General features: G+C 44.5%; 2 protein-coding genes, 1 non-coding gene and 1 pseudogene across 3 annotated transcripts in view; 2 read left to right on the plus strand and 2 right to left on the minus strand.

The window, feature by feature from the left end:
• The first annotated feature begins 20511 nt into the window (after positions 1-20511).
• Positions 20512-21972, plus strand: Sowahd (sosondowah ankyrin repeat domain family member D). Its single transcript, XM_004672614.2, has one exon. It carries the CDS (start codon positions 20623-20625, stop codon positions 21613-21615), a length of 993 nt encoding a protein of 330 aa, XP_004672671.1. The 5' UTR covers positions 20512-20622; the 3' UTR covers positions 21616-21972.
• Positions 21973-22275: 303 nt separating this feature from the next.
• On the plus strand, positions 22276-39845 carry LOC123456566 (annotated as a pseudogene).
• Positions 39846-69128: 29283 nt separating this feature from the next.
• Positions 69129-72089, minus strand: part of Rpl39 (ribosomal protein L39) — a 3934-nt gene continuing 973 nt past the window's right edge. Inside the window, exons 2-3 of the mRNA XM_045140705.1 lie at positions 71299-71402; positions 69129-69316 (exon numbers count right to left, since the gene is read on the minus strand). Coding sequence (XP_044996640.1) covers positions 69268-69316; positions 71299-71402 — 153 coding nt within the window. The 3' untranslated portion in view covers positions 69129-69267. The remainder of the gene's footprint in view (positions 69317-71298; positions 71403-72089) is intronic.
• Positions 69924-70055, minus strand: LOC123456946. Its single transcript, XR_006634805.1, has one exon. It is a non-coding gene; the product is annotated as a small nucleolar RNA SNORA69 (small nucleolar RNA).

Below are 72089 nucleotides of genomic sequence, written 5' to 3' on the forward strand. Positions count from 1 at the left end.
TCACAGCAATCCTCCTACCTCTGCCTCCCAAATGCTGAGATTAAAGGCACGTGCCACCACGCCTGGCTTAAATAAATTAATTTTTTAAAGTAAAAAGAATAGAAGTTTATTTTTGCTCACCATTTTGGAGGCTGGTAAATCCAGAAATATGGCTGCTGCTGGCTTCTGCTCAGCGCATGGTGAAAACCTCGTGTTGATCAAATTCACAGTGGAAAGTGAAGGGCAAACAGGTCATTCAAAAAGAAAAACAGGGTGGTACAGTGACACACAACTTTAATTCTAGCACTTGGGAGGCAGAGGTAAGAGGATTACCATGAGTTTGAGGCCGCCTTGAGACTACATAGACATAGTGAAATCCTACCTCAAAAAAAAAGAAAGAAAAGAAAAGCAAGAGAGAGAGAGAAAAAAAAGGAATGAACAGCTTCGTTTTACAACAGTCAGCTCTCGAGTTAATTCACCTAGCCTCATGAGAGCAATAATTACTATAACAAGAAATAGTCCAGCACCAGGAGAAAGACACTTAATTCATTTATTAAGGCTCCATCCTTATTTCCAAATACATCCTTCTTGTGCCACACTTCTCAGCATTACTGCATTAACGAAGTAAGGTTCTGGGCTGGAGAGATGGCTTAGTGATTGAGCGCTTGCCTGTGAAGCCTAAGGACCCCGGTTCAAGGCTCGATTACCCAGGACCCACGTTAGCCAGATGCACAAGGGGGCGCATGTATCTGGAGTTTGTTTGCAGTGGCTAGAAGCCCTGGTGCGCCCACTCTCCTCTCTCTCTCTCTCTCTCTCTGCCTCTTTCTCTCTCTGTCTGTCACTCTCAAATAAATAAATAAAAATTAAAAAAAAAGAATTAAGGTTCTAACATATGAACATTTAGAGGGCACAGTCAAATCATAGCAACCGACAATGGATTACTTATACTGCTTTACTACTCTATATAGTGCTGCTATGAACATTTGTGTATCATGAAGCATGTTTACTGTTTAGCACAGAGCCTGACAGTCAACAAAGGTCTAAATAAGCAGTAAATAGCTATTTATGATTATTAGCAAGTGCTATTTTGAACAATTTGGGACACTATATGTCTGAATATCAGAAATGAAAGACTGATGGCACCAAAGGCAAACAATATTCAGTAACTACTTTTGCTAAGAGCTCTTTGGCCCCTGGTCCCCTATGTGTAATGTGGTATGATACCAAGGCATGAGCATACACTCTGCTCTATCACTTAACAGGTCACTTAACTTCCCTCAGTCTTGTCCATGAATTGGATATAAACACTGACTTCTCTACAAACATCATAGGCTTCCTGCCTAGGTAAAAGACATGATTAAAAATATGGGCTGGGAGCCGGGCGTGGTGGCGCACGCCTTTAATCCCAGCACTCGGGAGGCAGAGGTAGGAGGATCACTGAGAGTTCGAGGCCACCCTGAGACTACATAGTGAATTCCAGGTCAGCCTGAGCCAGAGTGAGACCTTACCTCAAAAAAATATATATATATATGGGCTGGCGGGCTGGAGAGATGGCTTAGCAGTTAAGCACTTGCCTGTGAAGCCTAAGGACCCCGGTTCGAGGCTCGGTTCCCCAGATCCCACGTTAGCCAGATGCACAAGGGGGCACACGCGTCTGGAGTTCGTCTGCAGTGGCTGGAGGCCCTGGCGCGCCCATTCTCTCTCTCTCCCTCTATCTGTCTTTCTCTCTGCCTCTATCTGTCTTTCTCTCTGTCTGTCGCTCTCAAATAAGTAAATTAAAAAAATACGTAAAATATGCAAAAATAAAATAGGGCTGCAGAGATGGTGTTACAGTCAGGGTTGCATTGCTGGCAAAAATCACCTAACCAAAAGCAGCTTTGGGAAAAAGAAAGGGTTTATTTTGGCTTACAGACTAAATGGGAAGCTCCATGATGGCAGGGGAAATGATGGCATGAGCAGAGGGTGAACATTACCCCCTGGCCAACATAAGTTGGATAACAGGAACAGGAGAGTGTGCCAAACACTGACAATGAGAAACTGGCTATAATACCCATATAAGCCTGCCCCCAACAATACACTGCCTTCAAGAGGTGTTAATTCCCAATCTCCATCAGCTGGGAACCTAGCATTCCGAACACCTAAGTTTATGAGGGACACCTGAATCAAACTACCACAGATTGCTTAGTGGTTAAGGCGCTTGTCTGCAAAGCCAAAGGACCCAGGTTTTGATTCCCCAGGACCCACGTAAACTAGATGCACAAGGGAGCACATGCATCTGGAGTTCATTTGCAGTGGCTGGAAGCTGTGGCATGCTCATGCTTATTCTCTCTCTCTCTCTCTCTCACCCTGCCTATTTCTACCTCATCAAATCAATAAATTAAATTAAATTAAAATATGGGCTGCTTAGGATAGGAGAGAATGCTAAGCAGCCAATGGGCCTGGCTTGATTCCCCAGGACCCACATAAAGCTAGATGCACAAAGCGGCACATGCATTTGGAGTTCATTTGCAGTGGCAAGAAGTTCTGGCACACCCATTCTCTCTCTCCCCTCCTCTTTTTCCTTGAAAATAAATGAATAAATATTTTTAAATATTTCATTTATTTATTTGAGGGAGAGAGAAGAAGAAGCAGATAGACTGGGCACATTAGGACCTTCAACCACTGCAAACAAACTCCAAATGCATGTGCCACCCTGTGCACCTGGCTTACATGGGTATAAGGAATCAAACCTGAGTCCTTAGGCTTCACAGGCAAGCATATTAACCATGACACCATCTCTCCAACCCAATAAAATTTTTTTTTAATTTTTATTTATCTATTTGAGAGTGACAGACACAGAGAGAAGGACAGTTAGAGGGAGAGAGAGAGAATGGGCGCGCCAGGGCTTCCAGCCTCTGCAAACTAACTCCAGACGCGTGCACCCCCTTGTGCATCTGGCTAACGTGGGACCTGGGGAACCGAGCTTCGAACCGGGGTCCTAAGGCTTCACAGGCAAGCGTTTAACCACTAAGCCATCTCTCCAGCCCAAAAATATTTTTTAATAATATGGGCTAGTGCTAGGGGTATAACGTCTGCTGCAGTCTGGCTAAATGTATATACTCTGCTCACCAAACTGCCCAGTAAGCAGTTCTCTTAATGTTCATATTAACGCTACTCTCACTTTGGGTAGAGAATCTTCTCTTTTCAGATGGCAGTGACCTTGGGATGACTCAGAAGGCACCATGGTGCTGGAAAGAAGTAACAGAGTAGTGCTCAGCACTGCATTATCTCTATCACACTTTCCAAGGCTCAGAGTCCATTGCGGAAGAGGTGGCAGAAAGAATGTAAGAGCCAAAGGAAGGGGAGGACTCCTTACAACGTGCTCCTTCAGACATAAATGGCCTGGATATCCATGTCCTCACAGTGCCTGACACTACCTACACAAGACCCTCATAATAGGAGGAAAAAGATCATGACATCAAAATAAAAGAGAGACTGATTGAGACGGGGAAGAGATATGCTGGAGAGTGGAATTTCAAAGGGGAGAGTGGGGGAAGGAGGGCACGACCATGGGATATTGTTTGCAATCATGGAAGATGTTAACAAAAAAAATTACTTTTTATTTTTTTTAAAGCACCAGCTTTTCACCCAGCCAACTTACTGGGTTTTAAAAAAAATTTTTGTTCATTTTTATTTATTTATTTGATTGTGACAGAGAGAGAGAGAGAGAGAGAGAGAGAGAGAGAGAGAGAGAGAATGGGCACACCAGGGCTTCCAGCCACTGCTAACGAAGTCCAGACACGTGCGCCCCCTTGTGCATCTAACTAACATGGGTCCTAGGGAATTGAGCCTCGAACTGGGGTCCTTAGGCTTCACAGACAAGCACTTAACCACTAAGCCATCTCTCCAGCCCCTAAATTAATTTTTAAAATATGGGTAGTGGTTAAGGCACTTGCCTGCAAAGCCAAATGACCTTGGTTCAATTCCCTAGTACCCACATAAAGCCAGATGCGCAAAGTGGCACATGCATGTAGTTTGTTTGCAGTGGCTGGAGACCCTACCATGCCCATTCCCAACTTCTGTCACTCGTAATCTCTAACTCTCTCTGCTTGTAAGTAAGTAAATAAGTAGTGTTCTTTAGCCAGACATGATAGCACATACCTTTAATCCCAGCACTGGGGAGGCAGAAGTAGGAGGATCACTGTGAGTTTGAGGCCAACCTGAGACTGCATTGTGAATTCAAGGTCAGCTTGGGCCAGAGACAGACACTAACCACCCCCCCCAAAAAAAATTGTAAACTGGGTATGGTGGTGCCCACTTTCAATCCCAGCACTTGGGAAGCACAGGTAGAATGATCATGGTGACTTCTAGGCCAGCCTGGGACTGCAGAGTCAATTCCAGATAAACCTGGCATAGAGTGAGACCCTACCTCAAAAAAAAAAAAAGATAATAGGTTGATATTGTATATATGTAATTGCAATGATTGTAATGGGGAGGTAATATGATGGAGAATGGAATTTCAAATGGGAAAGTGTGGGGGTGGGGAGGGAGGGAATTACCATGGGATATATTTTATAATCATGGAAAATGTTAATAAAAATTAAAAAAATAAATAAAAAAAAAGAAAAAAACAAAACCAAGCCAGGCATGGTGGCGCACGCCTTTAATCCCAGAACTCGGGAGGCAGAGGTAGGAGGATTGCCATGAGTTCGAAGCCACCCTGAGACTCCATAGTGAATTCCAGGTCAGCCTGGGCTAGAGTGAGACCCTACCTCGAAAAAAAAAAAAAAAACATAAATAAATAATATGGGCTGTCCAACCTAGAGAGCTGAGAAAAGCCCATGATGTACCAAGTGTGTTGGGGGGAACGGGCTTCACAACTCAACAAAGGTGAAATAGAAACTCAATTCCAAAGCATGGGCAAATTACACTGGGGCAATATGTACCTTAAGTCTGGGTATATGGGATTGAACTAGAAGTGCTAATCATACCCTCCATGTCTAGCTAGGTTGCCAAAGAAGCATCACAGAGTGGGAAAGAATTCAAAACCCAGAAATACTGACTTGTAGGCTGAAGACATGGCTCAGTAGTTAAGGCACCTGCCTGCAAAGCCTAACGACAGGGGTTTGATTCCCCAGTGTCCACAAAAAGCCAAATGTACTGTGGCGCATGCATCTGGAGTTCATTTGCAGTGGCTGGACGCCCTGGCAACCCATTCTCTTTCTCACTTCTCTCTGCTTGCAATACATACATACATATGTGTGTGTGTGTGTGTGTGTGTGTGTGTGTATAATTGTTTTTTGGTTTTTTGAGGTAGGCTTTCACTCTAACCAAGGCTGACCTGGAATTCACTATGAAGTCTCAGGGTGGCCCCGAACTCACTGCAATCCTACCTGCGCCTCCCAGAGTGCTGGGATTAAAGGCGTGCACCACCATGCCTGGCTAATAAAAATAGTTTTTAAAAAATAAATACTTTATGGGCTGGAGAGATGGCTTAGCAGTTAAGCGCTTGCCTGTGAAGCCTAAGGACCCTGGTTCGAGGCTCGATTCCCCAGGTCCCACGTTAGCCAGATGCACAAGGGGGCACACGCGTCTGGAGTTCGTTTGCAGAGGCTGGAAGCCCTGGCGCGCCCATTCTTTCTCTCTGTCTCTGTCGCTCTCAAATAAATAAATAAAAATTTTTAAAAATATGTTTAAAAAATAAATACTTTATATTTGATGTGTATTTAGTATATTCTGTCTTTTTAAATCATTTGTATGTTAGAGTTAAGTTTTTGTCATTTTTTTATTTTTTTTAATTTTTAGAGGGGGGGCCTCAGCCACTGAAATGGAATTTCAGATGCTTGAGCCACCTAGTGGGCATGTGCAACCTGAAATTACTAGAGGAAAAAGTAAGGGAAACACTTCAATATGTAGGCATATTTAAGGACTTAATGAATAGAACTTCAGCCACTCAAGAAAATAAGGCCAAAAATCAACAAATGGGACCTCATGAAATTAAAAAGCTTTTGTACAGCAAAGGAAGCTGTTAACTGAACAAAGTGGTGGCTTACAAAAATGGGAGAAGGGATGTTGGAGAGATGGCTTAGCAGTTAAGGTGCTTGCCTGTAAAGCCTAAGGACACATGTTTGATTCTCCAGTACCCACATAAGCACAACATGGCATATGCCCATGAAGTTTGTTTGAAGTGGCTAGAGGCCCTGGCACGCCCATTTCTCTCTCTCTCTCTCTGCCTCTCTCTCTCTTTGTGTCAAATAAATAAGTAAATATATTTTTATATAAATTAATTTTTTTAAATTTTTATTTATTTATTTGAGAGTGACAGACACAGAGAGAAGGACAGATAGAGGGAGAGAGAGAGAATGGGCGCGCCAGAGCTTCCAGCCTCTGCAAATGAACTCCAGACGCGTGCGCCCCCTTGTGTATCTGGCTAACGTGGGACCTGGGGAACCGAGCCTCGAACCGGGGTCCTTAGGCTTCACAGGCAAGCGCTTAACCACTAAGCCATCTCTCCAGCCCCAAATAAATATATTTTTTAAAAAATGTGAGAAGGAGCCGGGCGTGGTGGCATACGCCTTTAATCCCAGCACTTGGGAGGCAGAGGTAGGAGGATTGCCGTGAGTTCTAGGCCACCCTGAGACTCCATAGTGAATTCCAGGTCAGTCTGGGCTAGAGTGAGACCCTACCTCAAAAACTAAAAAAAAAAAAAAAAAAATGTGAGAAGGGCTGAATAGGTGGCTTAGCATTTAAGGCGCTTGCCTGGGAAGCCTAAGGGCTCAGGTTCAATTCCCCAGTACCCATGTGTGGTGGTTTGATTCAGGTGTCCCGCATAAACTTAGGTGTTCTGAATGCTAGGTTCCCAGCTGATGGATATTTGGGAATTAACGCCTCCTGGAGGGAGTGTATTGTTGGGGGCAGGCTTATGGGTATTTTCCCAGAAGCTGCTCTTGGTTGAGTGATTTCTGCCAGCAATGCGAACCGGACTGCAACACCATGCAAGCCAGATGCACAAGGTAGTGCATGCATCTGGAGTTTGTTTGTTTGTAGTGGTTGGAGGCCCTAGTGTACCCATTATCCCTCTCTTCCTCCCTCACTCTCTCAAATAAATAAATAAATAAAACCCTGTCTCACAGAAGATGGATGGCGAGGATGCACACCTGAAGTTGTCTTATGACCTCCATACACATATACCATGTTATCCATGCACTTGCACACTCACACAGACACGCACGCACACACAGACACATACATGATTTTTAAAAAATGTTATCAGTGCTGGAGAGATTGCTTAGTGGTTAAGGCACTTGCCTGCAAAGCCTAAGGACCTAGGTTCGAGTACCCAGGACACTCATAAGCCAGATGAACAAGGTAGCACATGCATCTGGAGTTCATTTGCAGTAGCTAGAGGCCTTGGTGCGCCCATTCTCATTCTCTCTCTCAAATAAATAAAATATTTTAAAAATATATATCAAAGACTTGAGTCCAAGAATTCCAGACCAACCTGGAGAACATAGCAAGACTGTCTTAAAAGGGGAGTTGCTCGCCAGTAGATCACTTCCAGAGCATATGTGAGACCCTGCGCGTGACCTGTCAGCACCACGAAAAGGAGGGGAGGGGAGAAAGGAGTGAAAGGGAGGGGAAGAATGGGAAGTGCCTGGATGTGGAGAAAGGGAAGCATGCTGAAAATCTGACAGTGTCACTCTGAGCCTTAAATATTACAAAAGCCAAATCTTTTTTTTTTTTAATAATACAGCTGGATGTGGTACTGCATGCTTTTTAAAAATGTTTTTATTTTTATTTATTGACTTATTTGACAGAGAAAGAGGGAAAGAGAGAGAGAGAGAATGGGCATACCAGGAACTCCAGCCACTGCAAAGGAACTCCAGACGCGTGCGTCCCCTTGTGCAGCTGGCTAACGTGGGTCCTGGGGAATCGAACCTGGGTCCTTTGGCCTTGCAGGCAAACGCCTTAACTGCTAAGCCATCCCTCCAGCCCTTTTTTTTTTTTTTTTTTTTTGAGTGATAGGGATGAAACCCAGGGCTTTGCACGTGATAGACAAGCACTTTACCACTGAGCTAACCCTGAGCCCTTGCCAGCAGCTCTTGAAAAATGTAAGGAACCACTTTTACCACACTACACTTCCCTCTCTCCAGATGCCTCGCCTTCTCTTCAGGATGACATCTATGCCTTCTTACACAACCCCAAGAGCCAGTAACTCCTCCCTTGCAGCTACTTAAAAGTCAGAGGTAGGACTGGAGAGATGGCCTAGCGATTAAGCGCTTGCCTGTGAAGCCTAAGGATCCCAGTTCGAGGCTCGATTCCCCAGGACCCACGTTAGCCAGATGCACAAGGGGGTGCACACTTCTGGAGTTCGTTTGCAGTGGCTGGAAGCCCTGGCATGCCCATTCTCTCTCTTCTTTCTCTATCTGCCTCTTTCTCTGTCACTATCAAGTAAATAAACAAAAAATATTTTTTTTTAAAAAAGCAGAGGTAAGCAGCCCCAAGCAGGGCCTAAGACTGAATTCAAGTCTAAGAAGATCCCTAAATGCCTTTTTCCTCCCAGGCTGGATGGAACCTGTTAGACCTTTCCAGTTTTCTCAATCCAATCATTAACTAAGGCGCCCTCATGTGTCCCCACATGGTAATAACGCTTCCATCTTTTCCTGGGTGGGGGACATTCTTCTCATCACAGTATCAATAAAACAGGTAATGGAATTTTTTTTTTTCCTCTTCGCACTTCGGAACCCAAGCTTGACGGCTGTGCACCAGACAAGTGGTTCCAACCAGTCTTAAGGCAGGTTTTCTGCTTCCACTGAAGCCTGAAGATTTCCTTCTGCTCCCTGCCTGCCCCAAAGTAATTTTCAGCAGCTGTGGTGATAAGGTTGACATATGTTTCAACTTGGTTTTAGCTCCTTCTAGTTCAAGCTGACCCAGCTCTCAAAACTCAGATTGTAACTTGTTTTGTTTGAGGGGGAGGGGTTATCAGAGTTTACTGAAAGAGCAAGGTGGAGGAGGGAGTAATTTCAAAGTAGTAAGGAAAAAGTTTTAAAGTATTTACTAAATATGATTTGTTACATAGTCCAAGGAAAAGGCATTCAGAATGAAACCTCATGGAAAGCCTTGGGAAGGAAAAATGGCAACCACAGACACTAATATCTGAGAGTGTATGCGCACACACACGCACACACACACTCACACACCACTCAAACACCCACTATAGTTTTAGTGGTTAAGGCATTTGCCTGCAAAGCCAAAGGACCCAGGTTCGATTTCCCAGTACCCACATAAAGCTAGATGCACAAAGTGGTGCATGTGTCTGGAGTTCATTTGCAGTGGTTGAAGGTTCTGCCACGCCCATTCTCTCTGACTGTCTTACAAATAAATAAATAAAGTAAAATAAAATAAAATATTATTTTGCCAGGTGTGGTGGCACATGCCTTTAATCCCAATACTCAGGAGGCAGAGATAGAAGGATCACTGGGAGTTCAAGGCCACCCTAAGGCGACATAATGAATTCCAAGTTAGCCTGGGCTACAGCGAGACCCTACCTTGAAAAACAAAAAAAACAAAACAAACAAACAAAAAAAAAATTAGAGACCTCTTTTAGTCAGGTATGGTGGCGCATGCCTTTAATCCCAGCACTCAGGAGGCAGAGGTAGTAGGATCATCATGAGTTCGAGGCCACCCTGAGACTACATAGTGAATTCCAGGTCAGCCTGAGCTAGAGTGAAACCCTACCTCTTAAAAAAAAAAAAAAAAAAAGAAAAGAAAAAAGACCTCTTTTGGACAGGGCATTATGGTGCACACCCATGATCCCAGAACTTATGCAGGATTTTGGGGTTCAAGAGGTCCTCCAGAATTTATGAGCCCCAAGTTTTGGGTCCTGTCCTACCTTTAACAAAGAATTAATAAAGGGCTGGAGAGATGGCTTAGCGGTTAAGCGCTTGCCTGTGAAGCCTAAGGACCCCGGTTCGAGGCTCGATTCCCCAGGGCCCACATTAGCCAGATGCACAAGGGGGCGCATGCATCTGGAGTTCCTTTACAGAGGCTGGAAGCTCTGGAGCGCCCATTTTCTCTCTTTCTCTGCCTCCTTCTCTCTGTCACTCTCACATAAGTAAATAAACAAAAATAATTTTAAAAAAGAATAAAGACAGACTCAAGAACTATAAATTATGAATTATTAAGTTTATTTAGGGGGAAATAAAAAATTGTGGGGTTTATTTAAGGAAGATTGGGATTTAATAGAAACTGGGGCTTTTAAAGAGAGATTAGAGCAGACCTGCAGACACATGGAAAGCTCACTTAAGAGAAACTGAGGCTTTTAAAGAGGGATTAGAGTACAGTGGCAAATGCATGGAGAGTAGAATCTAGGAGCTTGAATAGGGAGACTTAGGAGGAACCTGTATGGCATGTGCCATGTGATTTCCCATGGAGGGAAGTTAAGAGGGCAAAAGGTGAAGCTTAAGGAAAAATGAGAGAGCAGATATCAAAGTAGAAGCCAAGGGCTGGAGAAATGTCTTAGCAGTTAAGGCATTTGCCTGCAAAGCCAAAAAACCTCAGTTCAATTCCCCAGGACCCACATAAGCCAGATGCACATGGGAGCACACGCATCTGGAGTTCATTTGCAGTGGCTGGAGGCCCTGGAACGCCCATTCTCTCTCTCCTTCAAATAAACAAATAAAAATGAAGTTGAAAAAAAAGTAGAGGCAAAGAGATTCAGAGGAGAAATGAGTAATGAAGAGAGTAACTCATGGTTACCCCAAGTTAAAAGAAATTTCATAGGTAGCAAGTCCAGAGTTAGTGTGAGCACCCACGTGGTAGATCTAGAGTGTAAGGGAAGAACACATGGTAGATTCAGAGACCAGAGGAAAATCATACAAGTAATCCAAGGAAAAATTACTCCAAACTATCAAACAGAGACAAGCAGAAAAGTTCAGATCAAGAAACAGTGCTATGCTCTCCCGCCCCCACCCAGGGTAGAGGCCAGACTCACATGTGTGTCCAAACAGCACAGGTAAAAGCTGGGGAGACACACACGCACACCCATGGAGGGTCGCACCAAGAAAGGGTGGGAGAGACAGGAACAATGTAGCCTTTATAGTGTCAGATTCAGGTATGCAAGGGGGAAGACCTGATTGGCTTGTAGATTTGGAGGGTCGACCCAGGGCCAGCCCACCTGGGCCATTTATTTAGGTAGCCTGCTAGACTGTGGGCCACAGGGGGTGATGTAGATTCTTCCTCGTGCCTGGTGGCACATCCTGGTTCTCTTTGGGTCTCCATCTCTAACCGAAACTGCCTAAAAGACGCTAGCTTTCTCCTATCCTCCATTGAGATTAAGGCAGGAGAATCTCATGTTCAAGGATGGCTTAGACTACATAGCTAAACCTTGTCTGCACACACACACAAAAGGCAAGGTAGGCATCGTGACTCATGCTGTAATCCTAGCTCTCAATGGCAAAGGCATGAGGACCTATGCAACTTTGAGGCCTGGTCTACATGGGCTATTCCAGGCCAACAAAAGCTACCTGTGTTTCGAGACCCTGTCTTAAAAAAAGAAAGGAGGAGCCAGGCGTCGTTAATCCCAGCACTTGGGAGGTAGAGGTAGAAGGATCACCATGAGTTCTAGGCCACCCTGAGGCTACATAGTTAATTCCAGGTCAGCCTGGGCCAGAGTGAGACCCTACCTCAAAAAACCAAAAAAAAAAAAAAAAAAAGGAGGGGGCTGGAGAGATGGCTTAGCGGTTAAGCACTTGCCTGTGAAGCCTAAGGGCCCTGGTTCGAGACTTGATTCCCCAGGCTACCTAAATAAATGGCCCAGGTGGGCTGGCCCTCCAAATCTACAAGCCAATCAGGATTCCTTGAGTTAGTCAGATGCACAAGGGGGCGCACACATCTGGAACTCGTCTGCAGTGGCTGGAAGCCCTGGCATGCCCATTCTCTCTTGCCTCTTTCTCTGTCTGTCGCTCTCAAATAAATAAATAAAAACAAATCAAAAATTAAAAGAAAAAAGAAAGGAGGGATGGCTTAGCAGTTAAGGCATTTGCCTGCAAAGCCAAAGGACCCAGGTTCGATTCCCCAGGACCCACATTAGCCAGATACACAAGGGGGCGCACGCATCTGGAGTTTGTTTGCAGTGGCTAGAGACCCTGGCACTCTCTCTTTCTCTCAATCTCAATCTCTCTCTCCCTCTTTCTCTGACAAATAAATAAATAAATAAAATATTTTTTTTAAAAAAAGAAAGGAGCTGGAGAGATGGCTCAGATGGCAGCAATGAGCCTGCCACCCAGGTTCAATTCCCCAGCCTCCCATGTAAAGCATACAGACATACGCTAGACGTGGTGGCGCACGCCTTTAATCCCAGCACTTGGGAGGCAGAGGTAGGAGGATCGCCGTAAGTTCAAGGCCACCCTGAGACTACAGAGTTAATTCCAGGTCAGCCTGGACCAGAGTGAGACCCTACCTCGAAAAACCAAAAAAAAAAAAAAAGAATACAGACATATGTTTGCAGCAGTAAGAGACCCTGGTGTGAACATACATACACACACAAATAAAATATTTTAAAAATAGCATTAGAGAGGCTAACATTTGGACAAAACAGTGAGTATCACAGTAGTAGCAATATAAATATCCACCCTAAATTCAACTTTTAGTGTGACATTTGTGGTAAAGTGAAGGGCATTGCTGTCTTCCAACTTGTGGGCCATTTCCAAAAGTTTGAGCAGATGAGCGCTGGGAACATTAGTATATGCAAGGTCTGGGTTCCATCCTCAGTGTGGCAAATAAGACAGGCGCCAGCAGATGCTGCAGATGAGTGGCATCTTAGTTGTTGTAATTGGCTTGGTACCATCCCTTCTCTTTTCCATTTCCCCTACCTCAATCTTTGGCATCAAGGTCCAGAGACCCTTGCTACTGAAATAGGGATGGGTACTACAGTCATGGGAGTCGGGGTATGCAACTGGTGATCTAGGGAAGAAAGCACTCACTATATAAAGACAAAACAAGTTACTGGGAGGCAACATTGGCCTTGGTCTCTGGCAATAAAATTAACCAAAATGACATATGTGTTACAGGGCCGTGACACTGGCCAGGTGCCTGCATTTGAAGTCTGTGAACTAGAACTAGATATAATTAGTGCTGATAGAAAGTGGATTGTCTGCCAGACATGGTGGCACATGCTTTTAATCCCAGCACACAGTAGACAAGAGGTAGGAGGATTGCTATGAGTTCAAGGCCAGCCTGAGACTATTTAGTAACTTCCAGGCCAGCCTGGACTAGAGTGAGATACTACTTTGAAAAAAAAAAGGGGGGGTGAAATTGCCTGCTTAGTGGTGAGGAAAATTAATAGACCAAACATTCTTCTATCCTGCATTCTCCATATAGGCATTCTGATTCAAAGAAAAGATTTCTGCAGCTGTTTGTATATTCTGGAAGTATGTGTGTATTCATGTTGTTGCAGACAGGTTCACATTGCTGGCAGAAATCACCTGACCAAGAGCAGCTTGTAGGATTAAAAAAAAAAAAAAAGGTTTATTTTGGCTTATGGGCTCGAGGGAAAGTTTCATGATGGCAGGGTGAAAACGATGGCACGAGCAGAGGGAGGATATCACCTCCTGGCCAACATCAGGTGGCCAACAGCAACAGGAGAGTGTGCCAAACACTTGCAAGGGGAAACTGGCTATAATACCCATAAGCCCGCCCCCAACAACACTCCCTCCAGGAGGCGTTAATTTCCAAATCTCCATCAGCTGGGAACCTAGCATTCAGAACACCTAAGTTTATGGGGGACACCTGAATCAAACCACCACATTCAGTTCCTGACCACCATAAACTAATAATCATACATGATGCAAAATACAGTGCATTCAATTGAACTTTAAAAGTCCCCATAGGCTGGGCATGGTGTTGCATACCTTTAATCCCAGCACCCGGGAGGCAGAGATAGGAGGATCACCATGAATTCGAGGCCAACCTGAGAATACATAGTGAATTCCAGGTCAGCCTGAGCTAGAGTAAGACCCTGCCTTGAAAGGCCAAAAATAAATAAATAAATAAAAGTCCCCATAGTTTTTTTTTTTTTTAATCAATCCTAATGATGTTCAAACATTCTATAATCCTAGATCTTTTAACTGAGCCATGATGCAAAAAAAAAAAAAAAAAAGAGAGAGAGAACTCAAAAAACCCATAATGATTGAGGCCACCTGGTGAATACATAGTGAATTCCAGGTCAGCCTGAGCAAGAGTGAGACCCTACCTTGAAAAACCAAAACCAAAAGAAAACAAACAAACAAACAAAAAAACAAAAACATACTGACACAGAAAAAAACATTCACAAAGAAAAAGACATTGGGCATAGCAAAGAAATATTCAACCATTTTCTCTCACTCTCTCCCCCTCTTTCTCTGTCACATAAATAAATAAAATATTTTTAAGGCGCTGGAGGGATGGCTTAGCAGCTAAGGCATTTGCCTGCAAAGCCAAAGGACCCAGGGTCGGTTCGCCAGGACCCACGTTAGCCAGATACACAAGGGGTGCACACATCTGGAGCTCATTTGCAGTGGCTGGAGGCCCTGGCGTGCCCTTTCTCTCTCCCTCTCTCTCTCTCCCTCTTTCTCTGTCAAATAAATTTTAAAAAATGTAATTAAATATTCAACAATACAAGATTTAAACAGGGCAAACATCAAACTCTGTAGCTCCAAATACAACAACTCTAATCAGTGACAAATCTCCAAGTCCGATATTTCTAACTACCAACAAGTCTCTGGAATTCCAATTCTGCCCTTCCAGCTAGACTACTCACAGTCCTAGTAAACTTCATCTGGGGCTGGCAGCTCTCCTTAGCAGCCATCTCCACTGGGTCTCCACTGCAACCCACGGTCCATCCTCATGGTTCCATCAGGTCTCCATGCAGGCAATCTTTAGCAGGCCTGCTTCAATTCACATTGCCCATGGTTGTTTCCAAAACACAAAACCATGTTGCAAATTCAATGACCCTCTCTTTCCTGCATTTCTTATACTCTACCATGTCAGGTAGGGTGCCAGTTTGTTGATTGGGGGGTGGGGATAAAGCAGACTTTGAAGACAGGACACTCCTTCAGCATTCAGGCCCCTTCAAAAGAGTCTACATTCTTCCTGTTGCCCCACTGCAGGTCAGCTGGCTCAATCTCAATGGTTGTAATCTCTCAATTGCAGCTGAACAGGCAGCAGTTTCACCCAAAGATTTAATTTTTTTGTGCCATAAAACTCTCCTCACACCACCAGTCCATTTCTATGCAATGCAACCCTACACAAGTTCTCAGGACATGGGCATGACAGCAAGCCTCTCACACAAACTGCTTCTATCCCAGTCCAGGCAAAGCTCTTTTTTTCTCACCCTCACAAGCCAACCCTCACAGTCCATAGTTCTTATTGGTCTTTCAACTCTGACCAGAATAGTCCATCAAGCTGTACTTACAGCACTGCAAGGCATCTCTTAGGCCAAGATTTCAAATCCTTCCACATTCCTCTTGAAAATCAGCTCCGGGAAGAGAAAGGAAGGGAGGAGGGTACTTAATAGGTTGATATTGTATATATGTAAGTACAATGATTGTGATGGGGAGGTAATACGATGGAGAATGGAATTTCAAAGGGGAAAGTGGGGAGGGAGGGAATTACCATGGGATATTTTACTATAATCATGGAAAATGCTAATAAAAATTAAAAAAAAGAAAAAAGAAAATCAGCTCCAAAAGGCCAAAGCCACACAGTCAGGTGTCTGGCAGCAAATGACATCACTCCTCAGTACCACTTTACTGTTGCAGTCAGGTTTGCATTGCTGATAGAAATCACCCGACCAAGAGCAGTTTGTGGGGGGGGGGAAGGTTTATTTTGGATTACAGACTCAAGGGGAAGCTCCATGATGGCAGGTAAAAACAATGGCACAAGAAAAGGTGGACATCACCTTCTGGCCAACATCAGCTGGCCAACAGCAACAAGAAAGTATGATAAATACTGGCAAGGGGAAGTTGGCTATAATACCCACAAGCCTGGCCCCCAACAATACACTGCCTCCAAGAAGCATTAATTCCCAAATCTCCATCAGCTGGAACCCTAGCATTCAGAACACCTAAGTTTATGGGGGACACCTGAATCAAACTACCACATATGTGGTTTGGTGTTTACAGATTTGGGGTTGCAGGAGGGAGTTTCCAGAGCAACAGAAGTAGCTGCTTGTCCACTGAGGTTCATTTCGAAAATGAAAGCCTAAAAGTTTGGAGTCTACTCTGAGCAGCAGCATGATCTCCAAGGAGTCCACAAAGGCCACAAGGTGTGGCTTTAGTCATTCAGCTCAAGGAAGAAACCATTGAAGCACTTTTTTTTTTTTTTTTTTTACTTTTATGAACTAACCAAATCAATGAGTTGCTAAGCCCTACAAAATGGGTCAGAGGCAGGGATACCAGTTGGCATGGAGACACATTCCTATACATACACACACACACACACACACACACACACACGCACAATCACATTTTCCCAGGTTACCAAACCAGAACAAAATAGCAAATATTTCTTTTGTATATATTAAATGCATAAAGATAGTCATCACAGAGAGTTTCACTGGGGCTGAACAGATGGCTTGGCAGTTAAGGCACTTGCCTACAAAGCCTAATGACCCAGGTTCAATTCCCCAGGACCCACATAAGCCTGATGCACATGGTGGCACATGTATCTGGAGTTTGTTTGCAGTGGTTAGAGGTCCTGACATTCCCATTCTCCCCCTCCCTCCCTCCCCCTCTCTCTCTATATATATATACACACATATGTGTGTGTGTGTGTGTGTGTGTGTGTATACATGCCTCCTTCTCTATGTCTCCTTCTGTCAAATAGATAAATAAATAAAATATTTTCTTAAAAAGTTTCATTAGGGCTGGAGAGATGGCTTAGCAGTTAAGCGCTTGCCTGTGAAGCCTAAGGACCCCGGTTCGAAGCTCGATTCCCCAGGACCCATGTTAGCCAGATGTACAAGGAGGCTCACGCATCTGGAATTCGTCTGCAGTGGCTGGAAGCCCTGACGCCCCCATTCTCTCTCTCTCTCTCTCTCTGCCTCGTTCTCTGTCGCTCTCAAATAAATAAATAAAAATAAACCAAAAAAAAATTTTTTAAATGTTTCATTAGCCTGTCAGAAAAACTAGAAAAAAAATAACACACATTGGCTGGGGAGATGGCTCAGTGGTTAAAATTGCTTGCTTGCAAATGCTGCCAGCTTGGGTTCAATTCCCCAGTACCCACATAAAGCCAGATGTAAAAGTGGCACTTGCAACTAGAATTCATTTGCAGCAGCAGGTGGTCCTGGCATATCCATGTTCTGCTGTCTCTCCTCACAAATAAATCAATAACAATATCTTTAAAACATTTCATTTATTTGAGAGAGAGAGAGAGGCAGGTAGAGAGAGAGAGAGAGAGAGGATAGGCATGCCAGGGACTCCAGCCACTGCAAAGGAACTCCAGATATATGGGTCACCTTGTGCATCTGGCTTTTGTGGGTACTGAGGAATTGAACCTGGGTTCTAGGCTTCATAGGCAAGCACCTTAACCACTAAGCCATCTCTCCAGCCCAGTGAAAATATTTTTGATGGGGCTTTTACCCCTCCTGTCTTCTCATTGGCAGGAGCTCTTCATAATCTCTCTTTCCTTCTTTTGATCTAATAAAGTCAGTCTAATCCTTTTTAAAAAAATAATACACAAAGCTAAAGGACCATTGTTCGATTCCCCAGGACCCATATAAAGCCAGGTGCACAAGGTGGCACATGCATCTGGAGTTCCTTTGCAGTGGCTGTAGGCCCTGGTGTGCCCATTCTCTCTCTCTTTGTCTCACTCTCTCTGCCTCTTTCTCTCTTTCAAATAAATCAAAAAGAAAAATATTTTAAAAAAAATAACACACAAGGCCAAAAGGGTAATAAAAGGTTGGGAAATGAGAGGTTTGCTCAGGGCTAGGGCAAAGAGAGGAGGCTGGACGGAGAAGGTGGACATTGTGGCTAATCTTGAAAGACAGGAAAAAATTCACTGGACAGAAACAGTGTGAAGGAAATGGGACAGTGAGGCAGGAGGATTGCTGAGAGTTTACAGCCAGCCTAAGCTACACAATGAGACCTTATTGGAGGAATAAATAGAGCTTGGCATGGTGATTCATGCTTGCACTTGGGAAGGTGGAGGCAGAAAGATCAGGAATTTGAGACCAGCCTGGTCTTTAAGAGACCCTGTCTCAAAAATAAATAAATAAATAAAAAACCAAAATAAAAACGTAAGATGGAAGGCAATCTGGCACAGAAGGGAAGTGGGAGACAGCCTCAGGTTAGGACACGCTCAGCCATTTGGCTGGAATTTGGAGTGTGTGTGAGTGATTTGCAGTAGATAAACCTGGCTTAAATGCCAGTTCCTCTGTGCCAGAACAAAGGCTACCGTGTCACAGATTTGCTTTGCCACTTCCTGCTGGTTGACCTTGGGCAAGTAGTGTAACTTCTCTGCAAACTGAAGGTAGTAATTCTTTTTTCTTTTTCTTTTTCTTTTTCTTTTTTTGTTCTTTGAGGTAGGGTCTTGCTCTAGCCCAGGCTGACCTGGAATTCACTCTATATTCTCAGAGTGGCCTCAAACTCATGGCAATCCTCCTACCTCTGCCTCCTGAGTGCTGGGATTAAAGGTGTGAGCCACTGATAGGATTAAGCGTATTTAACATATATAAAGCATCCAACTGCAGTGTCTGACACATAATAAATGTTCCAAAATGGATCAAAATGCATACAGTCATGAAAGAGCACTCAAGGGGTTTAGAGCTGAGGACCAAGAAGGAAAGGCCTCTAACATCTTCCATGGCTCAGGCCTCTGTGGGCTTCAGTGGAGTGTACTGGCTTGGCCTCCTATCATCCCCACACCCTCTACTCTAGGCTTCTGAAGCAGCCTCCTTGCTTCCTGCCTCTACCTGTCCCAGAATCATCTTCCAAACACAGCCTTAATCTTGGTGGTTTCTCTCAAGAGTCCTCTATGGCTCCCAGTTGCTTACGGAATGAACTCCTTAACAGAGAGGAAGCAAGAGCTAACGTCTCAGTAGTCTAGGGGTGTATACCTGCCTGTAATCCCAGCGTTTGGGAGTTTGAGAAGTGCAGGTAACAGGATCAAGAGTGCGGGGCCAGCCTGGGTTACAAGAGACCTTGTGTCAAAAAGAAAAAAAATAGCAGGGCGTGGTGGCGCACACCTTTAATCCCAGCACTTGGGAGGCAGAGGTAGGAGGATCACAGTGAGTTCGAGGCCACCCTGAGACTACATAGTGAATTCTAGGTCAGACTGGGCTAGAATGAGACCCTTCCTCGAAAAACCAAAAAAAAAAAAAAAAAAAAAAGGAAGGAAGGAAGGAAGGAAGGAAGGAAGGAAGGAAGGAAGGAAAAACCTTATCATCTCTGGGTGGGAAGGGAAGAACAAAGAGACTCATGTTGGGAATCAAAAGATAAAATATCTTCTTTTGGGCTGGAGAGATGGCTTGATGGTTAAGGCGCTTAATAGCAAAAGCCAAAGGACCCAGGTTCGATTCCCCAGTACCCACGTAAAGCCGGATGCAAAGTTGCGTATGTGTCTGCAGTTTGTTTGCAGCGGCTAGAGGCCCTGACATGCACATTCTCTATATGTCTCTTTATCTCTCTCTCTCTCTCTCTCTCAAATAAATAAATATATATTTTTTTCCCAAAAAAATCTTCTTTTTTAAAAAAGCCCAGAAGCTCGGAATATGCAGATATCAGTCAGCACCCTAAAGGATGAATCTCCTCTAAAAGCACAGTGCGTTCCGGAGGTGCTGGCTCGGCTGCACCTGTAGCTGAATATATAGTTTTTCCAAGCCAATCGCGGGGAGTTAGGAGAGAAAGCAGCGAGCCCCGGCACTGCGCGGCGACCGGGCGCACGGGAATATCCCTTTTACCTCCACCTCGGTCTTGAGTTTCCCCGCAGGAGTCCCCGCGCTGCGTAGAGGGTCAAGGTCACACAAATGGCTGGGCAGAGGAGCCAGAGTCACACTAGGCGGCCAGACTGCGTCCCCGAAAGCTAGAACGAAGGCGACTCAGGGACAAAGTGCAAGAAGATTCCTGAAGAGATAAGCGAGCCAGGCTAAAGAAGGGGGTGGGGAAGAGAATGCCCAGGAACTCAAAGATCCCGCTGGGGCTGGGAGCCGAGCTTAGCGCCCCGGCAGGGGGGCGTCCTGGGGCCTCAGCACCCCCACAGCTACTGGGATGCTCAGAATGGGGCCCACCAGGGCAGCACTCTCCTAGCCCGCGTCCTCCCTCAGCGGCCCGCGAAGTGCGGGAGGCCGGGTTTCCCAGCTCACCTGGCCGCTTGGGGTGGAGCCACTGGAGACCCAAGGTCGCTGCGCACGCGGTGGTACCTGGAGCTCGGAACTGGGCTTGTCTAGGGAGGCTCGACGGAGCCGCCCACCCCTCCACGTGGGGGCCCTCCCCCGGCTTGCTCCCTCCCACCCGCTATCCTCCTCCTCCTCCTCCGCCTTCCCTCCTTCGATCCCTCCCTCAGAGCCCAGTTGCTCAAGCCTCTTCCTTCCCCACGACCAGTGCCAGTTCCTCTCCCAGACGGGCCCTGGAAGAGCCACGAACGCTCGACTTTGGAGCCTCCCGGGCGGCAGCGGTGAGAAGGACCATGGCTCAGCCCCGAAAGACTGCGAACCCAACGCCCAGGGCTTCCCTCCAGCCGGCCGAACTGAACACGCGAGGTGCCTGCCTGCCCCGCCCCTGCAGCACGGACTCCGCCAGCCTGGGCAGCTACCCGGGCCAAGCCGCCGCTACCGCCACCGGCCCCGCCATCTCCCGGGATCCCCACTTCCACAGCTTACAGACGCTCTCAGACGCAGGCTGGGGGCGTGCGGAAGCGCCGCGGGAGCTGCTGGGGACTGCTGCCTCCCGCCGGCGGGTGGAGGAGCGCCCCGACGTGCCGTCCCCTCGCTGGTCGAGTGGTCGGCTGGCGGAGGAGCGCTCCGGGGTGCCGTCCTCCCGCCGGTCCGGCGGCAGCAGACTGTGCCTGGAGCCGAGGGAGCACGCGTGGATTCTGGCCTCAGCCCAAGGCCGTTTTGAGGTGCTAGAGAAGCTGCTGGAGGAAGATCCCGGGTTGCTGATGATGGTTGACCCAATCACGGGCTACAGCTTGCTGCACTGGCTGGCCAAGCACGGGCGCCACGAGGAGCTCATTAAGGTACATGATTTGGCCCAGAAGTACGGATTGGCTTTAGACGTGAACATCTCCGGCAGCGGTGGCTTCACGCCGCTCCACCTGGCGGCTCGGCAGGGACACGAGATGGTCATCAAGGTGCTGGTGGGCGCCCTAGGAGCGGACACTTCACGTCGCGATTACAGTGGCCGCCGGGCTTGTTACTACTTGCAACCCAATACTTCCCACAGCCTGCGAGAGCTGACAGGCGCGGAGGATCCCCAGGTGACAAAAGAAAGCGAGTGCGACAGCAGCAGTGGTATCACTGGGTGGTCGCTGAGACGCACCCCAAGCACTTTACGCGCTAAGTCCATGGGGACACACCCCAAGGAGGCGGCTGTGCAGGCAAAAGGGAACACCTCGAGCAGAAAAGGGGTGCGAGGAAACAGCTTTTTACGCCAACTGTTCCCCTTCTTCCAGAACCGTTAAAGGTGACTGAAGGCTCAAAGGTTCCACGATATTGTGTAGAGAGGTCTCACCCCTGGGTTGTTTCCTGGTTCTTCCCAAGGAGACGCGCCTCTTATGCACCTTGGCTTTGGAAGAGCAGAGCGCATCTGGACTCCACTGTGGTACTTGTCCCTATTGTCCTGTCAGAGGGGTCTACAGAGGCAGAGAGAGAAATCAGGCTGAACTGGCGCCAAGTCCTAAAGCCACAGGACTAAGGCATAAGGAGGAGAGAGAATGGTTCTCCTTGGAAGTTGGAAAGTCAACCTTCCAGGAGTCAATTTCTGGATAGGCTGAAGCACTGGTTTATTAGAGAACATTATTACAAGGATAAGTTTTGACTGTACACTACTGATGCAGAGCAAGCCTCTCCTAACTGCCTCTCTGCCTGTTGTTAACAAATGTCCCTGTGCTGGTAGTTACTGGTAACCTCCTCCTGAGACTAGCCAGGCCCTACCTGTACCTGGTCTAATATGTCGCCAATGAATCTTGAGTGTATTAAAGTGGATTTTTTTTTTCTTTTCACAGAACAACAGTATCTTTTAGTGCCTTTTTTATTAACCTTGGGGTGGGAGGTTGGGGTGGGTTACAAGTGTTTGCAGGGAAGAGACCACCAATTCATCCATGGCTGCAAGCTAGGGATGCATGGCGGACTCTGCTGAAGCTGTGAAGCCAGGGGGCTACTTGTACTTAGCTGTGAGTAGGGATGCAGCTCCTCTGTCTCCTGAGCCCTGGCATCCAGGTCTGGCTTCATTTTCCAGTCTCACTCTAGAGATTTTGTCATGAAGGGAGCAGGGGGTGGGGATGCAAAGAAAAAGTCACCAAATTTACATTTCTGATATTTCATGGTGAATCATGCAATTAATTGACTTGACATATCCTCCAACTGAATATACCAACTGACCCTTTTTACCAAGACAGGATTTTCCTTATTCTTTTTTTTTTTTTTGAGACAAGGTCTCACTTTGTAGCTGGGACTGGAACTTTCGGTGACCTGCCTCTGCCACCAGAGTGCTGGAATTATAAGCATCCTCCACCATACCCAGCTTTATCTACATTTTTTTTTTGTCTTTTTGCTTTTTCAAGTCTCACTTTAGCTCAGGCTAGCCTGGAATTCTCTATGTAGTCTCAGGGTGGCCTCGAACTCATGGTGATCCTCCTACCTCTGCCTCCCGAGTGCTGGGGTTCAAGGCGTGCACTATCATGTCTGCTTCTTCATCTACATTTTTAAAGTTAAGTGTAATATACAAGTTGTAGTTTGGAAAATTGCTCCATTCAGAAATACCTGAATTAAATTAAATTAAATTAAATTAAATTAAAGCTGACAGGAGGGACAAGCAGTTGGTGACTAGAGATCCATGCTGCTTTTAAATATGTTTACATATTTAGAATCCTGGAGGCTTGTGTGGCCCCTAGCAAAGGATTCATATGTTTTCTGGTCCTTGCAGCCCATTTCTGGTGAAAATCTGAGTCATAGAACAGCCCAGAACACCACCCTGAACCCATGCATCCAGGTCTCTGCCTCTGCCTGATGGTCTTATTTGCTCCCTGTGTGCTGAAAACTTTCCTACCTCCCTTCAATAATCCATTACTTTCTTCTCATTCGTGAATGATCCAAACCTTTCCTATTGCTATTTCAGTATGGCATGGTGTCTCTTAAGAACTACACCTTAAACATATTGACACAGTGTAATCTGGCTTTTCCTTTTGCTTCTAAATAATCTTTTCTTTGATGGTTAAAGGGGGGAAATGAGGTGGGTGGGTTCCTAGCACTTGGCACTTAGCTCCTTCACCTCTGTGCTCATTTTGTAAATGCAAACTGGTTAACTGATAAAGAACTATGGTTTCTGCTCCACACCTCTCCTTTGCCAGCTGCTATGGTAGGTTGGGCTTCATGAAGGCCAACTGGCATGGCCTTGCTGCCTCTTTGCTGAGTCTACAGGATCCTGGCTTGGAAGGAAAGACTGGTGTGTGCTGAGCATTCAAAAAACATTTGTACCAGTGGTTCCCCTCCTTATAGGAAAAGTATGAAGCTAAGTATTGAAACTATTAGTAGATTTGAGGACCTGAGGCAGGTATCCATCCTGCTTTATTCCTTTTATTTATTTATTTATTTATTGGTTTTTCGAGGTAGGGTCTCACTCTAGCCCAGGCTGACCTGGAATTCACTATGGAGTCTCAGGGTGGCCTCGAACTCACGGCAATCCTCCTGCCTCTGCCTCCTGAGTGCTGGGATTAAAGGCATGCACCACCTCACCCGGCTTTTTCCCCCCATTTTTTAAAATGGTGTCAGCTGGAGGATTTGAAAGCTGCTTTCTGTAGGTTTTTTTTTTTTTTTTCCCCTATAGTCAGCTATTCTTCCCCACAGACATTTTTGCTCACTATGTGATACAGTGTAGCTTACCTCCTCCATGTAAAATTGAGGTTTGGCTACAGGGGTCAAACTTCGTGCTGAAAATGCTCCATGCCTAACATCAAGCCATTGGCATTTCTGGCATGCTTTCTGAGGCAAAACTGATATGCTCACCTCAAGACAAAGAATGAGTAAATTTCTCAAGAAACTGCTCTCCAAAGGAGCAGAATTAGGCAATGATGCAAAGTTGAGTCTAGTGCTGGACACACGCAGGTAAAGGAGACAGAAGCAGGGTTGGAAGAGATCTGAAAGAGGGTTGGGGGAAGGATGTGGAGGGAACACTGGGGGAGAACCTGACCCAGAAGCCAGAGGCAGGAAAGGTTTTTTTGGGAGGAAAGCCAAGAAGTGGAGGGGGGTGAAAGGAGCTGGCCAGGGGTTGTTGCAAGTGCCAGGAACTGCCAGTCAACCCAAGTAGCAAGAAGGTGGGAGCCAGGGCATAGTTAATAGCAAGGCTGGAATGGCATAGCAGATGTGAGTCCAGATATAAGGGTTTCAAGAGCCATGTTAAGAGAACAGCGATTTTAGTCAAAAGGTACTTGGGTGCTGGAGAGATGGCCTAGCGGTTAAGGCACTTGCCTGCAAAGCCTAACCATCCAGGTTTGATTCCCCAGTACCCACATAAACCCAGGTGCAGAAGGTGGTATATGCATCTGGAGCTTCTTTGCAATAGCTAGAGGCTCCAGTGCACCCATTGTCTCTCTCTCTCTCAATCTCTCTGCAAATAAATAAAAAATAACCTTTCAAATGAGTTCACACTGGGACTGAGGACATAGCTCAGATAGCAGAGTGCATACCTAGCATGCCTGAAGGCCTGGGTTCCATCTCCAGCACCACATACATTTATATAGTGTATTTTTTTTTATTTTTTTAGGGTAGAGTGTCTCTCTAGCCCAGGCTGTGTGTGATGGTATATGTTTCTAATCCCAATATTCAGGATGAAAGCAGGAGGATCAAAAGTTCAAGGTCATCTTCAGTTACATGGACAGTTGAGGCCAGTCTAGGATACATGAGACTTTGTCTCAAACAAACCAACCAGGAGAGGGAGGCAGAGGTAAGGCCACCCTGAGACTACCTAGTGAATTCCAGGTCAGCCTAGACTAGTGTAAAACCCTACCTCAAAGAAAGAAAGAAAAAAAAAAAACACCAAAAAGAAAGAAAAAGAATCCAGGGGGAGGAAGGGGAAGGTCTCACAAAGCCCCGCTGCTCTCTGAAATTTGAGGAGCTACTGGCAGTTAATGGTTGCTGGAGGAGGGGGAGATTATGATCTTCAGTGGTGTGTCCACTGGTAAATTGCTCATGCTCTAGTAAATAACCCTAGGCAGTTGCTGCTGCCCTTCCTCTTTTCTCCTCCTCCAACAGAGTCCCAGGTACCACACAGGCGCCTCCAACTCACTAATCTTCCAATCTCCATATCCTGAGTGTTCACTATTGTCCTGTCTCCCCATCCTAGGGGCTGGGATTTTAACTGTAAGCTTCCACATCAGGTTTACACCGTGGTAGGTCTGGTATAGGGCTTCATACATGCTAGGCCAGTGCTCTACATCTGAGCTACATCCTCAGCCCCCTGACATCTACTTAGAGTCCTAATCACAGTGGATAAGTTATTCATGCAGTTAGTGATTACGATACTCTCTCAAGAGAGGAATCCCTAGATCCTGATACATTGGAAGTGCTCAGTAAATAGGTGCTGATAGGCAATGGAATCTTACATCTGACATGAAAACAAAATATGCAAAAAGGAAAATAGACAAATTCAATTTAATCAAAATTTAAAACTTTGCCAGACATGGTGGCACAGGCCTTTAATTCCAGCACTCGAAAGGCAGAGGTAGCAGGCTTGCCATGAGTTTGAGGCCACCCTGAGACTACATAGTGAATTCAAGGTTAGCCTGGGCTAGACTGAGACCCTACCTCAAAAAAAAAAAAAAAAATGGGCGTGGTGGTGCACACCTTTAATCCCAGCACTTGGGAGGCAGAGGTAGGAGGATCATTGTGAGTTTGAGGCCACCCTGAGGCTACTCAGTGAATTCCAGGTCAGCCTGAGCTAGAGTAAGACTGTACCTCGAAAAACAAAACAACAAAAGCCAGCGTGGTGGTGTACACCTTTTTTTTTTTCAATGCTATAAACATTATTTTTTTTTAAGAAAGTAGCAAGAGGAAAATAATCTAGATCATTTATATATATATGTATATATATATATACTTTAATAAAATCTTTACATAATCTTCATGCATAAAGACCCAAGGGTGGCCATACTGTCTGTGCAGCCCTAACACGAGCTATCTCAGGCCAGCACCTGGGACTCCCCATAGCTGGCAGCAGTGTAGTGAAGGCCCTCCGACCTTACCCTGAAGCTCAGCTCCCGGCCTGCCTTGGTGATGGTTTTACCTTCTTCCAGGAAGGTGGATAAAAATAGTGTACACCTTTAATCCTAGCACTCAAGAGGCTGAGGTAGGAGGCTTCCCATGAGTTCGAGGCCACCCTGAGACTACAGAGTGAATACCAGTTCAGCCTGGCCTAGAGCAAGACCCTACCTCAAAAAAAAAAAAAAAAAAAAAGAAAAGAAAAGGAGGGCTGGAGAGATGGCTTAGCAGTTAAGGTGTTTGTCCACAAAGCCAAAGTATCTCAGTTCGATTCCCCAGGACCCACGTAAACCAGATGCACAATCCCAGCACTTGGGAGGCAAAGGTAGGAGGATTTCCATGAGTTCAAGGCTATCCTGAGATTACATAGTGGCTTCCAGGTCAGCCTGGGCTAGAACAAGACCCTACATTGAAAAACCAACCCTCCCCAAAAAAAGTCTAGTCTGTTGGACCTCAAAAAAAGAGAGAACAACTCTCTCATATGTGGATCCTAGCTACAGATGATTGGGCTTCTGCGTGAGAAGGAAAATACTTAGTAGCAGAGGCCAGAAAGTTAAAAAGGAGACATAAAGGGAAGAGAAAGGAAGGGAGGAGGGTACTTAATAGGTTGATATTGTATATATGTAAGTACAATGATTGAGATGGGGAGGTAATATGATGGAGAATGGAATTTCAAAGGGGAAAGTGTGGGGGGAGGGAGGGAATTACCATGGGATATTTTTTTATAATCATGGAAAATGCTAATAAAAATTTAAAAAAAGAGAGAGAACAAGAAAGAGAATTGGGGTGCCAGGGCTTCTTGATGCTGCAAATGAACTTCAGAAGTATGTGCATGGGTGCTGCAGAATTGAACCTGGGCCAGCAAGCGTATCAAGCAAGCATCTTTAACCACTGAGCAACCTTGAACTTCTAATCTTCATGCCTTCACTTCCCAAGTACTGGGATTACAGGTGTGAGCCCCTAGGCCTGGGAAGATATTATAATCATGTAATCATGATATATTGTCTATATTTATGGAAGTTATCAGTAAAAAGTTAAAAACTGCAATGAGAGGGATTACCACTTAGGACCTCTCCTGTTCTGTAATAGTTTTGCCTTCTTTCCTTCTCCTAAGCTTTCAATATATTTTTGTTCTGCTCAACTTTCACCAAAACAACAACAACAACAAAAACCAACAATGAAAAACCACTATGAAAAACTACTTCACACTAGCGGGGCTATATTCAAAGTCAAGGGTAGTACAGTTTTTCCTAGCATACAAGAAGGTTCCATCCCAAGTATCACATAAACTGCTTGGTAATTCACACCTGTAATTCCAGCCCTGGAGATGTGGAGACAGAAGGATCAGAAGTTCAAGGTCATCCTTTGCTGCAAACTTATTAGTTTGAGACTTTGTCACAAAAAGTCAGATAATTAGCACTTGGGAGGCTGAGGCAGGAAGATCACAAGGAGTTAAAACCAGATTGGGTTATCTATTGAGTTCCAGGCCAGCCCGGTCTACAAAATGAAGTCCTGTCTCAAGAACAACACACACACACACACACACACACACACACACACACACACACACACACAGAAAAATAAGCAAACTAGCATGGTGGTGCATGTCTTTAATCCCATCGCCTGGGACACAGACATAGGAAGATCACTGTGAGTTCAAGGCCAGTCTAATAAATTCCAGGTCAGCCTGGGTTAGAGTCTGACCCTATCTTGAAAAAAAAGAACAAGATAAAAACAAATCAGACAGAGTCAAAGGAAGGGTAGGACTGCTTACAATGCACTCTTCCAGACACAAAATGGGCTGGATATCCATGACCTCACAGTGCCTGGCACTACCTACACAAGACCATCATAACAGGAGGAAAAGATGACGACATCAAAATAAGAGAGAGCCTGGTAGAGAGGGGGAGGGGTATGACGGAGAGTGGAGTTATGAAAGGGAAAGTGGGGTGAGTATCATGGTTTATTATTTATAATTATGGAAGTTGTCAATAATAATAAAAAAATAGTCTGGCATGGTGGCGCACGCCTTTAATCACAGCACTGAGGAGGCAGAGGTAAGAGGATCACCGTGGGCTGGAGAGATGGCTTAGTGGTTAAGTGATTGCCTGTGAAGCCTAAAAACCCTGGTTCGAGGCTCGATTCCCCAGGACCCACGTTAGCCAGATGCACAAGGGGGCACATGCATCTGGAGTTTTTATGCAGCGGCTAGAGGCCACTGGTATGCCCATTCTCTCTCTCTCTGCCTCTTTCTCTCTCTGTTGCTCTCAGATAAATAAATAAAAATGAAAAAATTTAAAAAAAAAGTGTATCACCGTGAATTCGAGGCCACCCTGAGACTCCAAAGTGAATTTCAATTTCAGATCAGTCTGAGCTTCGGCGAGACCCTACCTCGAAAAAAAACAAACAAAAAAAAAATTAAAGTCAGACAATATCAAGTACTGAAAAAGATGTGGATAAATTTGAAAACTATATTATTTCCAGTTGGAATGAAAAAGGACACAACCACTGTAGCAAACATTCTGACATTTTCTTGAAAAAATGATGCAGCTACCATATGCCTCAGCAATTCTATTCCTAGGTATCTCCTCAAAAGAAGTGAACACAAGCCAGGCATGGTGGCGCACGCCTTTAATCCCAGCACTCGGGAGGCAGAGGTAGGAAGATCACCATGAGTTTGAGGCCAGCCTGAGACTACAGAGTGAATTCCAAGTCAACTGGGGCTAGAGTGAGACCCTACCTCAAAAAACAAACAAACAAACAAAAAAATGAACTGAACACATACTGTTACTGATTTTCTGGGCCAGAGTTGGTGGTAAAGATGGATGAACAAGGGTAAAAGAGGGGCAAGCAAGCAGAATTTTACTGACAAAAAGTTGGAAAAGCCCCAAAGTGTCAGGGCAAACATAGTTGTTTAAGCAAGCACCTAAAGAAAAGAAAGGAGGTAGGGGAGGACATCACAAGCAGGCAGACTCACTAGTGATGCTCTGAGAGCAACTGCAATGAGGGAGGGGGTGGTGGTTTGATTCAGGTGTCCCCCATAAACTTCCGTGTGCTGAATGCTAGGTTCCCAGCGGATGGAGATTTGGGAATTAATGCTTCCTGGAGGCAGTGTATTGTCGGGGACGGGTTTATGGGTGTTATAGCCAGCTTGCCCTTACCAGTGTTTAGCACACTCTCCTGTTGCTGTTGTCCACCTTACGTTGGCCAAGAGGTGATTTCCCCCTGCTATCATGGAGCTTCCCCTGGAGTCTATAAGCCAAAATAAACCCTTTTGCCAAAAGTTGCTCTTGGTCAGGTGATTTCTGCCAGCAATATGAGCCTGACTGCAACAAAGGGGTTTTGTGGGCTTAATGCATTATTTCAAGTATTGGGGTTAACTTTGCATTGCTGGAACGAAACACCAACCAAATGCAGCTGATGGGAGGAAAGGCTTCATTTTGGTTTACAGTCTCAAGAGCAGGCTTCACGGGCTGGAGAGATGGCTTAGCGGTTAAGCGCTCGCCTATGAAGCCTATGGACCCCGGTTCGAGGCTCGGTTCCCCAGATCCCACGTTAGCCAGATGCACAAGGGGGCGCACGCGTCTGGAGTTCGTTTGCAGAGGCTGGAAGCCCTGGCGTGCCCATTCTCTCTCTCTTCTTCTCTATCTGTCTTTCTCTCTGTGTCTGTTGCTCTCAAATAAATAAATAAATAAATGAACAAAAAAATTAAAAAAAAAAAAGAGCAGGCTTCATGATGGTAGGGCAAGGCATTAACGAGCAGAGGATGGACATCATGTCTTCCACAGCAGGTGGAAAACAGCAGCAGGAGTGTGAGCTGATCTCTGGCAAGGGAAAGACGGCTATTACACCCCAAAACCTGCCTCCAGAAACACACCTTCTCCAGCAAGGCTCCACCTTCCAAATGACCACCAGCTGGGCATCAAGTATTCAGAACACATGAGTTTAAGGGTACATCTGATTCAAAGCACCACAGTAGGTAAATATCCTTTCCACTTGTTAGCATATCTATAGGTGAGAGGAGGTCTCTTGGCCCTGTGAGAGGTTAAATTGGATTAACTTTTTTTTTTTTTTCTGAGAGCAACAGACAGAAAAAGTCAGATAGAGAGAATGGGTGTGCCAGGCCACCAGCCACTGCAAACGAACTCCAGATGCATGTGCCACCCTGTGCATCTGGCTTACATGGGTCCTGAGGGAATATAAGCCTTGAACCAGGGGCCTTAGGCTTCACAGGCAAGCATGTAACCGCTAAGCTGTCTCTCCAGCCCTCTTTTTTTTTTTTAATTTTTTAAATTTATTTGAGAGAGAAAATGGGCACCCCAGGGCTTCTCACCACTGCAAATGAACTCCACATGCTTGTTTTACTTTATGCATCTGCTTTATGTGGGTACTAGGGAATGAAACCTGGCCTGCCAGACTTTTCAAGCAATGCCTGTAACCACTGAGCAATCTATCCAGCCCTGGATTAACTCTTAAGGGACGGGATCCTAATGTCTTGTTTGGGGTAGCTTGGAATGTCCCATATCCCTACCAGAGCCAGAAGTTAAACTCAGATTACCTCTCCTTCAACAAATGCCCTGATGCTATCATTTTCCTCCCTTTCATATGGTATTTTAAATCCCATGGAGGGGTAATTGTGACGTTTTCCTTTCCAATGTTACCAGAGAAACAGGATATGGGATCTGTCCTTGATTACCTCCAAGCCTGCTTAACTACAAGAGTATATACAAGCTTGGTGGTATACACTTACAATCCCATCACTTGAAGATAGAAGCAGAAAGATAAGGAGTTGAAGTTTATCCTCAGCTACATAGTGAGTCTAAGGTCAGCCTGGACTGCTTAAGATTGTCTCCCTCAACCCAAAAAAAGAAAAAAAAATGTATCTGGAGTCCATTTGCAATAGCTGGAGGCCCTGGCACACTCATTCTCTCTGCCTGTCTTCTCTCTCTCAAAATAAATAAATAAAATGGCCCACACAAAAACTTGTATATCATAAAGTGGCCGAGGCATTCATGATCTCACAGTGGCTGACACTACCTACACAAGACCTGCATAATAGGAGGGAAAAATGATAACATCAAAATGGAAGAGAGACTACTTGGAAGGAAGAAGGGATTCAGGGGAGAGAAAAGGAAGGTTGGTGGGAGAGAATTAGGATCATGGTTTACTGTCTATATGTATGGAGGTTGCCAATAAAAAAGTTAAAAATGGGGCTGGAGGGATGACCTAGTGAAGGTGTGCCTGCAAAACCCAACGACCCTGGTTCAATTCCCAAGTATCCACAGCCAGATGCACAAAGTGGTTCATGTGTCTGGAGTTCATTTGCAACAGCTGGAGGCCCTGGTGTGCCCATTCTGTCTGTCTGTCTCTTTTCTCTATCTCTCTTTGCTTGCAAATTAAATAAAAAAATAAATTTGGAGGGGGGCTGGACAGATGGCTTATGGGTTAAGGCACTCACTTGTGAAGCCTAAGGACTCAGGTTCGATTCTCCAGGACCCACATAAGCCAGATGCACAAGGTTGCACATGTATCTGGCGTTTGTTTGCAGTGGCTAGAGACCCTAGTGTGTCCATTGTCTCTCTCTATCTTTCTCTTACTCTTTTTCTCTCTCTCTCTCTGTCTCTCCCTCTCTCAAATAAATAAATATTTAAAAAATAGTTTTAAAAGCTGGGCATGGTGGCACATACCTTTAATCCCAGCACTTGAGAGGCAGAGGTAGGCAGACCACCATGAATTCAAGGCCAGCCTGAGACTACATAGTGAATTGTAGGCCAGCCTGGGCTAGAGTGAGACCCTACCTCAAAACAAACCCCAAAATATATACATATATTAAACATTTTTTAAGTTAAATAAGAGCTGGAGAGATGGCTTAGCAGTTAAGACACTTGCCTGTGAAGCCCAAGAACCTAGGTTTGACTCCCCAGACCCACATAGGCCAGATGCACATGGTGGCACATGCATCTGGAGTTTTTTTGCAGTGGCTAGAGGCCCTGGTGCACCCATTCTCTCTCTCTCTCTCTCTCTCTCTCTTCCTCTGTCTCTCTGTCTCAAATAAATAAATAAATATTTAAAAAACAAAGGTCAGGCATGGTGGCACACGCCTTTAATTCCAGCACTGAGGAGGCAGAGGCAGGAGGATACAGAGACCTTCACTGGAAGTGCTAATTTCCCTTTCTATGCCAGGAAAGGTTATATATTACATTTGAATGATATATTCATGGTTGATTTTACTATCTTCAAATAAACTGTACTTTGGCATTGACTATTGTTGCCTTTGATGTTTCCTGATTTATAGCGCCTTTGTCTTTTTCTTCTGTCATTATTGGAGGCAGGGTCTGGCTGGCCCCAGGCTTAGACCCCATTACAGATCAAAAATCTCAACCTCCCACTTGGCAGGATTAAGGATGTGGGACAATACACAGCCTTAGGGACTTTGGCCTTATTAGATCATCTGTTTATTTTAATCTCCACACTTGTATAAATACTCTGTGCTGGTTTTGATTGTATGTGTGTATTGCCCAGTTGAATTTTAGAATTTGTCAGTAATTTGCTCCACTCAGTCTACTACATTACTTGAATAGCAGGAACACGTAGGGGCATTCTGCTGTTTCCTCTTGGAGTATAAGAGCTACAGCTGCCACCCAAAACTCCTGCATTGAAGATATATAAAGTTGGATTTACATAGCTAAGAATACTGCAGATAATCAGAAAACCCAAGCATGAAATTAACTCAAGGTAGTTGGCGGGTGGCGGAGTCCATGCCCGTGGCCATGTCGGCGGGGAGCGCGACCCATCCAGCAGCCGGCGGCTTCAGGCTCCTGGTAAAGGCCTTACTAGCAATAAAAGCAAGGACGAACCCAGCTATAGCACTCCTAGGCATATATCCTAAGGACTCATCTCATTTCCTTAGAAGTACATGCTCAACCATGTTTATTGCTGCTCAATTTATAATAGCTGGGAAATGGAACCAGCCTAGATGTCCCTCAACTGATGAGTGGATAATGAAGATGTGGCACATTTATACAATGGAGTTCTACTCAGTGGTAAAGAAAAATGAAGTTATGAAATTTGCAGAAAAATGGATGGACCTGGAAAGGATTATACTGACTTAACCCAGGCCCAGAAAGCCAAGCGCCACATGTTCTCTCTCATATGTGAATCCTAGCTACAGATGACTGGGCTTCTGCGTGAGAAGGAAAATACTTGGTAGCAGAGGCCAGTAAGTTAAAAAGGAGACATAAACGGAAGAGAAAGGAAGGGAGGAGGGTACTTAATAGGTTGATATTGGGGCTGGAGAGATGGCTTAGCGGTTAAGCGCTTGCCTGTGAAACCTAAGGACCCTGGTTCGAGGCTCGGTTCCCCAGGTCCCACGTTAGCCAGATGCACAGGGGGGCGCACGCGTCTGGAGTTCGTTTGCAGAGGCTGGAGGCCCTGGCGCACCCATTCTCTCTCTCTCCCTCTATCTGTCTTTCTCTCTGTGTCTGTCTCTCTCAAATAAATAAATAAATAAAATTTAATAGGTTGATATTGTATATATGTAAGTACAATGATTGAGATGGGGAGGCAATATGATGGAGAATGGAATTTCAAAGGGGAAAGTGTGGGGGTGGGGAGGGAGGGAATTACCATGGGAAATATTTTATAATCATGGAAAATGTTAATAAAAATTAAAAAGAAAAAAAACAACTTAGATGCAAAAAAAAAAAAAAATGCAAGGACGACCTGGTGATGTGGCTAAAGTAGAAATCAACGATGTGCCTCTCACATGTGGGAACTTGCTGACGCGAGGACAGACTCAAGATGATCAGTGGACTTAGTGGGGCTGCTGTGTCTGCACGAGGGAGGTTCATGACAACCAAGGAGAAGGCTAAAGCCGGGCTAGGGGATCGTCCATTGTACCTTCACGTTCAGGGCCAGACACGGGAATTGGTGGACAGAGCTGTAAACCGAATCAAAGAAATCATCACCAATGGGGTTGTGAAGGCCGCCACAGGGACAAGCCCGACTTTTCATGGGGCGACAGTCACTGTCTACCACCAGCCAGCACCGATCACCCAGCTATCTCCTGCTGCTAGCCAGAAACCTCCATTCCAGTCAGGGATGCATTATGTTCAAGATAAATTATTTGTGGGTCTAGAACATGCTGTGCCCACTTTCAATGTTAAGGAGAAGGTGGAAGGTCCTGGCTGCTCCTATTTGCAACACATTCAAATTGAAACAGGTGCCAAAGTTTTCCTGCGGGGCAAAGGTTCCAGCTGCATGGAGCCAGCCTCAGGTCCAGAAGCTTTTGAGCCCATGTATATCTACATCAGCCATCCCAAACCAGAAGGCCTAGCAGCTGCCAAGAAGCTCTGTGAGAATCTCTTGCAAACAGTTGGTTTGTGAATCAGATCAATACTGCAGTGCCTTTGCCAGCAGCCAGTTCAACCTCCCTCTGGATTACCAAGCATAGTGCCACCAGCTGTTTCACTGGCACCTGGAGTCTTGACAGCATTACCTACTGGAGTGCCACCTGTGCCAACACAATACTCAGTAACACAAGTGTAGTCTCTGGCTAGCACTGGACAGAGTCCGATGAGTCCTTTCGTTCCTGCTGCTCCCGTCAGGACCGCCTTGCCCCAGCACCCCCCAACCCCAACCCCCCCCCCAACCCAGCCTCAAGCACAGAAGAGGCGATTCACAGAGGAGCTGCCCAAGGAATAGGAATCTGGACTACTTGGATACCAGCATGGACCCATTCATATGACTAATTTAGATACAGGCTTCTCCAGTCAGAATGAGATAGAAGGCGCGGGATCGAGGCCAGCAAGTTCCTCAAAGAGCGAGAGAGGGACAGGCAGTTGATGCCTCCACCAGCCTTTCCAGTGACCGGATTAAAAACAGAGTGATGAAAGGAATAGGTCTGGGGCCTTAACAGGAAGCCATGATTATCCAGCCAAGAAGATGAAAACTACAGAGAAGGGATTTGGCTTAGTGGCTTATGCTGCAGACTGGTCTGAAGAAGAGGAGGAACATGGAGGTCATAAAAATGCAAGTAAGCCGGCCGTGGTGGCGCACGCCTTTAATCCCAGCACTCGGGAGGCAGAGGTAGGAGGATCGCCGTGAGTTCAAAGCCACCCTGAGACTACAGAGTTAATTCCAGGTCAGCCTGGACCAGAGTGAGACCCTACCTCAAAAAACCCAAAAAAAAAAAAAATGCAAGTAGCTTCCCGCATGGCTGGCCCCATATGAAACAGTGGAACACAGCTCTGACTCTTAGCAATAATGCATGCATTTGATTTAACAAGACTCTGGGGCCTGTTCGGAGAACCATCTTGGACCTTTGCAAAAAGAGATGCAGTCTTAAAGGGATTTTAATCTTTAAAACATTCTTATTTCTGCAGTGGCATAATGTCTGTTCAAATTTACTTAGAATCACAGATTTGTCTCAAGCTTTTTAAAAAATATTTTTGGTTTATTTATTTAATTTTTTTTTGTTCATTATTTATTTATTTATTAGCGTGACAGACACAGGGAGAAAGATAGAGGGAGAGAGAGAGGATGGGCACGCCAAGGTTTCCAGCCACTGCAAACGAACTCCAGACGCGTGCGCCCCCTTGTGCATCTGGCTAACGTGGGACCTGGGGAACCGATCCTCGAACCGGGGTCCTTAGGTTTCTCAGGCAAGCGCTTAACTGCTAAGCCATCTCTCCAGTCCTGTCTCAAGCTTTTTTATGGTGAAATGTGTTTGTCCAGAGACATGTCAGGACAAGGTTATTCTCCTGTTTGCCTGGTCTAGCCTTTTCCCAACAAATACCCTCAACTTTGACATAGAGAATGTTTTGTTTGTATTTTAATACTGTTGGGTCAATTTTGATAATAACTTGTTATATACAAAGCCTTACAGTTTATTAGTGGGGAAATGATTTCAAGGTCATATTTTCCTTTCAGTACTTACAGTTCTAAGAACTCATTCCTGTTTCATTTTGGATTCTTTCTGCTTTGGAAAATGCTGTTTTACTAATTTAAAATTGTATACAACTGGAACATGAAAAGAAAAATGAAGTAATTTTTCCATTATGTCTTTTTATTGGGGTGATTGAACATTGACACCTTAGGCATATTTGTCTCAGATAGCCACTGCTGTTGTCACTGACCTCCTATGCTCCTGGCTTCAGCCACATCAAAGGAAACTGACTGAAAGGTGGTCAGAACTCGTCACAGAAGTGAAGCACAGTGACCTGTCAGAACTTTTCACAGAAGTGACATGTGGTGACTTGTTTCTCAGAGCAGGTTGTAGCTACATAGATGCCATGACACATTAGGATGGTGGACTTAATGACCGTGATGCAACCTGCCCTTTTTGGCATACAGATTTGCCAAAAGAACTTTTTTGTTTTGTTTTGTTTGAGCGACAGACACAGAGAAAGAGACAGAGAGAGAGAGAGAATGGGCGCGCTGGGGCTTTCAGCCACTGCAAACGAACTCCAGACGCATGTGCCCCCTGTGCATCTGGCTAACGTGGGACCTGGGGAACCGAGCCTCGAACCGGGGTCCTTAGGCTTCACAGGCAAGTGCTTAACTGCTAAGCCATCTCTCCAGCCCCAAAAGAACTTTTTTTTTTTTTTTTTTTTTGTATCAGATACCCATGTGTGAAAGTGAAGGAGCTAGGCCACGGCCAGGAGTGGTTTGAGAAACTGAACTGTCGTTTTTGCACATTTGAATACTTTGCAGGCTGACTTTGTACAAACTTACTCCCTGCTTTCCTATATATTGTAAATAATTAGACAATAATTTCATTATAAATCAATGTATAAATATTCAAAAAATTAACTCAAGATGCAAAAATCTCTACATTATAATACAAGAAACATAAAAAATCAAGGCAATACATCTCACCAAAAATTGTAAATCCATCAGAAATGACTTCCATTGAGACTGCTTTAGATGCAATGCCTAACAAAGATTTGTTTTTAAATGATTTTATCTATGTTCAAAGAAATAAAGGAATCAAAGAAGAAAACAAACTCCTGAAGGAATCTCAAGAAAATCAGGAAGCCAGATGTGGTGGCGCACGCCTTTAATCCCAGCACTCGGGAGGCAGGGGTAGGAGGATTGCCGTGAGTTTGAGGCCACCCTGAGATGACAGAGTTAATTCCAGGTTAGCCTGGACCAGAGTGAGACCCTACCTCTAAAAAAAAAAAAAGAAAAAAAAGAAAGAAAATCCAGGAAACCAACTTAATGAAATCAGGAGTCAATACAAGATATGAGTAAGGAACCAGAAATAATGAAAAAATACCAATCAGACATACTAGAAGTGAATTCCAGTTCAGCCTGGCTAGAGCAAGACCTTACCTCAAAAAAAAAAAAAAAAAAACAAGGGCTGGAGAGATGGCTTATCAGTTAAGGAGTTAGCCTGCAAAGCTGAAGGAGCCAGATTCAGTTCCCCAGGACCCACATAAGCCAGATGCACAAGGTGGCACATGCTGCTGGAGTTCATTTGCAGTGGCCCTGGCATGCCCATTCTCTCTCTATCTGCCTCTTTCTCTCTCTCTCTCTCTCTGCTTCTTTCTCTCTCAAATATAAGTAAAAAATAAAATATAAAAAAATTAAAAAGAACAAAGTTAGAAAAATATGTACACTGCTGGTAATGATAGCTTATGCTTGTAATCAGGAGGCTGAGGTAGGAAAATTACCATCAGTTTGAGGCCAGCCTGGGCTATGTATAGCAAGTACTAGGCCATCCAGGACAACACAGCAAGAACATTATCTCCCCCCCAAATTTGTACATGAATGCTCATAATAGCATTGTATATAATGCTCAAGGATGGAAACAATCCCAAAGTCAATGTCCATCATTGGACAATTGTATGTATCCATGTGGTGGAATATTTTTTGGTCATAACGACAAATGAAGGACTAACAAATGCTATATGAGTGAATCTGGAAAGTATCATACTAAGTGACAGAAGTTAGACATAAAACATTTATGTGGAGGGCTAGAGAGATGGCTCAGTGGTTAAGGTGCTTGCCTGCAAAGCCAAAGGACCCAGGTTTGATTCCCCAAAACCCACATAAGCCAGATGCACAAGGGAGCACACACATCTGGAGTTCATTTGCAGTGGCTGGAGGCCCTGCTATGCCCATTCTCTCTCTCTCTCTCTCAAATAGATAAAGAACAATAAAATATTTAATTAATTAAATATTCTTAAAACATGCTTAAAATATTTATGTGTAATATCCAGAATAAATAAATCAGTAGAGACAAAAAAATTAGTTGGGCATGGTGGCACACACCTTTAATCCCAGCACTCAGGAGGCAGAGGTAGGAGGATCACCGTGAGTTCGAGGCCACCCTGAGACTATATAATGAATTCCAGGTCAGCCTGGATTAGAGATAAACCCTATCTCAAAACAAAACAAAACAAAAGCCACCACGCCTGGCTCACTACCCTAGATTAAAAAAAATTATAGCTGGGTGTGGTGGAACACACCTTTAATCCCAGCAAAAATAAAATAAAACAAAAATCTAGGATAGTGAATTTCACCCATAAATCCCTCCTAAATTCCCCTGGCAGATAACATGGTTTTATTGGAAGATGCTTCCAACACCTGGCATTTCCTATTACCTGTGTGTCACCCAGTGTGCTACATGTTACAAGTAGAGGATCTTGAATCAGCCCCAGAGACAGCATTGCTCCCATTTTAATGATGAGGAAGCTGCCACTCAGAGAGGCAGGTACTCTGCCTCTCTGAGGCATTCACTAATCAAGAGTCAGGTTTATGGGGTCCTGATGATAAAACCTAGGCAAGCACTCCATCCACTGAGCTACATTCCTAGCCCATTATTTTGGGTGCATAAAGCCAGGCATGGTGAGGAATGCTTATAATGCCAGCACTTGGAAAGTGGAGGCAGGAAGATCAGAAGTTAGTCATCCTCAGCTGCATAGTAAGTTTGAGTCCAGCCTTGGTACTTGAGACCCTGTCTCAATATAAATTTTTAAAGAAAGAGAAAAGAAGGTTGAAACAAAATATACACAGAACTGATTTAACATATAGAAAACAAATAGCTTTTACTCAAGCATAGCAACATCTACCTTACATGTAAACAAAAGGTAAAGCTTATTAATGAAAAAAAAAAACAGTAACTCACATTTATTGTATTTTGTCCTATTTACTGTACCCCCTAATAAACAGAACAGAACTATGAGCATTCTTTATGCATTCTGGTTTTGGTCAATCCATTCTATATTTAATGCTTCTCTCAGCCTCCAGGATGGGAAGAGACTTGTTTCTTCCCCCAGAATTCTGTGTTCACTTCTCTTGCATCCCTCCTGACCCAGCCAAGTTGAATGTATACAGCATGGAGGAGGATCAGGCTGACAGCAGTGAGACAAGGCAGTCTTCAGAAAGCAAGAGGGAGGAAGTGCATTCACAGATTGCTGATATAGGAACTTGAGTAATAAGATCCCTTGGCATGAAAGCAAGGAGTCTTTCAGTCCTCAGAGTCACTGAAGCCTCCCTCATACTGATCACCTCAGTATGGTAAAGCATGTTCTCAGTGGGGCCTGGGGCATCACAAATGGATTAGTATGTTAGTGTTGCAGGTGACAGAGAAATTTATGATGCATCCTACAGAGCTAATAGCCTAAGGCTGGGGATATGGCTCAGTGGTCCAGTGTTCAACAACCACACACAAAAGGTTTAAAGTGTAGAAACCCTAGCAGGGCATGGTGGTGCACGCCTTTAATCCCAGCACTTGGGAGGCAGAGGTAGGAGGGTCACCGTGAGTTCGAGGCCACCCTGAGACTACATAGTGAATTCCAGGTCAGCCTGAGCAAGAGACCCTACCTCAAAAAATTAAAAAAAAAAAACTGTACAAATTTCATTTTTTATTTTTATTTTATTTTATTTTTGAGGTAGGGTCTCACTCTAGCTGAGGCTGACCTGAAACTCACTATGTAATCTCAGGGCAGCCTCGGACTCATGGCGATCCTCCTACCTCTGCCTCCTGAGTGCTGGAACTAAAGGCGTGTGCCACCACGCCCAGCTCAAATTTTAAATAAGAAAAAATATATATTTAAAAAATAGTGTAAGGCCTATGTGTTATGAACCAGTCCGTAATGATTACCGCCTTGGTTTGATTCTCCAGTACCCACATAAAGCCAGGTATAACACATAAGGTCAGTGCGTGCATCTGGAGTTTGCAGTGGCATGAGGCCCTGGTGCAATCATACTCAGACTCTCAAGCTCTCTCTTTCTCTCAGTAAATAATTAACAATACAAAAATAAGGTAAATGCCGGGCGTGGTGGTGCACGCCGTTAATCCCAGCACTCGGGAGGCAGAGGTAGGAGGATCGCCGTGAGCTCGAGGCCACCCTGAGACTACATAGTGAATTCCAGGTCAGCCTGGGCTAGACTGAGTCCCTACCTTGAACAACAACAAAGAAGAAGAAGGAGGAGGAGGAGGAGGAGGAGGAGAAGAAATTATTGTAGCTGGACATGGCTGATATATAAAGAAATTAGCGTTTTATCACACACCTTTAATCCACATCACTTGGAAAGCAGAGGTAGAAGGAGCGCCATGAGTTCTGGGCCACCCCGAGATTACATAGTGAATTCCAGGTCAGCCTGGGCTAGAGTAAGACCCTGCCTTGTAAATCCCCCTAAAAAAGAAAAGAGAGAGGGGCTGAGGAGGTGGTTTAGAGGTTAAGGCATTTGTCTGCAAAGCCACAGGACCCAGGTTCAATTCCCCAGAACCCACATAAGCCAGGTGCACAAGGTGGCACATGCATCTGGAGCTTGTTTCCAGTGGCTAGAGGCTCTGGTGCGCCCATTCTCTCCCCACCCCTGTCTCTAATAAAAATAAATAAATAAATAAATAAATAAATAAATAAAAGAACACACCTTTAATCCTAGCACTCTGGAGGCAGAGGTAAGAGGATCACTGTGAATTTCAGGCCACCCTGAGACTACATAGTGAATTCCAGGTCAACCTGTGCTAGAGTGAGACCCTACCATGAAAAGCAAAATAAATAAATAAAATGATGAACTTTCTCTGTGGTACCTTCTCAATTTTTTTTTAAAATTTTTTATTTATTTATTTGAGAGCGACAGACACAGAGAGAAAGACAGATAGAGGGAGAGAGAGAGAGAGAATGGGCGCGCCAGGGCTTCCAGCCTCTGCAAACGAACTCCAGACGCGTGCGCCCTCTTGTGCATCTGGCTAACGTGGGTCCTGGGGAACCGAGTCTTGAACCAGGGTCCTTAGGCTTCACAGGCAAGCGCTTAACCGCTAAGCCATCTCTCCAGCCCACCTTCTCAATTTTTACAAATATAAAACTGCTCTAAAAATAACAAAATAACACTGATTTAAAAAAAAAAAACTGTATCAGGGAAAACTTACATAAACAAATTTCAGTGCCAAGCTACAAAATTAGGAGTCATTTTGCTGATTCCAGTTTTACTTTATTGGTTTGTTTTTGTCTTTGTATTTGCTTTTGTTTTTCAAGGTAAGTTCTCATTCTAGCTCAGGCTGACCTGGAATTCACTATGGAGTCTCGGGGTGGCCTCGAACTCACAGCAATCCTCCTATCTCTGCCTCCCTAGTGCTGGGATTGAAGGCGTGCACCACCCTGCCCGGCTACTTTGTTGGTTTTTTGGTTTTTTGGTTTTGGTTTTTCAAGGTAAGGTCTCACTCTAGCTCAGGCTGACCTGGAATTCACTCTGTAGTCTCAGGGTGGCCTCGAACTCAGTGATCCCCCTACCTCTGCCTCCCGAGTGCTGGGATTAAAGGCATGCGCCACCATGCCTGGCTTTTACTTTATTGTTTTTTTTTTAGTTTTTTAGTATTTATTTGAGAGAGAGAATGAGAATGGGCACAAGAGGACCTCTAGCTGCTGCAAATAAATTCTAGATGTATGCACCACCATGTGAATCTGGTTTATGTGGATACTGAGGAATTAAACTGGGTCCTTAAAGCTTCACAGACATGTGCTTTTACCACTAAGCACTCTCTCCAGCCCTACTTCATGTTTTTTTTTTAATTTTTATTAACATTTTCCATGATCATAAAAAAATATCCCATGGTAAGACCCTCCCCCCACACACTTTCCCCTACTTCATGTTTTTTAATTAAACACACACACACACACACACACAGAGAGAGAGAGAGAGAGAGAGAGAGAGAGAGAGGCAAATAGAGAGAATGGGCGTGCCAATGCCTCTAATCACTATAAACAATTTCAGGATGTATGCACCACCTTGTGCATCTGGCTTTATGTGGGCACTGAGGAACTGAATATGCGTTCTTTGGCTTTGCTGGCAAGCACCTTAACCACTGGGCAATGTTTCCAGCCTAACTTTTACTTTGTCTTAGATGTGAATCCTAGGTTACACCTATAGCACCACAAAGAATAAAGTATATAGCTGGACTTAATGGCATATACCTGTAATATCAACACTTGGGAGGTAGAGGCATGAGGATCAGGAGTTCAAGGTCATGCTGAGCTACATAGCAAGCTTGAATCCAGCATGAGCTACTTGATACCCTGCCTCAAAAAAAAAAAAAAAAAGAAAGAAAGAAAAGAAAACAGATGAACAAACAAAAAGGAAAAAAAAAAAGAATGAGCTGGAGGGATGGCTAAGTAGTAAAGGCATTTCCCTGCAAAGCCTAATGACCCAGGTTCGATTCCTCAGGACCCACATGAAGCCAGATGTACAAAGTGGTACATGCATCTGGAGTTCGTTTACAGCCTTCGGAGGCCCTGGTGTGCCCATTCTCTCTCTCTCTTCTTGGAAATAAATAATTAATTAAATAAATACTTTTATAAAAGGAAAAACAAAGGAAGAAATTATTTATAAAACAAGTTAAAAAGAGGGTGTTCAATTTCCTGTTCCTTTTGCCTTCCTAATGTATTAACAACAAATAGCATGTACTGTTTTTTGCTTAGCACATAATATGCTCGTGTGCTATCATGGTTACCATGTATGTAGAAAAATGTGCATGCTATGTGTATTATCATTTTCAATCAGCACAGGAGATTTATGAGGCAGATACTCATAATTTCACCAGTCTACAGTCTAGGGTATTGAGACTTAGAAATAGTGAATGAATATGCTCCAAGGCCTCATAATTATTTAGTAGCTAAAGCAGGTTTTAACCTAGGTTCTTCTCCTGAGAAAGTCAAATCCTCTGGCCAGTGTCTGACTCATGCCTTCCTTGAATCCACTGACCTCTTTGTCTTCCGTCATCTTCTCAAACCATTATGCAAACAAGTTTCCAAGTCAAAATAAACCCCTTCCCTCAGTTCATAGCCACCTCAGTTCTCTCTCAGTTTGTATAAGCACATACCCAATTATCCCTTGGCTATCTCCTCTTGGATGTCTTACAAACATCTCTGATTTCGTGTACCCAAAACTGAATGGATCCCTCACACTGCCATCCATCCAAATGGCCTAATAGGTTTTGCCTCTTAGGAAAGGATATAAGCATTCACCCTGTTGTGCAAGCCATATACCTAAGCACGGTCCTTGCCATCTTCTTTTTCCTCCTCTCCTGCAGTCAATCACAAGTCCCATCGATCCTACTAATTTTCTGTCTGTCCATCTCATCCATTTCTACCACCTCTGCCCTAATTCTGGCACCAGAATGCTTCCATATCTGAACCACCAACCACTGCCTCTTGTAAGTCTCTCCTCCACGCCTACTTGACCACAGCCTTGATTAACACTATTCTCAGAAATCACACACTAACTTCACGGGTTCCTTTTTTTCCCCTCTCTGTCTAAGTTATTGTTTATTGCTTCAAAATTTTATTTTTAGCTGGTTGTGGTGTCTCAGACCATTAATCCCAGCACTAAGAAGGCAGAGGATGGAGGACTGTGGTGAGTTCCAGGCCAGTCTAGGCTACATAGTGAAATTTTTTTTTTAAATTTATTTTTGTTTATTTTTATTTATTTATTTATTTGAGAGCAGCAGATAGAGAGAAAGAAAGAGGCAGAGATAGAGAGAGAGTGGGTGTGCCAGGGCCTCATGGGTCCTGGGAAATTGAGCCTTGAACTGGGGTCCTTAGGCTTCACAGGCAAGCACTTAACTGCTAAGCCATCTCTCCAGCCCAGAGTGAAACCTTTTTAAATATTTCATTTATTTATTTACAGAGAGAGAGAGAGAGGGGTAGAGAAGGAAAGAGGAAGAGAGAGAGAATGAATGGGTATGCCAAGGCCCTAGCCACTGCAAATGAATTCCAGATGCATGCAACACTTCATGCGCCTGGTTTTACATGGGTACTGGGGAATCAAACCTGGGTTTTTTGGCTTTGCAGGCAATTATCTTAACTGCGGAGCCATCTCTCTAGCCCATGGCAAATTTTTTTTTAGAATATTTACTTTTATTTATTTGAGAGAGAGAGAGAGAAAAAAATAGGCAGGTAGGGAGCGAGAGAAAAAGAGAAAGCAAATGGGCACACCAGAACCTCTAGCCACTGTGAATGAACTCCAATGCATGAGCCCTTTGTGGATCTGGCTTACATGGGTCCTGGGGAGTTGAACCTGGGTCCTTTGGCTTTGTAGGCGAACACCTTAACTGCCATGGAAATTTTTTCTGAAACAAGATTTCACTCTGGTTGGGCATGATGGTACATGCCTTCAATTCCAGCACTCAGGAGGCTGAAGTAGGAGGATTGCTGTGACTTCGAGGCCAGCCTGAGACTACATAGTGAATTCCAGGTCAGCCTGGGCTAGACTGAAACCCTACATCAGAAAAAAAGAAGACACTGAAGAGACGGCTCAGCTGTTAAGGCACTTGCCTATGAAGCCTAAGGACCCGGGCTAGATTCCCCAGTATCCATGTAAGCCAGATGCACATGGTGGTGCATGCACATGGAGTTCCTTTTCAGTGGCTAGAGGTCCTGGTGTGCCCATTTTTTTCTCTCTCTCTCAGATAAGTAAATAAATAAATAAATAAAAATAGCCAACAAACAAAAAAGGAAATAAACTTGAAAATTATTTGTCATCATAAATTCAACTAAAATTAAAATATTTATTGCCAGGCCCCCCAAAAAACTTACTTTAAGGGGCTGAGAAGATGGCTCAATAGTTAATGGTGGTTGATTGCAAAGCCTACTGACCCAGGATTCAATTCCCAATCCACCCATATAAAGCTGGATGGACATTTATTTGCAGTGGCAAGATACCCTGGCACACACACACACACACACAAATAAAAAAAAACAAAGATTAAGCTGGGTGTGGTGGGACACGCCTTTAATCTCAGCACTCGGGAGGCAGAGATAGGAGGATCACCATGAGTTCGAGGCCACCCTAAGACTACAGAGTGAATTTTAGGTCAGTTCTGACCTAGAGCGAGACCTTACCTCGGAAAACCAAAATAATAAGATTACTTTAAGTGATGCATAATTGTGCACATTCATAAGGTACAAATGATATATATATATCATAGTGAATATATATACACACATATATATCATTTGTACCTTATAAATGATTTTTCTTTTTTAATATTATTTATTTATTTGACAGAGAAAGAGAGAGAGGGAGAGAGAATGGGCGCACCAGGGCCTCCAGCCACTGCACATGAACTCCAGACATACATGCCCCTGTGTGGATATGGTTTATGTGGGTCTTGGGGAATCAAGCCTGGGTCCTTTGGCTTTGCAGGCAAGCTCCTTAACTGCTAAGCCATCCCTCCAGCCCCAAAAATGGTTTCTCGAGGTAGGGTCTCAGTCTAGCCCAGGTTGAACTGGAATTCACTATGTAGTCTCAGTCATATGATATATTTTTTTGAAGCAATATCTTATAATATATTCCAGACTGGCCTCAAACTCTTGCTTCTCAGAACTGGGATTGCAGGCATACCACCACACTTGGCTGTTTATAGCATGATATTGCGATATAGGTATATACATGTAGTGATCAAATCAGGGTAATTAGCAAATGTACCACTTCAAAATTTGTGCATCCTCTCCCCCTCAAGTATTTCTGAAACTCAAACCTGATAGGCAATTTTATGCTGTTCCCCAGCACTGGGGAGGGTGGGGGGGGCAGAAGCTGCATTGTCTATAGTCTCTGCCTGCCTGCAGCCTGGCAGTCCTTAGGAATGTCGCCTGTCCATCAATATGGTTGGCTCTCTGCTGTGCTGGTCACTATCTGTGGTGGGTGTGAACTAAAGTTCCCCCAAAAGTGCTATGTTTACCTTAATGAAGCTGAATGGACTGATAAAGCTCCTGTGAAAACAGAGAGATGGAGATCAGAAGCAAATTGCCTTGGGCAAGACCCTACCTTGAAAAACGAAAAAACTGAAAACAAACAAACAAAAAACCTCAGCCCGGTGAGGTGGCACATGCCTTTAATCCTAGCACTCTGGAGGCAGAGGTAGGAGGATCGCCGTGAGTTCGAGGCCACCCTGAGACTACATAGTGAATTCCAGGTCAGCCTGGGCCAGAATGAGACCCTGGCCCGATAGAAAAGCTTCATATTTATTTCTGGCTCTGTGCTTGTGCCTTCAACACCTTCACAACGCTTTTCTGCTCTTCAGTAAAGAAAGCTCACTTGATCCTGTCACAGACACACGTACCACACATGGAACCACCATAGGCCCAGCTGACATTGTTTGTTTGTTTGTTTTGGACAATCTCATAAGAACTTTAGGTCTCACAGCACAAGCCCCTCAAAGATGGCTTGGGCACACACCACATGATGACTTTGTTGCTTTCCTAACCTTCTTGATTGTACAGATGAATAATTTTATTACCAGGGATTCGGGACAGCCTAGTTTTGTTAGAGGCTATATACGAAGGAAAGTTTATTATGGAATGTCAAATGTTGAACCATTCTGAGTGACTCTAAACATCAGCCCAAGAGGAGGAAGAAAGAAAACAAACAAACAAAAAACCACTTTTTTTTTCTGGTTTCTCGAGGTAGGTTTTACTCTAGCCCAGGCTGACCTGGAATTCACTATGTAGTCTCAGGATGGCCTTGAACTCACAGTGATCCTCCTAACTCTGCCTCCCGAGTGCTGGGATTGAAGATGTGCACCACCACGCCTGGCTTCTTCTTCTTCTTCCTTCTCCTCCTCCTCCTCCTCCTCCTCTTCTTCTTCTTCTTCTTTTTTTTTTTGAGTCAAGGTCTCAGTCTAGCATAGGCTGACCTAGAGCTCACTCTGTAGCCCAAGCTGGCCTCAAACTGTGAGAGATCCTCCTACCTTGGCTTTATGAATGCTGGGAGTAATTACATGAGCCACAACTGGATTCTGGATCACATTTCTTTCTTTTTTCTTTTTCAGGTTTTTTTTTTTTGTTTTGTTTTGTTTTTTTTTTTTCAAGGTAGGGGCTCACTCTGAAATCCACTATGTAGTCTCAGGGTGGCCTTGAACTCACAGCGATCCTCCTACCTCTGCCTCCCAAGTGCTGGGATTATGGGACTAAAGGCATGTACCACCACACCTGGCAGGATCACATTTCGTTTATTTTTATTTTTATTTATTTTTTCATTTTTCAAGGCAGGGTCTTGCTGTAGCCCAGGCTGACCTGGAATTCACTATGTAGTTTCAGGGTGGCCTCGAACTCACAGCAATCCTCCTACCTCTGCCTCCCGAGTGCTGAGATTAAAAGTGTGAGCCATCATACCCGGAAGGATCATATATATATATATATATATATATATATATATTTTTTTTTTTTTTTTTTTTTTTTTTTTTTTTGCTTTTCGAGGTAGGGTCTCACTCTGGTCCAGGCTGACCTGGAATTAACTCTGTCATCTCAGGGTGGCCTTGAACTCATGGCAATCCTCCTACCTCTGCCTCCCGAGTGCTGGGCTTAAAGGCGTGAGCCACCATGCCCGGCAGGATCACATTTCTTGATTCTAGTGTTCTTTCTTCCAGCCTGTTCCAAGCTGTGAAGGGTTGAAGATGAATATGCATTCTTTTACCTCTCCCATTGAGGAGGGTCTTTATTCCCTTTGGGAAAATCTGGATGTGATCTCTGTATGCTTTTACTGGTTAGACCACAAAAACATAGCAAAAGCAATAATATCCTTGGCTGGGCAAGTTCCCAAAATGAACATGCAGAATTCTGCGGTAGTTTGAATCAGATGTTCCCCATAAACACATGTGTTCTGAGTGCTTGGTCCTCGTCTGATGACAATTTGGGTGGTGGAGCCTTACTGGTTGAATCATGTTGTTGGGGTGGACTTTGTGGTATTATAACCAGCTTCCCTTTGCCAGAGACTGGCTCACTCTCATGCTGTTTTTTTTTAATTAATTTATTTATTTGAGAGACAGAGAACAAGAGAGAGAATGGCATGCCAGGGCATCCTGCTCAGACTTGTGTGCCACTTTGTGCATCTGGCTTTACCTAGGTCCTGGGGAACTTAACCCAGGCCATTAGGCTTTGCAATCAAGCGTCTTTAACCACTGACCAATCTCTCCAGCCCTCCTGCTGCTGTTTTCCATCTGCCATGGTTTCCCTGCCATCGTGAAGCTTCCCCTAAGACTATAAGCCAAAATAAAAATACTTTTCTCCCATCAGTTGCTTTTGGTCAGGTGCTTTGTCCCCGCAACGAGTAGGTAACTGCAACAAGTGCCTTTTAACATATTTTTATTTATTTATTTTGGTTTTTTGAAATATGGTCTCGGTGGTGGTTTGATCCAGGTGTCTCCCATAAGCTTAGGTGTTTTGAATGCTAGGTTCACAGCTGATGGAGATTTGGGAAGTAACGCCTCCTGGAGGGAATGTATTGATGGGGGTGGGCTTATGGGTGTTATAGCCAGTGTCCCCTTGCCAGTGTTTGGCACACTCTGCTGTTGCTATGGTCCATCTTATGTTGGCCAGGGGGTGATGTCCACACTGTGCTCATGCCATCGTTTTCCTCTGGCATCGTGGAGCTTCCCCTTGAGCCTGTAAGCCAAAATAAACCTCTTTTTCCCACAAGCTGCTCTTGGTCAGGTGATTTCTATCAGCAATGTGAACCTGACTGCAACAGTCTCATTCTAGCCCAGGCTGACCTGGAATTACTATGTAGTATCAGGCAGGCCTTGAACTAAGTGATCCTCCTATCTCTGTCTCCTGAGTGCTGGGATTAAAGGCATGTACCACCACTACTAACAATATATTTTTTTAAGCCAAGCATGGTGGTGCACACCTTGAATCTATTTTTAAAAGCTTTTTGTGCTGACCATGCACAGTAGTTTTTAAATTCTTTTTTTAATTGACAATTTCTATGATTGTAAAAAGTATCACATGGCAATTCCCTCCTTCCCCCTATTTTTCCCTTTGAAGCTCCACTCTCTATCATATCCCCTCCCCCTCTCAATCAGTCTCTCTTTTATTTTGATGTCATGATCTTTTCCTCCTATTATGATGGTCTTGGGTAGGTAGTGTCAGGTACTGTGAGGTCATGGATATCCAGGCCATTTTGTGTCTAGAGGAGCGCATTCTAAGGAGTCCTACCCTTCCTTTGGCTCTTACATTCTTTATGCCACCTCTTCTGCGATGGACCCTGAGCCATGGAAGGTGTGATTGAGATATTTCAGTGCTGAGCACTCCTCTGTCACTTCTCAGTACCATGATGCCTTCTGAGTCATCCCAAGGTCACTACCATCTGAAAAGAGAAGGTTCTCTACCCAAAAGTGATAGTAGCATTAATATATGGGTATGCACATTAAGAGAAGTGTTTATTGGACAATTTGGTGAGCACAGTATATACATTTAGCCACACTACAGCTGACGTTCCACCCTTAGGGCTCATGACTACCCCTATTGTAGGTTTTCAGTATCAGGGATGTATTCCCTCCCATGGAGCGGGCCTCCAGTCAAACTAGAGGGCAGTTGGTTCCCCTCATAACACAGTATTTTTTAAAAAGCTTTGTGCACTAGGGAAAAAAAGGCAGGAGGATCACTGTGAGTTAGAGGCTGCTACATAATGAATTCTAGGTCACCCTATTCTAGAACAAGACCCTACCTAAAAAAAAAAAAAAAAAAAAAAGGGAAGGGAAAGGAAGGTAGGAGGGTACTTAATAGGTTGATATTGTATATATGTAAGTACAATGATTGTTATGGGAAGGTAATATGATGGAGAATTGAATTTCAAAGGGGAAAGTGTGTGGGGGGGAGGGAATTACCATGGGATTTTTTTATAATCATGGAAAATGCTAATAAAAATTAAAAAATAAAAAATAAAAGGGTTTTCCCTCAAAAAAAAAAAAAAAAAGCAAGGACGACCTGGTGGTGTGGCCAAAGTAGAAATCAACGATGTTAAATGCTAATAAAAATTAAAAAAAAAAGAGGGGCTGGAGAGATGGCTTAGTGGTTAAGGTGTCTGCCTGCAAAGCCAAAGGACCTTGTTTCAATTCCCCAGAATCCATGTAAGCTAGATGCACAAGGAGGTGCATGCATCTGGAGCTTGTTTGCAGTGTCTGGAGGCCCTGGCGCACCCATTTTCTCTCTCCCTCTCTCTGCTTCTTTCTCTCAAATAAATAAAAATAAAGCAAAAAAAGATTTAAGAGTCAAACATGTACTGTATGGTTCCCAAGGTCATGAAGCTGCTCCTGGTACTAGTTTCAAGGTCCAAGAGATGGATACTTCTAGTTTCTGTCTCTTGGGACACTCAATCAAGTCAGCTGTCACCTGAGCAGCCACCTGACCTGAGATCACCACACAGCAAGAAGCCAAAAGTGCACGGAAAAGCCCTGGAGGACTAGGTGCCAGGGAAAAAGAGCCAAAGGCCAAACAAGGAGCACAAAGCCCCCAATCTGGGAGTGAAGAGCACATCTTGGAAGAGGGTCCTTCATACCCTGTGGACCCGAGGCCCAGTTGGAGCAGAAACAATCTATACAGCCAAGCTCTTCCCCATTCATGACCCAAAAATGATGAACAGCATGTTTGTTCTAGGCCACTGAGTTTGGGGACTGCTTCTTGCACAGTAGTAGATAAGTGGAGCACATATTATCTTCTGGAAGTTAGTTACCTGGTAGTAAATAGCAGGAGCGAGCTTACATTATTATCTCTAGTATTCTTCTTTTTTTTTAAATTTTTTTGTCTAGTTTTTATTTATTTATTTGAGAGCGACAGACACAGAGAGAAAGACAGATAGAGGGAGAGAGAGAGAATGGGCACGCCAGGGCTTCCAGCCTCTGCAAAAGAACTCCAGACGCGTGCGCCCCCTTGTGCATCTGGCTAACGTGGGACCTGGGGAACCGAGCCTCGAACCGGGGTCCTTAGGCTTCACAGGCAAGCGCTTAACCACTAAGCCATCTCTCCAGCCCATATGTGATGTATTTTGATCACATTCACCCCTATTACATTCTCTTCTTCCTCTCCCACTCTGACTGAATCCCTTCCTTCCTCTCCCCAACTAGTCCCGCTTTCTACTTTGATGTCATTTTTGTGATCCACTGAATTTAATTAATTGTATGTTTTTTTTTAATTTTTAAATTTTTTTAAAAAATTATTTATTTATTTATTTGAGAGCGACAGACACAGAGAGAAAGACAGATATATAAAGAGAGAATGGGCGCACCAGGGCCTCCAGCCTCTGCAAACGAACTCCAGACGCGTGCGCCCCCTTGTGCATCTGGCTAACGTGGGACCTGGGGAAGCGAGCCTCGAACCGGGGTCCTTAGGCTTCACAGGCAAGCGCTTAACCGCTAAGCCATCTCTCCAGCCCTAATTTTTAAATTTTTATTAACATTTTCCATGATTAAAAAAAATCCCATGGTAATTCCCTCCCTCCCCCCTGACACTTTCCCCTTAATTGTATTTTTTTTTTTTTTTTTGGTTTTTCAAGGTAGGGTCTCACTCTGGTCCAGGCTGACCTGGAATTAACTCTGTAGTCTCAGGGTGGCCTTGAACTCACGGCTATCCTCCTACCTCTGCCTCCCGAGTGCTGGGATTAAAGGCGTGCGCCACCACGCCCGGCTCAATTGTATGTTTTTTTATTGCAACTCCATCTCATGTAGATCAGGCTTCCCTCAAGGTAACTATGGAACTGAGAATGACCTTGAACTGCTGATTCTTTTTTCTTACACTTCCTAAGTGCGGGCTGGAATTGTAGGTGTGAGCAACTGTGCTTGGTCATAGGTGGTGGGCTTTGGTGAATGCTAGGGCATTTCTCTAAGAACATCCATTTGAGTCTGGTTGATTTTGAAACATTTATTTATATGTTTATGTTTTTTAAGAGGATAGCTATGAGCTTGAGGCCACCCTGGGCTACACAGCATTTAAAATTTTATTTTTATTTATCTTATTTTATGAGGGGGAGAGAATTGGTGCACCAGGACCTCCAGCCACTGAAATCGAACTCCAGATGTATGTGCCATCTTGTGCACATGCATGACTTTGTGCACATGTGTCACCCTGTGCATACGGCTTATGTGGGTTCTGGGGAGCCCCACCTGGGTCCTTAGTCTTCTCAGGCAAGCAACTTAACCACTAAGCTATCTTTCCAGCCCCTATTTATGTTTGCCTTCCCAGGTAGGGTCTCACTCTAGCCCAGGCTGACCTGGATCTCACTCTATAGTCCCAGGCTGGCCTTGAATTCAGAGGTCATCCTACCTCTGACTTCCAAGTGCTGGGATTAAAGGCACATGCTACCATGCCCAGCTATTTATTTATTTATGTTTGGTTTTTCGAGGTAGGGTCTTGCTCTAGCCCAGGCTGACCTGCAATTCACTATGTAGTCTCAGGCGGCCCTTAAGCACACAGTGATCCTCCTACCTCTACCTCCCAAGTGCTGGGATTGAAGGCATATGCCATCACACCCACCATATTTATTTATTTTTATGTGTGTATGTATGGTGTGCCATGATTTATTGCCTCTGCAATCTAATGTCTGCATGGCCTTATGTGGGAGGCTGGTGAATAGAACCTGGGTTGGAAGGCTTTGCAAGCAAGCAGTTTAACTGCTGAGCTATAATCCCAGGCCTCTGGTTATTTATTTATTTATATTATATAATTTATTTCAGAGAGAGAAAGAGGCAGATAGAGAGTGTGGGAGCACAAGGGCCTCCAGCCACTGCAAATGAACTCCAGATGCATGCGCCCCCTTGTGCATCTGGCTAACATGGGGTCCTGGGGAATCAAGCCTCGAACCAGGGTCCGTATGCTTCATAGGTGAGTGCTTAACTGCTAAGCCATCTCTCCAGCCCTATTTATTTATTTTGGCTTTCTGAGGTAGGGTCTCACTCTAGCACTCTAGCTCAGGCTAACCTGGAATTCACTATGTAGTCTCAGGGTGACCTCAAACTCATGGCAATCCTACCTCTGCCTCCTGAGTGCTGGGATTAAAGGCGTGCACCACTACGCTCAGCCATTTTTTTCTTTCTTTCTTTTCTTTATTTTTGAGTAGGACTTTACTCTAGCCCAGGCTGACCTGGAATTCACTATGGAGTCTCAGGGTGGCCTTGAACTCACGGCAATTCTCCTACTTCTGCCTCCCAAATGCTGGGATTAAAGGCATGTGCCACCACACCCAGCTCCTGGCTGATTATTATTATTATTATTATTATTTTTGTTTTCGTTTATTTCTATTTAAGTATTTGAAAGTGACAGAGAAAGAGGCAGAGAGAGAAAGAGAATGAGTGTGCCAGGGCCTCCAGCCACTGCAAACGAACTCCACACATGTGCCCCCTTGTGCATCTGGCTAACGTGGGTCCTGGGGAATCGAGCCTCGAACCAGGGTCCTTAGGCTTCACAGGCAAGCACTTAACCGCTGAGCCATCTTTCCAGCCCCTGGCTGATTTTTAATACAATAAAATTGGTAGAAATTTGCAAGGTGTTTGCGAGTTAATTGTATTAAGTTCCTCTACTTTGAACTTGAACAACAGCAACTGCCATCCAGGTGACAGCTTTGGTTTTACATATGTGTATACACACACACACATATATATACACACACACATACATACATACATATAAACATACATACATATGGCAGTAATGGGGATGGAACCTAGAACCACAGACATGCTAGAAAGTGCTCTACCTCTAAGCTATATCCCCAACCCCAAGCTCTTTTCAAATATGAAGGCAACACAAATGTCATAAGAGAAAACATTTGACATCTAGGGGCTCATGAAGGAGACAGTTTCCAAAGATCTGAGGTTTCTATCTCCCTGCGCCACATGGGTATCCTGGAGCCTTCTTCACTTCCTGAAAGCAATGGAACAGTCTGAACCCAAATGTGGTTCAGAGGCTCTTCATCATGCACCTCCCCCAACCCCTCATGTGTCCTCTACTGAGAAGGCCACATCTCCTGCCACTTGCTTCTTGGCTATTCCCAGCCAGCAAAAGCACCCTACCACTGGGTAGGAAGTTGAGTCTTCCCCTTCCCTTGCTAATGCAGGTTAAGGCCTAATTCCATGGATCCATGGATAGCTAGGGAACTTTACACCTTTCCATAGAAAATATCTCAATTAAGGGCTGGAGAGATGGCTTAGCTGTCCAAGCACTTGCCTGTGAAACCTAAGGACCCAGGTTCAATTCCCCAGGACCCACATAAGGTAGATGCACAGGTGGTACATGTGTCTGGTGTTTGTTTGCAATGGTTAGAGGTTCTTGTACACTTATTCTCCCTGTCTCTCCAATAAATAAATAAAATATTTAACAAATAAAAAATAAAATGCCTGCCGAGTGTGGTGGCGCACGCCTTTAATTCCAGCACTCATGAGGCAGAGGTAGTGGGTTCGAGGTCACCCTGAGACTTTGTAGTGAATTCCAGGTCAGCCTGGGCCAGAGTGAGACCTTACCTCAAAAAACAAAAACAAAAACTGTCTTAACTAAGCCAAAGTATCTAGAACAGTGTCTGATATTAAATTTACTGAATGCATGCTGGACAGATAGCTTAGTTGTTAAGTGTTTGCCTATGAAGCCTAAGGACCCACGTTAGCCAGATAGATGCACAAGGGGGCGCACACGTCTGGAGTTCGTTTGCAGTGGCTGGAGGCCCTGGCGCACCCATTCTCTCTCTCTCTCTCTCTATCTGCCTTTCTTGCTCTATCTGTCACTCTCAAATAAATAATGAACATTTTTTTTTAAATTTACTGAATGCATCTCCTCTTTTATGTAAAGTTACAAGGGGTTCTTTGCAAGGTATCAAACATGGCAGTCCCTGGAGGGTTTTTTCTTTTTTGTTTTCCATTTTGTGAAACAGGCTTTAATGTGGTTACTTTATACACTCCTCCAAGCTCAACTTTGAGTACAGTGCTTCATTTTAGTGTATGAGCTCTGAACTTTTATTTTATTTTATTTTGAGAGTAACAGAGAGAGAGACAGATAGATAATGGGCATGCCAGGGCCTCCAGTTACTGCAAACAAATTCCAGATACACGTGCCACCTTGTGCATCTGGCTTACATGGGTCCTGGGGAATCGAGCCTCCAACCCATCTCTCCAGTCCTGAGCTCTGAACATTTTTTCCTCAATTTTTATTAACATTTTCCATGATTATAAAAAGTATCCCATGGTAATACCCTCCCTCCCCTCCCACTTTCCCCTTTGAAATTCCATTCTCCATCATATCCCCTCCCCATCTCAATCAGTCTCTCTTTTATTTTGATGTCATCGTCTTTTCCTCCTCTTATGATGGTCTTGTGTAGGTAGGGTCAGGCACTATAAGGTCATGGACATCCAGGCCACCTGGAGGGTTTTTTAAGCCAAAGAAATGCCAGGTTAACAAAACAGCACACTAACCTAGTCAAAGCTCACCCCTGTCATTAAGACCAACAAGTCTGGGCTGGAGAGATGGCTTAGTGGTTAAGGGGGCGCACATGTCTGGAGTTTGTCAACAGAGGCTAAAAGGCCCTGGCATGCCTATTCACTCTCTCTTTCTCTCTGTGTCTTTTTCCCTCTCTCTCAAAATTAAAAAAAAAGAATTTTTAAAGACTAACAAAGTCTGCTGGTTGTGGGGAACAGGCCTGCAAATTGAGTCAGGATGAGTTCAAGTTTAGTATAAGCTACATAGTGAGAACCTCAAAAAACCAAAGTAGGGCTGCAGAGCTTGCTTAGTTGTTAAGGTGCTTGCTTGCAAAGCTTAATGACCCAGCGTTGATTCCTCAGTACCCACATAAAGCCAGATGCACAAAATAGTGCATGTAAGCCAGGCATAATGGTGTACATCCTTAATCCCAGTACTTGTGAGGCAGAGGTAGTGATGCAGAATTTTGTGGTTAAAGAGGGCCCCAAGTTTTGGGTTTTGTCATACCTTTAATTTTTTTGAGGCAAGCCCAACAGACTGGCCAGTTTTAAAGAGATACATATGAGGGCTGGAGAGATGGCTTAGTGGTTAAGCGCTTGCCTGTGAAGCCTAAGGACCCCGGTTCGAGGCTCGGTTCCCCAGGTCCCACGTTAGCCAGATGCACAAGGGGGCACACGCGTCTGGAGTTCGTTTGCAGAGGCTGGAAGCCCTGGTGCTCCCATTCTCTCTCTCTCTTTCCCTCTATCTGTTTCTCTCTGTGTCTGTTGCTCTCAAATAAATAAATAAATAATTAAAAAACAAAAAAGAGATATATATGAATGCAGAGGACTCAAACATGTATCATCAGGCAAGCAAGGACCTTCACCCATTGAGCCATCTCTCAAGCCCAGGAAATAAGTTCTAGTGTTGTATAACAGTATGGTTACTATTTTCATAACAATTTATTAGATATTTTACTTATTTGTTCATTTGAGACCAGGCCTCAATATGTAGCCCATGCTGGCCTCTAACTCCAAATACTCGTGCCTCAGTTTCTTGAGTATTGGGATTAATGGCAAACACACCTTGTTAATTAGGTATTTTATAGAATTAAAAGAAAGGAATTTGAACCATCTCTCTAGCCCCCTGAAGTTTTTCTTTTTTCTTTTTTTTTGAGGTAGGGACTCACTCTAGTCCAGGCTGATCTGGAACTCACTATGTAGTCTCAGGGTGGCCTTGAACTCACAGCGATCCTCCTACCTTTGCCTCCCAAGTGCTGGGATTAAAGCTGTGCACCACCACACCCTTTCCCCTGAAGTTTTTAAACAATAAGAAATGACTAAAGTAAAAGAAGGGTCAGGGCATGTTGGAGCAAGCCTTTTATCCCAGAGGCAGAGGTAGGAGGATCACCATGAGTTCAAGACCAGTCTTGACTAGAGTAAGACGCTACCTCAAAACAAACAAAGTTAAAGAAGGGCTGGAAAGATGGTTAAGTGGTTAAGGCTCTTGCTTGCAAAGTCTGACAGCACAGGTTTTATTCCTCAGTACCCACATAAAGCCAGATACATAAAGTTGCACATGTGTCTGGAGTTGCTTTGCAGCACAGCAAGTGGCCCTGGGATGCCCATTCTTTCTCTCTCTCCCTCTCTGTGCTGGCAAATATGTGTGTGTGTGTGTGTGTGTGTGTGTGTGTGTGTGTGTGTGTGTGTGTGTATGTATTTTTTATTTATTTATTTGAGAGCGACAGACACAGAGAGAAAGACAGATAGAGGGAGAGAGAGAGAATGGGCACGCCAGGGCTTCCAGCCTCTGCAAACGAACTCCAGACGCGTGCGCCCCCTTGTGCATCTGGCTAACGTGGGACCTGGGGAACCGAGCCTCGAACTGGGGCCCTTAGGCTTCACAGGCAAGCGCTTAACCGCTAAGCCATCTCTCCAGCCCATGTATGTATTTTTAAAAACAAGTTAAAGAAGGCAAATACTAATTTCTCCTAACCTCTCCTCCTAACTTCTTTCTCAATGTTTAAAATGTATTGAAAGCAGATAATAGGGCCTGGGTAGACGGCTCAGTGCGTAGGAATGCGGCAGTAAATGAGTTCAATTGCCAGCACCCACATAAACTGGCCATGACCACACATTCCAGTAACCCTAGTACTGAGGGAGGCAGAGGCAGAAGTGTCACTGGGACTCACAACTCATCCAATATAACCAAAGGCACAAGTTCCAGGTTGAGAGATGCTCTTGGGTTGTTGAAGTTACTTTTCTGTTGATGGGACCAAACACCTGATTAAAGCAGCTGATATGAGGAAAGTATTTTGGCTTACAGTCTCCGGGGAAGCTTCATGATAGCAGAGACAAGATAAATATGGTATAGCAGAGGTTGGACATCACCTCCTTGTCACAGCAGGTGGAAAAGGGCAGCTGGAGAGTAAGCAGAGCTCTGACAAGGGGGAACTGCCTACAACACCCCTAAGCCTTCCTCCCAACAATATCCCTTCTCCAACAAGGCTCCACTTTCCAGATTGCTAGGGACCAAGCATTTAAAACACATGAGTTTATAAAGGACATTTCATTCAAACCATCACACTGGTCTTCATACACATGCATACACCATATATGCATACCACCAAAAAAAAAAAAAAAGCAGGCCAGGCATGGTGGCACACACCCTCAATCCCAGCACTTGGGAGGCAGAGGTAGGAAGATCACAATGAGTGGAAGGCCAACCTAAGACTACAGGATGAACTCCAGATCAGCCTGGGCTAGAGTGAGACCCTAACTTGAAAATACAGAAAAAAGAAAAGATATCCCTATTGCTGAAGACACCTCCTACCAAGTGCTGGGATTAAACACATGCGCCACCATGCCTGGCTCCCTCTTCTATCTTTTATTTTTATTTATTTATTTGACAGAGAAAGAGGGGGAGAGAGAATGGGCGCACCAGGGCATTAGGCCACTGCAGACGAACTCCAGACGTGTGTGCCCCCTTGTGCATGTGGCTTACATGGGTCCTGGGGAATAGAACCTGGGTCCTTTGGCTTTGCAGGCAAACGCCTTAACTGCTAAGCCATCCCTTCGGCCCGTCTTTTATTTATTTATTTATTTATTTTTTTGGTTTTCCAAGGTAGGGTCTCACTCTAGCTCAGGCTGACCTGGAATTAGTCTCAGGATAGCCTTGAACTCATGGTGATCCTCCTACCTCTGCCTTCTGAGTACTGGGATTAAAGGCGTGTGCCACCACACTGGGCATCCCTATCTTTTATTTTATTTTGAGGTTTTTTTTTTTTAAATTATTTATTTATTTATTTATTTGAGAGCGACAGACACAGAGAGAAAGACAGATAGAGGGAGAGAGAGGGAATGGGCACGCCAGGGCTTCCAGCCTCTGCAAACGAACTCCAGATGCGTGCACCCCCTTATGCATCTGGTTAACGTGGGACCTGGGGAACCGAGCCTCGAACCGGGGTCCTTAGGCTTCACAGGCAAGCGCTTAACCGCTAAGCCATCTCTCCAGCCCGAGGTTTTTTTTTTTTTTTTTTTTTGAGGTAGGGTCTCGCTCTAGCTCAGGCCCCTCTTAATTTTTATTTTGTTTATTTATTTGAGAAAAAGAGAGAGAGAGAGAGAGAGAGAGAGAGAGAGAGGAAGAGAGAGAGAGAGAGAGAGAGAGAGAGAGAGAGAGGTGAAGATGGCCATGCCAGGGCCTCAAACCACTGCAAATGATCTTGATACAGGTACCACCTTGTGCATCTGGCTTACATAGGTCCTGGGGAACCAAACCTGGCTTCTTTGCCTTCACAGGCAACTGCCTTAATTACTAAGACATCTCTCTAGGGCCCCTTGTCTATCTTGATGTCATTTTTTTTTGCCTCCTTCATAATCCATGACATGTTGACTGGCAAAATATTATGCAGGCCATAGATGCAATCACCACCTTCCCGGAATCCTTTGGCTCTTCCATTTTTTCCACTTCTTCCACAATGGTCTCTGAGCCCCATGTAGTGCTGAACACTAAACCGTCACTTATTCTTACATTTGGAAGTTTTCAGTCTCCCTAGTATTGACTACCATCTGAAAAGTGAAGGTTCTCTAACCCAAAGTGAGAGCAATATTAATTATATGGACATAAACTTGAATATTTAGAGGACAATTTGATGGGCACAATACATTCATTTAACCAAAGAACAGTAGTAGCTTCCATATAGGGCTTGTGAACTTCCCAGCCATAGGCTTTTTTTTTTTTTTTTTTTTTTCCGAGGTAGGGCTTCACTCTTTCACTCTAGCTCAGGCTGACCTGGAATTCACTATGTCGTCTCAGGGTGGCCTCAAACTCACGGGTGATCCCTCTACCTCTGCCTCCCGAGTGTGCTGGGATTAAAGGCATGCACCACCACGCCTGGCTTTTTTTTTTTAAATATATTTATTTGAGAGACAGAAAGAGGCAGAGAAAGAGAGGGAGACAGAGAGAATGGGAGCGCCAGGGCATCCAGCCACTGAACCAAACTCCAGATGCCGGCACCCCCTTGTGCATCTGGCTTATGTGGGTCTTAGAGAATTGAAACGGGTTCCTTTAGCTTTGCAGGTAAATGCCTTTACCACTAAGCCATCTCTCCATCCCCCAGCCTAGGTTTTCAGTATCAGGCATGAACTTCCTCCCATGGAACAGGCCTCGAATCCAATCAGAGAGCAGTTGGTTTCCCCTATGATAGACATGCCATTATTGCACTACTGGACACATCTTGTCTGGATGGCCAACTGTGTAGCTTTCAGGGTATACTGCTGCTTGAGACTGTTGGTGACTTTTTTTCACCCCTAATAGGCTGCATAGGTCTTTCCAGCATCCTGACAGCTAGTCAACAGGGAGGAGGCTTCCAGCTCAATCCAGCTTGATTTCTCAGTGACCTACAGCTCAACCATGTGAAGTCCTCAGCAATAGGTTTGTACATCTAGTTCTGGTGGGAAATCAAGAACTTTGGTAATGGCCTGTAATGTTTGGGGGACATAAGGGGCCTCCCTGGTCAACAACTCACTGGAAAAGATCCCACCCCTAGCACTGAAATATTTCTAATAACAATCTATGGCTTCTGGGTATGCCATTATCTATCTCCATAGATACTTCTGCCCATTCTCTCTTTAAAAATATTTTAATGGGCCTGGAGAGATGGCTTAGTGGTTAAGGTGCTTGCCTGTGAAGCCTAAGGACCCAGGTTTGATTCCCTAATACCCACGTAAGCCAGTTACACAAGGTGGCACATGCATCTGCAGTTCATTTGCAGTGGCTAGAGACCCTGGCATACCCATTTTATTTTCTCTCTCTCAAATAATATTTAAAAATATTTACTGGACTGGAGAGATGGATCAGTGGTTAAGGTGCTTTCCCATAAAGTCTAATGACCTGAGTTTGACTCCCCAGTACCTACATAAAGCCAGATGAACAGTGGTGCATGTGGATGGAATTTGTTTGCAGTGGCTGGAGGCCCTGATGTGCCCATTCTCTTTCTCTGCCAGGTGTGGTGGTGCATGCCTTTAATCCCAGTACTTGGGAGGCTGAAGTAGGAGGATCACTGTGAATTAAAGGCCAACCTGATACTAATTCCAGGTCAGCCTGGGCTAGAGCAATACCCTAACTTGGAAAACAACAACAAAAAATATTTGAGAGAGGGAGAAAGGACATACCAGGGTCTCTAGCCACTGCAAATGAACTCCAGATATATGTGCCACCTTATGCATCTGGGTTTACTTGGGTACTGGGAAATCAAACCTGGGTCCTTTGGCTTTGCAGGCAAAGTGCCTTTACTAATCCATCTCTCCAGCCCCTATTTTTATTTTAAACACATATATTACTGGATAGCAAAGAAGTGAGCTTCCATATGGCTTATTCATAACATCTTAAAATTTTGATTAAGCCTCCTCCCATCCTCTCTCCTCCATCCCTTTCCCTGATCTCACTTAGACAATTCCACCCCCAGTAACTTTACCCTTTACTTACATATCTATAATACCTTCCCCTTAATTACCCCTCTCCTCCCTTCCTCATATCCCCTTTCCAGTTTCCTACTACTGACCTTTACTCCATGTATGAATCTAAACATTTGAAGCGAGGGTCCACATGAGAAAGAACTTATGACATTTGATTTTCTGGAGCTGAGTTATTAGTACAATCCTTTTCCAATCCATCCATTTCCCTGCAAATTTCAAATTTTTTTTCTTTTTTCAGCTGAATAAAACTCCATTACATTTAAGTACCACATCTTCATAATCCATTCATCAGTTGGGCATCTAGGCTGATTTCATTTCCTAGCTATTGTGAATAGAGCTGCAACAAACATGGCTGAACAAGAATCTCCATAGTAATGAGCCAAGTCCTTAGGGTATATGCCACGTAGTGATACAACTAGGTCATATGGTGGATCATTTTTTAACTTGAGAAACCTCAATAATTACTTCAATAGTGGCTGAATGAATTTGCACTCTCCAGGTTTTCTCCAATTAGTATGATATTGGCAATGATTTTTTTTTATATTTGTATGTAAGTTGGATCAACAATAGTAGAGGCCAAAACTTAAAATGGGGATATGAGGGAGGAGGAAGGGGAAAGCATAAGGGGAAGTGATAGTAGATATGTAAGTACAGGGACTGCAGTCATTTGAATATATGTCCCCCAATAGATTCAGGAGTTTTATTAAAGTTTGTAACTTGGGGCTGGAGAGATAGCTCAGGGGTTAAGGTGCTTGCCTGCAAAGCCTGATGATCAAGGTTCAGTGCCCACATCCACTTGCAAATAAATGAATAAAATTATTTTAAGAATACTTTATTTTTAACTTTTTTTGAGGTAGAGTTTCACTCTGGTCCAGGCTGACCTGGAATTCACTATGTAGTCTCAGGGTGGCCTCGAACTCATGGTCATCCTCCTACCACTGCCTCCCCAAGTGCTGGGATTAAAGGCATGCACCACCATGCCTGGCAAGTTTTATTTATTTACTTATGTACTAAGAGAGTGAGAGGGAGAGAGATAGACAGCATGGGCATGCTAGGGCCTCTAAGCAGTGCAAATGAACTCCAGACATATGTACCACTATGTTCACCTGGCTTATACGGGTTCTGGGGAATTGAACCCAGGTCCTTAGGCTTCATAGGCAAGTGCCTTAACCACTGAGCCATCTCTCCAGCCCACAAAATAATTATTTACTTATTTTTTGAGGTAGTCTCACTGTAGCCCAGGGTGATCTTGAATTCACTATGTAGTCTCAGGGTGGCCTTGAACTCACAGCCATCCTACCTTTGCCTCCTAAGTGCTGGCATTAAAGGCATGCACCACCACACCTGGTTTATAAAATTCTTTTAAAAAATATTTTATTTTTTTGTTTGACAGAGATCAAGAGAGAGAGAGAGCGAGAGAGAGAGAGAGAGAGAGAGAGAGAGAGAATGGGCACATGCCAGGGCCTCCAGCCACTGCAAACGAACTCTAGATGTGTGCGCCCCCTTGTGCATCTGGCTAATATGGGTCCTAGGGAAACGAATCTGGGTCCTTTGGCTTTGCAGGTAAGCACCTAAACCGCTAAGCCATCCCTCCAGCCCTATAAAATTATCTTTTTAAAAAGCTTGTAACTTTAGCCGCCTGGCTAGAACAGGTGTCACTGTGAGTAGATCCTGGGGTCCAGCCCAAAGGTATGTTTAGGGGCTGATCTGATTTCCAGCCTAAAGGCATTCAGAGTTCTTGAGCTCTGCCTGAGTTTCCAGCAGTTTGGCTGTAGGTGTTTTCTTGCTTGTGGTGCTTGGCTGTGTTGTTGTATCTCTAGAGCTGCTTGGATCTGTGAAAGGGGGCTAGCTTCTTCTGCTATCAATGGAACTTCCCCTGGATCTGTAAGCTTCAAATAAATCCCATCCTCCCATAAACTGTGTCTGCTTTGGAAGTTCATCCCAGCAGCATGTAGCTGGCTACAACAGGAATTAAATACTGGGGTTAGAAAAGTCTAAGGGGAGCCAGGAGACAAAGTAGAAGGGAGCAAGAGTTGGGGGTAGGATTTATCATAACCGAAGGATGATATGAATAAGTCAGATGAAAACCTACTTGTTAGCCAGTTTTTTTTTTTTCTTTTTTTTGTTAAGATAGGGTCTTGCTCTAGCCCAGGCTGACCTGGAATCCACTATGTAGACTCAGGGTGGCCTCAAACTCACAGCTATCTGCCTACCTCTGCCTCCTGAGTGCTGAGATTAAAGGCATGAGGCACCCCGCCTGCTCAATTAAAATATTTAATTTTTTAAAAAGGGAGAGTGGACCATAAAGTGCAGATAGCTATCTCACATTCTGGATAACATGTCCAACTGTCAGTGCCCGCCTTCCTCACGTAAGGACCCTTCCTAATTCCATTTTTTCTCATTCTAGGCCTATCCCCATAGTTGCTGCCTTCACCTTGGACCATGTTCAAGAAATTTGATGAAAAATGTGTCTAACTACATCCAGCGAGAACCTCAGTTATTAAGGGTATTAAAAATCAGTTGATAGAGCAATTTCAGGGGTTAAATCATGCCTAAGAAAGATCCTGTCAAATTTGTCCAATGCCAAACCAAAAGAGGCAGAGAAAGCAGGGGTGCACTCTAGGGCCTCCTGCCACTGCAAATGAACTAATTCCAGACACATGCCACTTTGTATCTGGCTCTATATGGGTACTGCGGAATCGAACCCTGGGCCTTCAGGCTTTGTAATCAAGAGCCTTTAACCACAGAGCTAGCTCTTCAGCCCTAAGAGTTAATATTTGCTTTTTGTTTTTTTCCAAGGTAGGGTCTCGCTGTAGCCCAGGCTGACCTGGAATTCACTATGTATGGCTTAAAAACATTTTTATTAATTGATTAGGGAGAGAGAGGAGAGGGAGAGAGGGGGGAGAGGTGAGTAAAGGTACACCAGGGCCTCTTGCTCAAGTGAACTCAAGACTCAGGTGCCATTTTGTGCACCTGGCTTTGCATAGGTACTAGGGAATTAAATGTGGACCTTTAACCATTGAGCCATCTCCCCAGCCCCCCACTTACACTGCTATACAATTCTCTATCCACCTATCTCTGTAACTAAGGCTGTCTTTTCCATTCTCTCTTGTTGGAGACAAGGACTCATATAGCTCAGGCTGACTTCAATAGCTGTGTAGCTGAGGATGACCTTGAACACATCCTCTGCTGTGACCTCCCAAGTACTGGAATTACAGGCACGTGCCACCCTATTTTTATTTTTTTTTATTTTTTTTTTTTGGAGGTAGTGTCTCGCTCTAGCCCATGAATTCACTATGTAGTCTCTGGCTAGCCTTGAACTCACAGCGATTCTCCTACCTCTGCCTCCCAAGTGGTGGGATTAAAGGTGTCCCTAGCCATGCTGGGTTTTATGTGGTGCTGGGGATAGAGTCTAGGAATTTGGTGCATGCTAGGAGAGCATTCCACCAAATGATCTGCACTTTCAACTCCCCACACACATCTTTCAATTAAAGAGAAATAAGAAGCAGGGGAGGGTATTACCATGGGATATTTTGTACAATCATGGAAAATGTTAATAAAAATTGTGAAAAGATTAAAAAAAACAGAGAAATAAGAAGCTAAATATGCATTGTGTACAACCGCTAAATCAAGAAGCAGGCAGGGGTGTGTTGCCACTGGAGCAGACAATAACATCTAAAGGGCAGCCAGCAGGGTGCATTCATGCTTAGCCTGTTCATCCACTACATCCCCAGCAGCAAGCATGCTGTGTGGCACATGTTAGCAATCTCCTAAATTTGTTGAGTAAATGAATTTTAGCTGAGTTTTTTTTTTTTTTAAACCTGATTTTGTTTGAATTTTTGAGGTAGCGTCTCACTCTAGCCCAGGCTGACCTCGAACTCAGGGCAATCCTACCTCTGCCTCTCTGAGTGCTGGGATTAAAGGTGTGTGCCACGCCAGGCTCTTTTTTTTTTTTTAATTTTATTTACTTGACACAGGAGGAGAAAGGAGAGAAAATGGGCGTACCAGGGCCTCCAGCCACTGCAAATGAACTCCAGACACATGTGCCCTTGTGCATCTGGCTAAACAAAGCCCTGAACCAAGGTCCTTTTGGCTTTGCAGGCAAACGCCTTAACCACTAAGCCATCTCTCCAGCCCCTGAGGGTTTTTAAAAAAATATTTTTATTTATTTGAGACAGAGAATGGGTTTGCCAGGGCCTCCAGACACTACAAATGAACTCCAGATGCATGTGCCCCCTTGTACATCTGGCTTACATGGATCCTGGGGAATCAAACCTGGGTTCTTTGGTTTTGCAGGCAAACACCTTAGCTGCTAAGTCATTCTCCATCCCACCTTGAGTGTTTTAAAGGATAAACACTTTCATCTGCTTTGGACCCTTCACTGTTTCCTAAGATTGGGACTGACTGGGCTTTCAGTTTTTTAAAAAATGTTTTATTTATGTGTTGTGTGTGTGAGAGAAAGACAGACAGACAGAATGGGTGTACCAGGGCTTGCAGCTACTGCAAAGGAAATCCAGACACTCAGGCCACCTTTCACATCTGGCTTTATGTGGGTACTGGAGAATTAAACCTAGGTCCTTTGGCTTTGCTGGCAAGTTGGGCTCCAGTTTTCTTCCTCAATGAATTAAGACTGTCTTTTGTTATCCATTCACTTTCTGTTTTCACTTTGGGCCTGGATGTCTAGAGACCCTACCTCACAGAAAAAAAAAAAAAAAAAGGAGCCAGCCTATTGGTCTATGCCTGGTATCCCAGCACTGAGGGCAAAGACAGGAAGATCAGTACAAGTATGAAGTCCATCCAGTCTACACAGCCAAGTTCCAGGCAAGCTAAGGTTATAAGAAAACATAAAATATTGACAACGGGTATACGGGTTGGGAGGTGCAGCCAGGCAGAGGAGGGGGGAGGACTCGACAATCTGTAGCTGCCCCTCAGCAGGCTTCTACTCTAGCATGAAGCCTCCAAGGGCGTCCAGGCAGTGATGGCCCCAAGTCTACTTTCATAGCCCCCCGGGGGCTGCAGCTGAAGGCCAGGGGGACAAGGACAGTGACCACAGAAGTACCTCAGCCTGGAGATCTTGGATAATCTCACAAGCCTCATGTTACAGAAAAAGGAGATGCCAGAACTGAATACTGATGTGGATGAAGTGATACCCAGGCTGCCAGGGTCAAGGGGCTGCTGGTTGATGGTTACGCCCCCCCACCTGCAGCTTCATGTGGTCTGACAAGATCTATGGCACACAGCTGAACACACCCCAGAAGGCTCCTGACCCCTACCTTACCATAGCAGCAGCAATACTGGAGGTCTGGTGCTAACAACAGGGCTGCCTGTGCCCCTAGACTTCATTTGGTCCCTCAGTTTTCTGTATTTGAGTTTTTATTGCTATTAGATTGATGGGCTTAAAAAAACACATAGCCAGGAGTGGTGGTACACAACTTTAATCCTAGCACTCAGGAGGCAGAGCTAAGAGGACCCCTGTAAATTTGAGACCGCTGAAACCACATAGCTAATTCAAGGCCAGCCTGGACACCCTACCTCTATTTTTCAAAATTAATATACATGTACTATATTGAAGAGAGCCACTCAAAAACTCCAGAAACATAAAAATTACCCTGTCTTTTGGATGGGTACTAGAGAAAGCGGACTGCTGAGCTCTCTCTAGCCCCTCATTGCAAGCAACTTTTTTTTTCCCCATCCCTTTAGTTTTTTGTTTCCTTTTCCACTAAACCGAGCCAGCATCACACCTGCTCTTAAGACCACCACTCTACTGGTTGTGGTGGAACATGCCTGCAATGTCAGAATGAGCTTCAGAGGCAGGAGGATCCAGGCCTATAAGCTCCAACACTTGAAAAGTAGTGGTAGGGGGATCAGATCAAAATGCTGAACAAAAAAGGCTAGAGAGATAGTTTAGCACTTAAGGCTTGCCACAAAGCCTAAGGACCCAGGTTCAATTATTCAGAACCTACGCAAGCCAGAAGCACAAGGTGGCGCATGCATCTTGAGTTCATTTGAGGTGGCTATAGGCCCTGATTTACCTGTTCTCAAATATATTTTTTAAAATGCCAAAAAATAATTTTTGGACATACAAACTTGAACCTTAAACAGGCACCATTTTATTTCTTTCAAGCACTTAAGAAAGCAAGTCAGGGCTGATATAAAGTGCTTCCCTGAGTATTAGAATCTGGATCCCCAGGACCAGTAAAGCCCTCCATAGCCAGTGAAGGTGGTACGCCAGTTAGCCTCAACACAGTACAGTGGAGGAATGACCCTGCCCCAAACATGCAAAAGGACAAATGCCTAGAAGCTGTCTGACCGCAGACCTTCAACAGCACTCACACATACACAACTTGAAAAAAACTTTTCAATTACAGCCCAATTTCAGTCTGAGTATAGCCTGGGATATACTGTGAGAGGCTCTCTCAAAGAATCTCACTAGTAGGTTGCAAACTATTCTAACCTCCAACGAAAATCCCTGCAAACCAGGTATCAAAAATAATAGTAACTGGGCTGGAGAAATGGCTTAGCAGTTAAGGTGTCTGTCTGCCTGTGAAGCCAAAGGATCCATGTAAGCCAGACACACAAGAGGCACATGCATCTGGAGTTTGTTGGCAGTGGCTACAGGCCCTAGCGTACCCATTCTTTCTGACTGCAAATAACCTTTAAGTCCAGCACTGGGGAGGCAGAGGTAGTCAGATCACCATGAATATGAGGTCACCCTGAGACTACATAGTGAATTTCAGGTTTGCCTGGTCTAGAGTAAGACCCTACCTCAAAAAACATAATCATAATGAAGAATATATAGCTCAGTTGGTAGAGTGCTCACAGTATGTGACAAGCTCTGGGTTCAATCCCCAGTACCACATATCAGATATTGTGGGCACATGCCTATAACCCCGGCACTAGGGAGATGGAGGCAGGAGGATCAGAAATTCAGTAACTTCAGGCATGTACAGAAATTTCTGAGCAGATCTGTGATCATTTCAAATACATGGTAGTAGGCAAAGGATAATCCTTAACAGGCCTGAACAGTGTTGTTACATTAAGTTAGACAAGGGGAATTCTGCAATTTATAAACCAGAACAGCAGTTCAAAAGGATTTACATTTATTTTTGGATCAACACATCCATGTAGACCGATAGAAAGTAAAATAGGATTTCAATTTAACATGCAGAAACCTCTGCAGTGCTGACATTTTGGTAGAATCAATCGCGGAGTGTGCAAATCCTTATAGACCCAGCTTGGTTCTCCTCCAATGTCTTCTCTTAGAGTTGTACCTGCACAGAAGAAAGTCACAGTGATCTAGCTGCTCCTATTCACAATGAACTTGGCCTATTAGGCCTTCCTTACGCAATTCAAAAGGTCCTGTTTTTCCTTCTTGTAAAAAAAATCAGGAAGTTTTCTAGACAGTAAATAGCCAGGTGGGGCGGTGCACATCTGTAATCCCAGAATTCAGGAGGCAGAGGTAGGAGGACTGCTAAGTGTTTGAGACCAACCTGGGACTACAGTTTTCTAGGTCAGTCTGAACTAGAGACCCTACCTCCAACCCCCATCTCCAAAATCCCCAAATAAAAAACATGGAAAATCAAGTTAGGTTGTAGGTTCCGAATCAGTACTAGAGAGCACTTGCCTAGCCCTAGTCAGGCATCAGTATGAGTCAATGGCGGCAACAATGGAAGCTCTCTTCTGCACCTGTTCACCCACTTGAACCTGGATCTTTTCTATTGCAGGCAACTGTCTTAACCACTAAACCATCTCCAGCCCCCCTTTACTCGTGTTTGATCTAACACACCCACAGCAGAGGCATAGCCTGAAATCTTAATAGATCTCACAGAAGGTCCTATACAATCTATCAGCACCTCACTTATGCAAATGCAATCTCTGAACTGTCCATGCCAAGCTGTCATGATTTTGCCCACATAAAGGTAAAACCAGAAACAATTAACATGGGTTTTCTTTCAGCAGGATAATGGCAGTACTCCCACAAAATGAAGCACTGTAATTGCAACCTGCTTTCTTTTCTTACCTCGTGTGCCCCATGCACAAGGACCAGGAGTCAAGTTCTATTGTCCCTCTACCTTACTTGAGAAGTCTCTCACTAAAGCTGGAACTTGTACCTTTTGACTGAGCAGGGACCCTAATGACTGTCATATCTGAGCCCTTCAGCACTGGGGCTCCAGAAATGTGCAGCCATTCCTGGCTTATTATGTCTATGCTGGCAATCAAACTCAGATCCCCATGCATATGCAACAAGTGCTCTATCAGCTGAGCCATCTCTCCAGCTTGGAGGCAACCTGCTTTTAATACATTTTAGAAGCCGGAAGAGGGGTTGCAGCCTAGTGGTAAAGCACTTAGTAGCATGTAGGGGGCCCCACTACACATAAGTTAATACTTGCCTTGCAAGCATGAGCACTTGAGGTCAACCCTCAGAATCTGTAAAAATGTTGGCATGGACACACATCTGTAATTCGGATGCAGGGGAGGGGAAAACCCAAGGATTCCTGGGCTGTGCTGGCTAGTTAGCTAGTCTAGCCAAATTGTCAAGTTCCAAGCTTAACAGACAACATCTTTAAAAATGTGGATAGACAGCTGGGTTTGGTGGTGCACACCTTTAATCCTAGTGCTCAGGAGGTAGAAGTAGGAGGATTGCTGTGAGTTTGAGGCCAGCTTGGGACTACAGAGTGAGTTCTAGGTGAGCCTGAGCTAAAGTGAGACCCTACCTCAAGAAAACAAAAACGTGGATTGAAAGGGTAGACAGGTTCTCCAGTACTGTGGTCCCAAGTAATGCCACTCTGACAAGTAGCCCTTAAGCCATGTTTGCAGTGACTAGAGGCCCCGGTGTGCCCATTCTCTCTCTGCTTGAAAAAAAAATGAAGTGGACTGACTAATTAGGTAGATGAAGGGATTAAAAGCAGATATTGGGAGGAGCACACTTGTGATAACTACCAAATACATACAAAGCACATTGCCAAGTGACCCAATGCCACACAGCACGCTAGAAGCTAAGTAGCCCCTAAGTATATGTACATACATAAAAACCTCTCCTCAGAGCCCTACAGGACACCTAACTTTTAGACTTAGGTGATCTTAGAGGAAGTGGCTGCCCCAAAGCCCAGGTGCGGTCTGGGGCAGCGTAGAACTGAAGCAAGCACATTTAAAAAAGAGAAAGGCATGTGCCCAGCCCATATACTTTTTTAATTGTGTATTTACAAAGGTATCTGAAACTTAACTCCCCAAAACAGGACAAAGGAGATCTTACCTGATTTTGTTACCAGTTTTCATCCGAATCCATTGGGGAATGGGACGGTTTTGCTTTTGTTTCTTGGCAAGGAATCGCTTGATTCTGAAAGTCTTGTGAGAAGACTGTGAGGAGATGAGACCAATTTAGAACAAAACCAGAGCCTGCTCGAGTGCCTCAGTCACAAAATCCCCCAATCCAGCAAGCATCTGGATGCAAAAGTACCATGCTTCCGGATCCTCGCTACTCCTCTTTTTTTTTAAAAATAAATTTATTTATTTATTTATTTGAGAGCGACAGACACAGAGAGAAAGACAGATAGAGGGAGAGAGAGAGAATGGGCACGCCAGGGCTTCCAGCCTCTGCAAACGAACTCCAGACGCGTGTGCCCCCTTGTGCATCTGGCTAACGTGGGACCTGGGGAACCGAGCCTCGAACCGGGGTCCTTAGGCTTCACAGGTAAGCGCTTAACCGCTAAGCCATCTCTCCAGCCCTCGCTACTCCTCGAGGCAGGTTCAATTCCCCAGTACTCATGTAAAGTTCATTTGCAGTGGCTGGAGGCCCTGGTACGCCCATTCTCTCTCTCAAATATGTCCTTGACATTCAGAAGGCCTATACTATTGTATAAGGGCCATTTTTTATTCCAATCAGTAAATAATCTATCACAGGGTGTGCTGTTGGCATTTCTAAAAGAATTACTGCAAACCTCCCTGTTCCTGGTGCTTCTACTGGGTGACGCTCTCGCCTGAGCAAAATGACAAACCAAGTCTGAAAAGGTGGCTCAGCGATTAAAGATGTTTGCAGGCAAAGCC

Source organism: Jaculus jaculus, chromosome X (assembly GCF_020740685.1).
Source record: "Jaculus jaculus isolate mJacJac1 chromosome X, mJacJac1.mat.Y.cur, whole genome shotgun sequence".
NCBI lineage: Eukaryota > Metazoa > Chordata > Mammalia > Rodentia > Dipodidae > Jaculus > Jaculus jaculus.

Bases quoted from the DNA above. Each gene is read 5' to 3' on its own strand.
- Sowahd (XM_004672614.2), top strand. From the start codon at position 20,623: ATGGCTCAGCCCCGAAAGACTGCGAACCCAACGCCCAGGGCTTCCCTC.